The sequence below is a fragment of the Castanea sativa genome, chromosome 6 (assembly GCF_040712315.1).
Source record: "Castanea sativa cultivar Marrone di Chiusa Pesio chromosome 6, ASM4071231v1".
Taxonomy (NCBI): Eukaryota; Viridiplantae; Streptophyta; class Magnoliopsida; order Fagales; family Fagaceae; genus Castanea; species Castanea sativa.
This window is the reverse complement of record NC_134018.1, coordinates 57,918,789-57,990,877: the sequence shown is the minus strand read 5'-3', so window position 1 is coordinate 57,990,877 and position 72,089 is coordinate 57,918,789. Positions and strand designations below refer to the sequence as shown.

Sequence of the window (72,089 nt, the reverse complement as noted above, 5' to 3'; positions counted from 1 at the left end):
CTTCCATTGACCTGTCAAACATGCTTGCTCACAGCATAAAGATTATGTAAGAACCAAATATCCAAGTTTAGATGATGGACGATCGACTAATGGCCAAAGAGACATAAACGAGGGTAACTTATAATGAGATCCTTAAATGAAAAGACAAAATCTCCTTAATTTGAAGGGCAATATTCTTACCCTATCAACTCACAATTTTAAATCATTAGTATCCCGAGTATTGTGCCTCGGATGAATACCATAGCCCACATTTTGCCATGACTTTTGATGATGGGAAATAATTATGGAACGAGTTGCCAAGAGAGACCTCTACATAAGCATCAAACTACACCATCTCAAGGTTTGAGAGAAAGGCCTTAGAACTTTTGTTTTCCCTACAAATTTCAATTTTTAGTGAGTTTTGACTTAAGCATCGGAGGAGTTTAGGTTAGCACCGCATCTATGCTCTCCAATTGAATTTCATGTTTTACGAGTCTTTCACGACTTTTGTTTGGATGAGTGGCTCACTAAGATCCTCCGCATCATCATTAGTATGTTACATATTGCGTGCATTAGGATGCTTAAAACTTGCTACGTTTGCTTTCTTCTTCTTCTTTTTTTTTAATTTTTTTTTTAAATGAACCAGCGCCTCTTGCACTGTTCATGTCCCATGAACAGTGCAAACAGGCCAATAAACAGTAAATTCATTAATGAATGGTAACCGAAAAATTATTTTTTATTGTTTTCAGCAAAATAAGCGGATCACAAACATACCCATTATATAAGAGTAATTTGATACTTAAAAAAAAAAAATCAATTGTTGAGACATAATTTTGTTAATGTTTGGGTAATTCTCAAAGTTCATGGACATACAATTTCAATTTATAAGGACTGGAAATATGTTTGATTTTGACCAAAATTTTAAAGGATCCTATTTTTTTTTCATAGCAAAAATAATCCTCAACACATTATAAATACATTAGGGTTATTTAAGTAATTCTATTTCTACTCTAGGTAAAACTTTATTACTTTTGTTTGAAGAAGTTTAGATTATTGTTTTTAATTATGGTGTTCTATTAATAAAATTTAAAATAATTTTTTTCCATTTTTTAAAAATATTTTAAAATTTAACATTAATTTTAGTTTTGACCCAAAAAAAATCAGTTTTATAAGGTAGGTTTAGGGCATATAAAATAGTATTTTATTTATTTTATCTTCTATTAACAAATTTTTGTTCGAATTTGATAATTTTGTGAAATATTTTCTTTACTTGGCATATTAATTCTAATTAAACTGCACATTATATGGCAATACTATCATATTAAGTCTCCATTTATATTTATTCTTCTTCTTTTAATTATCAAATTCTCTTTTTTGTATCTTCTCAAAAAAAAAAATCTCTTTTTTGTATGAATTTCAAGCCCTTAATTCAAGTATAACTAATTAGCTGCATATCTTGATATCATTTTCTTTTATGGAATTTCCACTTGATTTTTTTAATTAAGATTATCAAATCCTTAAATAATATTGGCATCTTTGAATCATAATAGTAAATTGAAATTTTTATCATTATTTATGCTTATAGATTTTGACAAATTAAGATTAGTATTTATTATACCATTGACAATTTGACACATGGCTATTCTAACTTATAGATTAAAAAATGAAAATAAAAAATGCACGTAAATAGTAATTCTAAATCATATATGAAGGATCCTATGAAAGTTTTTAGACTCGGACCGTTCATTGAACCATAAAAGTGAGAGGTTCAAGCTTTTTGAGATCAAACCGAAGTTGAACCAGGGTCGAACCGTGATGATGTCATAATTAATTTAATAATTAATTAAAGCCTAAATATAGATATTAAATTTATAAAACGAGAAAAATTGACTAATATATCTATATATGTGAGGGAAATTTAATGATTTTCAAGCATATATTTATTAATTAAATAATAAAGTTAATAAAATAAAATAATAACCATGAAAATATTAAAATTTATGATTAATTTTTGAAGTAAAGTTGAATATCTTTGAAGGGTTTTAATTATAATTTTGTTTTATTCCTTGTAAGAGATGAGTAATTTAATTAAGTAGAATAAAATTGTGTTAAGTTGTTTTTATTAAATAAATAAAAAAATTGCTAAGGGGCACGGTCCAACCCCGGTTTGGGGGTTCAATCACGGTTTTAGGGGTTCACGGAATTGTCACATATGCCCGATTCTCTATGCTTCAAAAATCGATTTTTCATTCGGTTCTCGATTTTCACGGTCCGACCTCCCGGTTTGGTCTGGGTCTGAAAACCTTCCTATCAACTTCATTTATTGTGTTAAATTCCTTATTCTAACCCAAATATGGGTTACAAAGGTTGTTGATGAAAAAAAATATATTTTTATTATTTCCGTATTGAATTTTGAAAATTGTATCAATAATAATGATAAACATATTTTTTGCTAAATAAAGTTAAACCTAGCCAAGTAGTCCCACATAGGAAGAAAGCATTTTATGCATTAGATACATACATACTTATTCTAATAGTGCATGTGACTCATAAATGGTGAGAAAGAAAATTATCCTCTCTATTTCAAGTCCTTTTAATTCGTCTATTTTACAATTCATATTAAATTTTACAAATCTAAAAGTGTAAGAATATTCACATCTAACTATCTATAGTTTCTCTATTTTAATCCTCCAAAAATTCAACTTTAAAAAAAATATATAAAATAATCATTTTTGTAGTACACTATACATATCATTCTCAATTTCACAATATATCATATTAAAACAATCTAAAATAGCTCTTTTTAAATATTTGTTTTATTCCAACAAAGCAACCACTCAAATACGAGACACTTACCTAACCGCTACAAATCTAAAGACACCCACACAAAACATACAAATCAAACCCAAACAAATCTAAGACACCCACCCAAAACATACAAATCAAACCCAAACCATTTATCTTCACTTTCGACAATGCCAAACACAAATCCACCAAAATATCCAAAAACCCAAGCCTAGCTCCTTTTACCACCCAAGATATCGTTACTCATGTGAGAGAGATGCAAGAGGAAGAAAATATTATTGTAGCTTTTGTATTATTTCGTTTTGCAAAAAGAGTGATCGAATGTAGCATGTTTTCTTCTCTTTTTATTTGCAATTCCCTTTATAATAGTAACAACTCCAATTTAGAAACTCCAATGTGAATGTTATCTTATACAAAAATTTAATCTTCCCAACGGTAAAGATGATTCATATATTCAAATTATGAAATAATAACCTTCACTTTAGCAAGATGATAACTCCAACACAAGAAACTTATGTCTAATTAGCATGTAGGCTCTACAAATATGAGGGTCACGTATCAATGAAATATAAGTCTAATTTGGGCACATGCTAAACTTTCGCCACTTTTAACTAGGTGCAATGCCGTTCGCAAGGTAAATAACAAGATTTTTTTTTTCTTTTCTTCAACCCATGTGCAGGTGCAAATTAAATGGTAGGTTACAGTAAATAAGTGAAACATTATGGACAAAAGATAGGAGATCGAATTGGGAAAATGTAGGAAACGGGAATGACCTATCATCAGACTAGTGATGAGCAATGACACAATCCATAGAAGGACTTTCCAAAGCCTTTCTTTCTTTCTTCTCTTTTTTTTATTATTTATTTTTTTTCCTTCTTTCTTTGCCGTACTCTCTCTTCCAGCTCTCTGAAGAGAGAGAAAGAGAGTCCCCACAACTGTCTGTCCCCGCTGCCGGACAAAACTGCCTCCGCCAATAATGCTTAGGACCTTGTAAACCAGACAACCCTACCTTTCGTCTCTCTGTCTCTCTCTTCTGCTAAGTCTCACCAACTCCTAGAGTTTCAAGTATATCTGTTATATCTTCAAACTCACTTGAGTAATTTCCACCCTTCATTTCTTACCACATCCCTTTCTGTTTCCATTTTCTTCACCTTTTTTATTAACCCTTCTTCACCTCTCCCCAAGCCCTATTTTTAGTTCTTGTTACTATCTCTCTCTCTCTCTCTCTCTCACTGTCCGTCTGTGTGAGTTCTTCAAAGCAAAGCATTTAATGTATTCTATTTAAGGGTATCACTAGCATGTAGTTTCTGGAACAAAGGAATAAATTGTGGGCTGGATATGATATGGGGTCTCGTTCTGCTTCTTGGAGGTTACATTTATTACAATTGTTTTGTTAGTATCACTATATGGAATGTTGGTCACTGAGGGAGAGAGAGAGACATAGAATTTAAGGCGTACTGTAACAACTTCTGCTTAGCTGTGATGGAGAGGCTCCAAGGACCCATGAATCCCTGTGTATGTTACTACCAAGCTCACTTCGTACTCTATATTTCTATATAGCTTTACCTTTTCTTGAATCCCTTCTCTAGAATCAAGAAATAGACTACATTTACTTCTCAAAATGCTTGTATTTAATGCCTAGTGTTATTTTCCTGGAAAAGCTAACATATTCCATGCTGTTTTCCTTTTTAACAAATTCTATTCTCGTCCACTCTTGTTCTCTCTTTTCACTGGGGAGACTGGAACCCCCCAACCCAATACATGAAAGTATTTATCTTGCTCCCATTGGAGGTTGGGTTTAAACTTTGTAGCGCAGAGAAGAATAAAATTTTCTTCTTATTTTTTTTTCCCTCTTCTTTTATTGTCTAATTTTCTGGTTTTTTTTTCTTTCTTTGCAGTTCTTTGGGGACCATTCAGACCTGGGTTGTTTAGAGCAAGAATTTGTGACCACGGAAAGCTTGAAAGTTGAGGAAGAAGCACACTTTTCAAACTCAATGTTAGAGGACAAAATGCCATTTCTTCAGATGCTACAGAGTGTGGGATCCCCCCACTTTTTGCCTTTCAAAGAGCCTAGTTTTCAAACACTGTTGAGATTGCAACACCTAAAGAAGCCATGCGAGGTGTACACCTATTTTCCTGAAATGGAAACCCAAATTCAGGCCCTAGAGCTTGAGAGCTGTGTCACCAATGACATAGTAGAGCTACATTCACCAATGAAATCCGAGACCATGGACCTTCAACACCCACATTCAGCTTCATGTCTCGAAGCTACTGTGAGCTCAGAGTGCAACCAAGAAAAACCCAACTCAGCTGAAAAACATTGCATAGAAAGTAACTCGGGCTCTCCACCTCCTTGGGCTAACCCACAATCCTGGCCTAAACAAACCCAGTTCTCCAAATCTCTACCAACAGTTACACGGGAGAGAAAAAAGCGAAAGCGAACAAGACCAACCAAGAACAAAGAAGAGGTAGAGAACCAGCGCATGACCCACATTGCTGTAGAACGCAACCGGAGACGCCAAATGAATGACCATCTCAATGTCCTCAGGTCTCTCATGCCCGCCTCCTATATTCAAAGGGTAATTATATATCATTAAATTCTATAAAGTTCCAATCTTTAGTTTTTCAATTTTGAAAGATTGAAGCTTTCTTCGTTTTGGTTAAAATTAAGGGTGACCAAGCTTCTATTATTGGAGGTGCAATAGACTTTGTGAAGGAACTAGAGCAGCTACTTCATTCCCTTGAAGCACAAAAGAGAATGAGAAAAAACAAAGAAGGAAACGAAAGCTCCACTGTGGTCCCATCCAATGGCTTCTTTATGTTGCCACAACGTAGAATTGGTTCTGACGAAGGAAACTGTGGAGAAGAGGTGAAGGCAGAGAACAAATCTGAGGTGGCGGAGATAGAAGTGACGGTGATTCAAACTCATGTTAACTTGAAAATTCATAGCCAAAGGAGGCCTGGTCAGTTGCTCAAAGCCATTGTTGCATTGGAGGATCTTAGGCTCACAGTTTTGCACCTTAACATTACCTCCTCGGAGAGCTCAGTACTTTACTCTTTCAATCTCAAGGTATTATTCTGTCTTTTCCTGTTTCTTTTTAGTCAACCATTCTGACTTGAAGCTCAAGCAACCCTAATACTAGTTACTTTTTTTTTTCTGCATAATTTTAAGAGTATCTGTTATATTAATATATTGTAGTATTATTTTGGACTGGTGTGATTTTGGTGTGGGTTTTGGGTGTGGTTGGTGATGCAGATGGAGGATGAGTGTAAATTAGGATCTGCTGATGAGATTGCATCAGAAGTTCATCAAATATTTCAGCTTTATCAACGGTAGCTGATTGTTCAAAGACTCGAAGCAAATAGAGAGGCAGCCGACTTCATTGTTTGGAGAGGGTAGGACTTTTAGGATAAGGCAAAAAACAAAAAAACAAAAAGGGGTAGAATATGAAAAATGTATGGTGCTTTATGGGATGGGGGTATCGGGGAACAGAGGGCACCTCCAAATCCATTGCCCCCATTTCTTCTAGGCTGTGTGAGTTGTACCACATATGCAATGGGTGCAGTGCAGGACAAAACAGATGATGTTTACAGCCTAAACTTGAAAAGTTCCCATGTTCTTAGCTTCTCTTTTTCTGTTCTTTTTTTCTTATGTTTAAGTTTAAGAGACCCCATGTTATTAGCTTAATTAATAATAAATGTTTAATTTATTTTTTTATTTTAGGGGGTTTTTTTTTTGGGGGGGTTTAAATGTAAATGTAGCATAGATATTTAGAATGGGGTCCGCATGCTTGGTTAACGAGGCTTGGTTTGAATATTTTCAGATTCTCATCATTACATATATTGCGAATGATGCTTCTGTTTTTTACATTGACTTTTGGGGCTTACCGTACAAAATATAGATATTTCATCATTATATATATGTCCTTCAGGCCTTTTTGGGTTTTCTTTAGGTGATGAATGATGATCATCTCTATCCCGAATATGGGATTTTTCATTTTTGTCTTTTGGGATCTAACTTTCTAAAAAATTAAAATGAAAAAGTTTATTTTCAAATCTATTTGGAGAAAAAATTCTTTAATCCACTGTTAATAAAATTAGCTAAAGTGTATTATGTCACGTGACTTGTTTAATTAATATATATTAATAATTTTATAAGTTGTCAAGGAATGAAATAAAGAAGAATTTTCTATACTAATTTAGGAGAAAATTTTATCTAAAAAATAAAAAATAGTTTAGACCCCAATTATGGTTAATTACTAATTTTAGCAAATTAGTCAATTAAGCCTAGATAATTAATTAGCCAATCACATAGTTGCGTGGATATAATCAAAAACCCACACACCCAACCCAAGATGTGTTTGAGAGAAAAACCTAAAACGAGCTTAAACTCTATGTCCCACCCATCGGATCAATTCACTAACAAAGATGGTTGCAATACATAGAACTTTCAAGTTTTAAGTAAGTGTAGATGTACGTGAGCTTCCACCTTTTGCTAGCACTCGATTGCACCAACTCTTTCTTTTCACTAGCTTCCGATTCTACTAGTTGGGTTGTCAATCACAAAGTCCAAGGACTTGGGCATTCAAGGCCTCTTGAAGATTTCTTAGGATTACTTGTATGATTTCCAGCTCCAAGCTTCAATCTATGATCACTTAAGGTATCAAGGTGTATGGCTTGGGTCTCCTCTTCATGATTGAGGCAATTTGGAGAGGGTAAAGGTATCGAGATTACAGTGGGTTTTGCTCTAATGGTGCCGTTAGCTCTCTCACTCTTCAATAAGAGAATTTGGTGTAAAAATAGTGGGTATTATGAGATTTATAAAATGATTAATTGGATAGGAACAATAGAGGATTAAACCAATTAAATTTTCTCAAGTTCTTAAACTTGCTAGACCAAAAGTCGTGAGTTTCAGATAAAAATTTGTGTATTGTATTTTTAAATTGCTCACTTCGCTTAAAATTCACCTGGCATCCTCAGTTTTCTCAAGTGAAATTGTTGGTATTGCAACTTCAACTTCAGATTTTAATCCTCTCATCTTGAAATGCAATACAACTCAATAAAACACAAATACATGAAATCAATTTTGCAAAATACAATGAAATTTGGCATGGAACATGCTAACACAACAAATATCCTTACCAAAAAAAAAATCAAGTCTTGTAACTTAATTAACACTTTTTGGTGTTTCCAACAAAGATGTTTAGGATTCAAATCCCTTCTTTCTCAAGTATTGAAAGAAAAATTTTACAAAATTAATTGGAAAAAAACCTTCTAATTGTGCTCATTTTTATCTAGGTTCTATAAAGAATGAAGTAATTTCTTTAAGATGAATTTATTTTAAAATTGAAAATATTTAATTTGAGCCTATTTCTTGTGCATTATAAATATTTGGTTTTATTGCCTAGAAAGTTGCATTTGGTTTTATCTTTCTTATATTTTGACTCTTTTTGTCTATATTTTATTTTGTATAAATTTGATATCATTTTCTCCATTCAATCCATATTTTCACACACAAAAACTATAAGTACCCTCTCCCTCTCTCTCTCTTGGTGGATTTTTGTTTTTTAATTTCTTATAAATCTAATTAAGGTTGATGATTCTTTTTTGTTTGTTTTATTTTTAATATGTGTTTGGTATTGTGTTTTATTTTTTAATTTTCAATCAAAAAGTTTTCTCTTTCCCTTTTATTTCTTTGATTGAATTTTGGTTTGGGTTAGGGTTAATACTTAGTTTTTTGTGGAAATAAGAATTTGAGTTTATATCAAAACGCAATCTATGAATTTGAATGTCTACCAATTGTTTAAATAATAAGTTATTATAAAGTCTATTTTTTATTCATTTGGTTTCATTTTAATTTTGGTTATGATAACATTGTAATTTTGTGATGAGTTTTGATTATTAGATGAAATATTTGAATAATAAATTTAAAACTTATAAAATTTAGTTATATATTAGGCAAATATAACATACTACAATAAAAATTAGAAAAATACGATTCACCTTAAAAAAATAGTAACCAAACACAAAAATGTGTGTGTATAAAATGATGTATTTCAGTATTTGTAGAGATAAAAAAGATTAAAAAAATACTTGTAGGAATTAAAAATAAATAAATAAGATTTGAAGTAATTATTATTTTTTATATAATTTTTACTCTTTTTTTTTTGTTGTTGTAAGTTTGTATATTATCGGGATCTTCTCGACGCCTTATTCATGCTAGTTGGACTGTCATGGAGACCAGTTCTATCACTTCTACTAAAAATCGTGCCCTTACTAGTCAGATTCAGATTGAAGTAATACATGGCAGAAAAACCATATTGGGTGAGACACGCATGGCATTCTCTGCTAATTGCTATACGAATGCATGGTTGAAAATGGACTTTTCTTTTTTTATAATGAAAATGGACTTTTATTTGGTCACAACTTCGTCAAGAAATAAATATGTAAAAGACAGATATGAGTGACGTGGTGGAAGCTTTGTTGACGAGAATAAATGGCCAAAGTCAAATAGACAAGAGCATTTAGCAAATCCTATTCCCAATTTCCCATCCCACACACCAAAGTGAGAGAGAGAGAGAGAGGCTCTCAGTCTTTTAGAAAGGAGAGAGATGCACAGTGCAGGAGCATGCTCATATCCCCATGTGAAAAAGTATAAAGAGACAATTTACCCTCCTAGTTTTTCTTTTTGGTCTTCGTGTTTTCCTTTTCACAGGCTTTTTTTATTATTATTACTATTTTGTGTTTTCTTCTTTTTTTTTTTTTTTTCTTCGGTTTCTCCAAGGGTTAGTCTCAATCTCCTAGCATACAATTGAGGACCCTTTTCCCACTCCTGCAGCTCCATGATAACAACCTTTTTCTTGGTTTTATTCCTAAAGAGAACCTTTTTCATTCCAATTCAAAATTGAGTCAATGCCAATCGGCTGTCTAAAACTGTTCTTTCAACAGGAATTATTAATTAATTAATAATTACCTCCATTCAATACATTTTTTCATCAATATTCATGTTTTGTAGCACGATATTTTGCTTTCCCATGAACCAAATTAAGCTAGAAAAACCAGAATCTAGTTTAATATTAAGGATAATTTAATCTCTCTTTAGAAGTTGAGCCTCAAAAGTCCACATTGATACTCCATTAACCTTATAAATTAAGTGTTGCCACAACCTCGGGCAACTCATTGAAACATTATTAGCAATGGACCCAAAAGGAACTTTGGTCTCAGATTTTTTGTAACTAGTGTTTGTTTTATTTGGAATGGCGGGCCATCATTGAAGAACGCTGGCATATAATCAGTGTTTTCATACTATTATCATTAGCATTGGCTTCTTCATAATATCGCATTTCCACACTATCATTAGTATTAGTTTATTTCCTTGAAGAACATAAAGCTCAATTTTATAATACTATAGACGAGTGGAAACTTGGGGAGTCTCAAAGTATGAGTGTTTAGCGTTTACCAAAGAAAACGCCGTCAGCTGTCTAGGCTTTAGAGACCAGGTAGTGATCACATTACCAGAGGCGAACAGTTCCTTTGTTTTCTCGCTAGTTTCTTTTTCAACATCAGCCTCTACTTTCATTGGCAGTTGATGTGTCTATAATATGACTACGTCCCTCATGGGTCAGGGGCAGTGGCGGAGCCAGGATTTTAACTCAAGGGGGCAAGATTAAATGATACTTTGATACTCATTATTATGATCATGTTTCTTCATAAGCTCAATTAACTACATGTGTGTGTATGTATTTCATATCATTAAAATAAAGAAAACAAAAATAATCAAATTATAGTAAATAAAAAACAATCTAAATACATAATGTTGAAATTAAAATAAATTGAGAAAATAAATTAATGTAGGAGTGTTAGGAATATAATAATATACCTATAAAGTTGTATTAATGTTTCAGTGCCTTGCATTCTTTTAAAAAAATTTGTAGAATTAAGCATATGTTTCTTATTTGTTTAAGTAGTTAAAATTAAGATTTATAGAAAGAGTATGAAACTGTGAAAAAATTAGAAGAAAATATAAGTCATGTCAAGGATACAATAAAAATTCACAGCAATTTTACAACATTCCTCAACTTAGCACATCATCTCATACATGTGGGTCATTAAACAAAAAATTAAATCATATATTGTGATTTACATCTTGAATGGAAAGAACACAAAGTAGATTTTTTTAATGCTCTATACACAAAAAGAAGGTGATTTTAATTTTTTCATCATTGACCTTTTTTATGTCTAAAAAATACCAGTTTGTAATTTGTAGTTTGTATTATATACTATGACCCTGTGAGAAGCAAAGAAATTTTATAATAGTGAATTTAACTATTTAAATGGCCCACTAGGAAAAGACGAAAACTAGTATGGTGATTGTTTTTTTCTCTTACACTAACATGCTTTCTGATATGTGTAGGGGCAATTTAGGCTTTCTAACATCAAACTCTATTATTATACTATTATATAAGCTTCTCAAAAAAAAAAAAAAACTATTATATACAAATTATGGGGCAGGTCAGGGGGGGCAGCTGCCCCCTCTCGCCCCCCCTTGGCTCCGCCCCTGGTCAGGGGGACCTTGCATATAGATATTAATGAATGCTCTATGAGAAGACAAGGTTAAGGAGTAATGTTGTGTTTGGATGAAAGGGAAAGAGAGAAGAAAAAAACGAGAGGATCATTTAATACATTTTGTTTGGATCTTATTTTAATTTGGGTGGAGAAAAATGTTTGAGGGTATTTGGAGAGATATATATCTTACCCCTTCAAACATTTTTAAAGATTATGATATTAATTTTAACTTAAATTAAAAATTGGTATAAAATTATTAATTTTTACGATGTCTTACTGGACGATTATTGGCCCACTACTAGTAGGCTCAAATGTTATGGGGTCGATAATGGTTTCCTGGTAGGCCCAATCTATGTTGCTCAGCAGCTTAAGCCAGGGGTCGTTAGGACCTCGGGGGTTCAATCCTGCTCGCGATGTACCTCGGTAATGGCTTGGGGGATACGGCCACTAAGAAGCGTTCGGCATCTAGAGCAAGTCCTAAAGATAGAGTCTCTATTTCTAAAGTGGGGCCTCATTACGTCTGAAATAATTCTAGTGAACCTCACTTGCACGAGAAATGCTAAAAGTAATTATAGCTAGCCCACTAAAGGAGGCTATAAATAAGAGAAAAGCAGAGAGGAAAGGTTGGACACGAGAGAAAATGAACTAGAGAGTGTAAAAGGAAAGGAGAAGAAAGTTAAGAGCAAGACTGTTTGGGAAACTTACTTGGTGGTATTACAAGCTTTAGTTCCCATCCTAAGGAGTTTCCCATTGTAGGATATCCATAAACTCACTATAATAAATAAATTGTGAGCCCAATGAAGCAGCAAGCCCACTAGTTGAGGATAGGGTATGCGCACTTACTATTTTTAATTTATAAAATATCTAAATAAAAGCGAGAAATATTAATTTTTCTATCTTCACTTAATTTTTAAAACATCCAAATAAAGAGAATGATTAACCAATTCTCCTTCCACTCCTCCCCTTCCTCCTTATAGTATTTTCTCTTTCCAAATTTCTAAACATGCTATTAAGGGGGGAGTGGCCATGCTTTGGAGTTTTTTTTTTTTTTAATAACTAAAGTACACTTTTGGCCATAAAGTTTGTAATTGTGACCATTTACATATCAAAATTTCTATTTTGACCCTTTATGGTATAATTTAATTTTTATATTATGTCAACAATTTATGTTAGTAATTTGATTGTTAACTACCACATAACTACTAGATAACAATCATTAAGGGTATTTGGAGAGATATATATCTTACCCCTTCAAACTTTTTAAAGATTATGATATTAATTTTAACTTAAATTAAAAATTGGGATGAAATTATTAATTTCTATGATGTCTTACTATTTTTAATTTATAAAACATCCAAATAAAAGTGAGAGATATTAATTTTTCTACCTTTACTTAATTTTTAAAACATTCAAAAAAAGGGAATGATTAACCATTTCTTCTTCCTCTCCTCTCCTCTCCTTCCACCGTATAAAATTTTCTCTTTCCAAACTTCTAAACATGCTAATAACGGGGGGTGGGCATGCTTTGGGTTTTTTTTTTTATTAACTAAAGTACACTTTTGGGAATAAAGTTTGTAATTGTGATCATTTACATATCAAAATTTCTATTTTGACCCTTTATGGTATAATTTAATTTTTATATTATGTTAAAAATTTCTATTAGTAATTTGATCGTTAACTACCAGATAAGTTGCCTCCATTAAACCACATCACCCATATAATGTCACATGTCTCTAGATTACTAACAGAAATGGACGGTAAGACTAATATCAAAATAGAATCAAATACGAAGGACTAAAATGTTGAAATGTAAATATCAAAATGAAAATAATCTAAACTGTAAGGGCCAAGAAGGTACTTTAGTTTTTTATGGTCCAAATTATTTTAGAATTACTTCTCTTCTTTCATTAATTATATATCTACAACATATTTTACAACTACAAAGGGGTCAAATTATTGATGATAGTAAATAAAGTGGTGTTAATGATAGATTTATATAAGAATCAATAACTTGTCAACTCAATTGTATTGGTGGCCTAACATGCAGAGAGAAGCACATGATTATGCAAGAAAGTGTGATCAGTGTCAGAGGTGTGATCAGTGTCAGAGGTATGCTCCCAACATTCATCAACCAAGAGGTGTCCTTAACCCTCTGTCTAGTCCATGGCCTTTTGCTCAGTGGGGCTTGGACATTGTGGGGCCTTTCCCAAAGGCAGCAGGGAATAGAAGGTGGTTGCTTGTTGGAACGGATTATTTCACGAAATGGTTGAAGCGGAGCCATTGTCAAACATTAGGGATGTGGATGCGAAGAGGTTTGTCTGGAAAAATATTGTCACCAGGCTCGGAATCCCTCATACTCTTATTTTAGATAATGACCTGCAATTTGATAGTAAGGCCTTCAGAAGGTATTGTGGTGATCTGGGCATCACGAATAGGTACTCTACTCCAGCTTATCCGCAAGGGAATGGGCCGGCCGTGGCAGTGAACAAGGTTATAGTCAGTGGGCTCAAGAAAAGGTTAGATGATGCCAAGGGTAGATGGGTGGAAGAATTGCCACATGTTTTGTGGACGTATCGAACTACACCTCGCAGATCCACTGGAGAGACGCATTTCTCTATGACTTATGGAGTCGAGGCTATAATCCCTCTGGAAACTGGGTTCTCGACACTGAGAACAAGTTCTTTCATCCCAAGTAATAATGATAATTTATTGGAGAGAAGCTTAAACCTAGTTGAGGAACAACAAGAGAATGCTATGGTTCATTTAGCTTATTATCAGCAAAAACTTAAACAGGGATATGATTCCCGTGTGAAGTTAAGGTCGCTAACCCCTGGTGACTTGGTGCTAAGAAAGGTCTTGGGAACTGCCAAGAATCCAACATGGGGAAAATTAGGACCTAACTGGGAAGGACCATATCATATCATATCACTTTAGTAGCTGGCATAGGGGCGTATTATCTTGCAGATTTAGATGAAAATGTTGTACAACGTCCTTGGAATGTAAATAACCTAAGAAGGTATTTATTATTAATGAAAGGCACTTCTACCATCTTAGTTTTGTTATCATTGTGTTGTGTTGATTATTAGTTCTATTAAATATTAAACAGAACCTTAGTTACATCTGGTCCTCAGACCATCTACTTTAGGAAAATTAACACTTCAGTTCATTTTTCTAAATATCAAATAGAAACTTAGTTATACCTGGCTCATCAGACCACATACCTTGTGGAAATTGATATTTTATTAAGTGTTAAATAGAACCTTAGTTACGTCTGGTCCTCGAACCATCTGATTTGGGGAAATTAACACTTCAGTTCATTTTTCTAAATATCAAACAGAAACTTGGTTATGTCTGGCTCCTCGGACCATCTACTTTGGAAAAATTAACACTTCATTTCATTTTTCTGAGAATCAAATAGAACTGTTGCCATGTCTCAGTTCTTGGACTGTATTCCTTGATGAGATTGATAGTTTAATTTTGTGTCTTAATTTCACATAAGATTTAGTTACAGATCATATTCCTCTTTTTAGGTTCATATATATTTCTACGTACTTAACTATTAGCTGCTGCATGATAAAAATTCCAACATACCAGTTATCTACTAAGGGCATAAGTCCATGAAATGAAGTTATTCCCAAAATAGATTGTTGCTGTTATCCAATGTATTATTAAGACCTACATTGTTCAGTTGCGCAATAAGTCATTCATACTATGTACACGAATTGTGCTAGGATAAAGAGTTAAACATTCACAGTGAGTAAAATTTGCAATGAATTAGTAATCAAAGTCTGGAATTCATCATTATAAATGAACGTGATTACATGAGAGGTAACAAAAAAAAAAAAACTTATGACAGAATAACAAAAAGTAGGTTTAGAATAAAGAATAGCTATCATTTCTTGGCTTTCAGTGGAGGGTCCTCTTTTGACTTTGTCTTAGCTTCTTTGGTTTTATCCTCTGCCCCCTTTGTTCTAGTCTCTATAGATTTGGGAGCCACTTCCCTGATAACAAGGGGAACATTGGAAGGCTTCATCTCAAATGAGATCATAATTTGTTTTCCTTTGTCTTTCGCCTTGAGTGGCGGATCAATCTGGTTAGCCTTCTTATTCAAACCTTTGTTAGTCTCCTCACCCTAGGCTACAGCCAAATCAAAGCCTGTAGACGCTTTAATGGGTGGAAGTGAGCCCTGAACAACTGAGGATTGGGTAGGAGGCGCTAACTCAGAGGCAGTTGGAGGAGGAGGCAGGGTTTCAATCACACGGATGTCTGGGGGAATCCATATGTTTTCGGCTTTTCTCCATTCTGAGGTAGCAGGGACCCCAGCAACATTAAGGGCTTCTGCCCATACCTGTTGACAATATTCGCTGCACACCTAAGCGAGTTCTTCGGCCAGCCAAGTCTTAGTCTCTTCAACTCCCTTATTGAAGGAAGCTAGTGAGGCAGCATCCACAGTCTCCTTGATAGTGCGGGTTGCTTCTTGGGCCTGAGCTAGCTCACCCTTCAAGCGCAGAATGTCTTTTTGGGTAGTGGCAAGCTCTTGTCCTTTGTCAAGAAGCTGTTTGCGGTGCTCCTACGCCAGCCCCTCGACTGTTTTAAGCCCAGCCTCAGCACTCCTCCTTAACTGTCCCTCTATTATCAGTTTGTCAGTGTCTTCTTTCTTCTCCTACTCGGCTCGGCTCTGAGCTCGTTCAGTCTCAATCCTGACCTTGATTTCGACATCAGTTTTGTTTCGAGCATCTTCTACCCATTTCTCGGCCACAAACACCTCATGAATAGCCTGTGAGGAGGTGGTGAACAAATACATTATGATGGGAATAATAGGAAAGTACGTATGAAAAAGTTTATATGAAGTGAACAATGAAAATAACAAAGTGGAGATAATTGAGTAACATATACCAGAGCCAAATCCTTTTTTAGGGAAAGGAAGAGTTGTGGTTGCGTTATGTTCTCTAGGGCTTCCATGTCCTTTGATAGGAGGGGCTGTTCCAGGACTTCAGCCAGGTAGTGAGCATGCCCTTTTTGGAATTCTCTTATAGAAAAGCAATGGGAAATGGGAACCACGTCCAATTCCAATGAAGGTGACCAGTGGGATTGAGCTTGGCGCACCTCAGCCAATTCATGGCTATCCCTACTCTCCACAGAAGAAGCTCGAACTTGGCCCTTTCTTGCTCTTTGTTGTTTTTGCTTCTTCTTCTGCACCATTTCCTCTTCTTCGACTTCATTTGCTCTTTTCTTCTTGAGGTTGGGTGCAGGAAGAAGAGGGCCTAGAGGAGGGGGAAGGGGTGGGAGATTGGTAGGAGGTTGAGACCCCGAGGCGCCCTTCGTAACGGCCTACTTATTCCTCCTGCCGAGAAGATCCTTCAAACTTGTTCCTATTTTTTGAGACATTGCTTCTTCTTCCTCCTTGTCACTGTTATCAAACTGTGCAACTATGAAACCCTGAATACCCGAGCCCTCGGCGGATTTGTTTTCTTCGTCCGAGAGGTTGACAACTAGGTCCTTTGAAGGTTTCTCCACTTCTTCAAGGGACAAGCGAGGAGATGTGGGCTCTTCTTGAATGGCTGTTGTCTCACGTTGCACCCGAGGAGGGACTACTTTTAGTGGGCGAACGTATCAAATGACGGAAAGGTCGTCCGGTAAATCGTGTGGAGCAAGGAAATCTGGTTTCCAGACATCTATCCTTTTACGTCTTCGGTCTCCTGCGATGATTGTGTTGCCGATATCTTGGAAATTCGTCGATAACGGTTCGTACCCCAAGATGAGATGGGCTGCCCTCACTTGTAGGTCTTCACTCACGAACACCTCGGATCTTAAAACTCTATTAAGGTCCGCGATGCTGGATAAGCTTAAATGGGGAGATACGTGTTTTTTGTCTGCAAGAATGTCCGAGGAACCAAATATGGTCAAGTCAACAGTAAATGTCAAATAAATAGGAAAATAAAATACAAAATCGATCTAAATGATAAAGTTAGAAAGAATGAACCCCAGGCTAGGGGACCCAAATCCTACGGAATCACACCTGGATTTCCCTTTTCAACTGGACAATGGGGACCGTTGTACCACTCCCCAGAGGCAATTAAATAGTCGTTCTTCATGCCTTTTTTAGATTTGGGAAGGCACGATATAAGTCTAACTATGTTAGATCTAGACTTGAGATAGTACCCTACACCCTTAAGTTTATGACACTCATACATGTGGACGATATCATGCCATGTGAGGCTTAAACCCATTTGCTCATTGAGGGCATCAACACAACCTAAAATTCTAAACATGTTAGGTGTACACTGGTCTGGGCATAATCTATGGTTACGTAAGTATTCACTAATTACATTCTTCATGGGAAGTGGCATCCCACCCTCTAAAAAGGCGATTATGGGAATGACGACTTCCCCTTCTTTCCTATCGCTAGCTATGGCTTCTGGAGGGCAATATCTTAAACCCATTTCTAGAGGGATGTGGTATTTGGCCCGAAAACCCTCCATACCGACATCAGTATCTACTAGACACTTGAATCTACCCATTTGGTTGGAATGAAAATGGAAATTTAGAAAGGGAAGGGATACAGTTAATGGCCGAGGACTATAGTCGAGGAGAAAAGGAACTTAAAAGAGTAAAAACTTACGGGAAAATGAGTAGACAATTCTTCGCGAGCTTCTTGGAGAAGGAGAGAAAGAGGAAGTTTAGAGATTTGATTGATTACTAGCGTAATGAGTTCAGTCACGATTTCCTAGGCGTTTTGATGTTTGGGTGGCGGCATTGAATGTGGGTTATCCCACCCAAATTTTGAGAAAAAACCCGAACCGTTGGATATGCATCACACCGTTCAATGTGGAGGACAGGGCGTCACTTGGAGCAATTAATGGGGGCGTTATGAATTTCGAGGCGTTAGGAGCAGTTTCAAAAGAAGTGAGATGACATTCTCTCGTGTAACAGTTTTATAAGCGTGCAAAGGTTGTGGTGTTGAGTCAAAACTTCACTTTTCTCTTCGGATAGGAGAAAGAATGAATTTTTTAGGGGCTATTGTGGGGGCAGAATGGTTAGAATATGTTTTTGGGCCTTGGGCTAGATCCGAAGGTATTAATCTGTCTGAGAAGGGTTTAATGGTAATAACTATGTCGAACTTAAAAGCCCACAAGCCTACTATTGCTAATGAGGTTAATGGGAATGGTTCGAGGAGGGGAATCTCCTCGGCTAAGTCAAGTGAAGGTCATATGATATGCCATGATGTATGGAAGGAAATTCTGGAAGATCTGGTGGATGAAGATGTGTTCCACAAGGGCACAGAGAGGAAGAACGAATGAGAAATATCTTAGAAAAAGCTGTTACCATCGCATTAAAGATTCCGCACCTACCTCTCTGGCCGCATTAATGGGGAAATGACATCTGAACAGTGGTGATCAACCTTACAGCTATTGTTTGAAGACTTTCAGAGGGCGGTGGATGGGACAAGTATCTGGGTCATTGAACTGATCTATACGTTGAAGATGGTGGGAAAAAGGAGAATGATATAAAATGAAAAGAAAGACATTCTAAGAAGGGGGATCGGAAAAGAAAGAGAAACATACTGTACACATCACCTACAATTGTACTTTGTCTTTAGAACAAGGAAATGCAATACAAGTAGTCCTCGGCTTATGTCCGAGGAGAGTTTTCTTTGACATAAACAATTTTTGTTGCATGTGAATCGTGGGTATAACCCATCATCTTTGTTATCCAATATCCATAAAACCTAGGTTTCAAGCCCACGCTCTACAAATTTCATTGTATTGGGCTTTTTGGGCATGTTCCTTTCACACTGTTGGGTTCGGGTACGAATTGTGGCCTTACATATATAATTTAACTACTATTGAGTCGTTTTTATATTTTGTTAACTCTTTAAAAAAATTTGTAAGGATATTATTAGGTATAAAATGTAAATTGTCCATGTTATTTATTTATTTATTATTGTTAAGCACTTTTTTTTAACGATTTATTTACTCTAAACTCTTTAATTTTTGTACTTAATAATTCACTTGAATGAATATTTATGATATGATCCCACATTTGATTCTAAAATTAAAAATAAAACTTTTTAAGAATAAATAATTTGGGACACATGATGTAAAGTTGAAACATTAATTTAAAATTTTAATTTAAGTTTCTTTCAATTTCACCTATTATTATATAATTATATATATAGATTAGTATAATACTACCTCTCAACACAAACAGAAATGCCATTGTTTCTTAATTTTAACCAATCGGTGACTTGTGAGGTACGAATTAAAGTGACAGTGACATTCCAAATGAGATCTGGCTGTGTTTTCAATTTTTAGTAATTTTTTGGGGTAAGATATCATGCTCATTTTAACCAATAATATTTTTTTTGGCCTTAACTAAATTCTGAGGTTTGTTGCTTGGTCCAATGGTCTGAATAGTATGTTCATGGGTAAATCTTTTTTTATCATTTTCAAAGACAAAAAACTACCAAAACCTTCCAAGTTCCAAAGTGGGAATAGGGGTGTGATTCAGATACTAGTACTTTAAGGACCAGCGAGTTTTTAAGCTTCAAATTCCAAAGAGAACCTCTCTGTCTCTCATCAAATCTGACTCTCATCCCCATTGCGCGTATCCAAGTTTCCTCTAAAAATGTTATTAAATTGGGGGCCATAATCCTAAATTAAAACAACCAAACAACCCTTCTAACCTTAGGCGTGAGTGTTAAGGTTTGTTTGGCAGAGTAGTTTGAGATGAGATTTTTGTAGTTTGAGATATAATTTTTGTTGTTTTTTAAAATATGTGTAGGTAAAAAAAGTGTGTAGAAATGTATGTAATGTTATTTAAAATGTAAAAATGTGAGTTTGAACTTAGAAACTAAATAAACCCTTATTTTTTCGCTATATGCACGTAGGGTCTACTCTTTGGGTACATATTAATCCTCTATTTTAAGAAAATTTTTATAAAAAATTAAAAAAATTAACAAAAAGATTGTCAAATTTTTTTAATTCTTATTAAAATTTTTCTAAAATATTTTATTAATGTATACCCTAAAAATACATGTTAATAAATCTCATAGATGTGTATATATATGAAAAAGTTTAGATTCATAAAATTTTTACAACTTCTTGTTACAATCCTAACGTGTCAAAGTACAATTGATAAAGAAAAAATAATAAATTCATATATAAGGAATGGTTAGTTACTCATAATTTATTACTATGATTTTTTTATTGTAACAACTCTCTCTATATATATATTTGGTTTGATTTTTTTTTGTTTTGTTGGAGAAACATATTTGGTTTGATGTTGAGTTGAGAAGTTTTGGCCAAAGTAAAAAGCTGACATGGTATCCAGATTCCGATCATAGGGCATCCAGATCTTAACAGAGTGCGTCAGAGATCTCCTTGGAGACTCTGTGTTTTTGGAAATCTGTAATAACCCTATTTAATGGGGCCCCCTTCTATACCTACATAGTTCGGACCACCTGGTCCTTCTAACTTCTAAAGCCTTCCGTTTCTCCAAAAAGAAAAAAAGAACTTCTTAAGCCTTCATCACCGTACAATCAATAAAAGATCAAATGGAACAGAGTCCCATCATACCTAACTCAATTCAGAGCTACATCACACAATATATTATATTCTTCCATGCTTTGACCAACGGTCAACCTCACCTCCAATCAAATACACTTTTAGAGTTCTTAGTTCATTAAATTTTCATTAAAGTTCGTTTAGTTGAAAGAGTGAAAAAATAAGATAACGAAAAATTATGGAATGATAAAAAAATAGGATGATAGAAAATATTTGATTTTTTTTTTTGTATGTTTGGTTAAAGGGGTGAAAAAGTGGAAGAATGAAAAACTCTTTTGTTTGGTTGGAGAGAAAAAAAAGAAGATAAAAAATGTAATTTATATAAATTAACTATTATACCCTTGTAACATAATAAGTAAAAAATAAAGTAAGGGTAGGTGAGATAGTATTTGTGTAAAATGCATTTCTTAGCAATTTTTCTTTCTTATTTTTCTCTCAATTTGGGAGGATAAAAAAAGTGAGCCCAAGAGGGAAAACTTTCTCCCCTATTTTCTGGCTCTCTTATTTTTCTTCTTCAACCAACTAGTGAAAAACAACACTTTTCACCTTATTTTTCTCTCCCTATCTTCCATCATTCCTGTTTTTATCCCAACTAACCACACCCTAAAGGGGATATATGAGGAAAAGAAAAGGATTCGGATTAGGTAGTTCAGTGCAATGTACCTAATCAGATGGTGATATATGTTTAAAAATAAATACGTGTAACAAATTTAACGGGATTAATGCTACTGAACATACCATCGCGCACCCTTGGTGCAGTGGTCACTTTACTAGTATAAATGCTTGTGGGGGGCAAGGGCCGGAGTTCAAATCTTTAGGAAGAAACTTCACACACATATACATTTAAATTAAATTAAAGTAAAAATTTTATCCTGTATAAAAAAAAAAATATAACTGACCATTGAACCTAAACCTTTCCTGAAAGATACAACTATGAGACATAAATTTCATTAAATTTAGTTCTTTTCATTATTATTATTTTTATGTTAACCAAATAACAGAAATGATTTAATTTCTCTCTATTTTTCTCCTTTTCCTCTCAGACTAAACAGCATTCTTTTTTTATTTTTTTACTTTTTTTTTTCATATACAATAATGCCACACACAAATACATATAAGTAATGGGTCCATGAAATTATTACATTCAACTAATAAAGTATAAAACAGTCCCATCAAAAAAAAAAAAAGTAAAACATTTATGACAAAATATATGTATATATTAATATTATTGTTTTATTTTTAACTTTTCTTTTAAGTTATAATTGGAAAAAAAAAATGGTCAAAGTATATGGATAGACGAGTTTGTACAGTCAATCACGCCTTGATGGCCTGCGCTTATGTCACAGCTCAGTGAACTGAGGCCACGTATAATACAAGTAATTTTAAGAATATAACAAGAATTTTGTTAATGTGTGCCCTTAGGTCATATAATAATTAATTATTTTTAAAAATATATTTTTGAAAATTAAAAAAATATTGACAATTTTTTTAATTTTTGAAAAAATATTTTCGAAAATAGATAGTTTAAGGGTACACATTAACCAGACCCATATAACAATTACACAGCAACTTTTTTTTCTCAATTATTTTGGGCATATTATAATTAATTATTTATTTGACGTACATTCATTATTTTTCTCTGTCACTCAGTTTATTACATCAAAATTGTGATAATATTGTATCATATTAAAGTTGTGGCAAAGTTCTATAACATAATATTTGTGACCTAACTAATAAAGTTTTTGATAACTGAATAAGAGGTTTGGAGTTCAATCCCCGCTTACACCAAAAATTGATTGATATTTTAATTTAATAATAAAAAGTTATAATCAGTAGTGGATGCATGATTTTTAATAGTTGAAACAAAAATTGATTGAGGTCTTGTTTTAATGTTAAAATGATATAATGAGGTATACTTTGAAACTCTCCCCAAAAGAAAGAAAAAAAGTTGTATAACTGTGTTAGTGGAGTTTTTGCTGATAAAAAACAAGGGCTATTTGGTAACGTTGATTTAGTAATATTGTAATGTTTTTTAAAAATATGTGTGTGTGTGTGAAAATGTGTATAAAAAGAAATGTAATGTTATTTAAAAATTTAAAAAAAACAAAAAAAAAACAAAAAAAAAAACTGAAAATTGTTGCTTTAAGTGCATGTACCCAAATCTTCGGTTGCTGCACGGTTGCAGAAAGATGCTGGAAGATGCGGAAAAGCCGTATGAAAACTTTTGGCGTATGATGCTTTCCTTTAACGTGGCTGATTATTATTATTTTTTTGTTCACAGTGATCAGGTGAGGTTGAATTGGGATTGGGATCCGGTATATCAAGTAATTACAGTTTTTTTTTTTTTAAGAAATAAAAGGGAAAGAGAAAACTTTTTGATTGGAAATTAAAAAAAAAAAGTAATTACAGTTTTTTAACCCCAAAAAAAAGTAATTACAGTTGTATATATATATATATATATATATATATATTTTTTTTTTTTTAAAGGAAAAATGCAATTACAGCTTGTTGCAAGATCTAAAGAGTAAAGATGTAATTTTTCTAAAACTTTTTCATTTTATTATTATTTTCACATTTTTTTACTATCTTAACTTTTACATCTCACGTGGTAATTACATTGTGCGTTTCAAAATAAGGCTACTGGGCCTAAGGGGAGTTTGGGCTCACAATCTATTTGTATGGTGGGCTTTTGGATTTCCTATCACGGGTGGAGCTATGCTAGGCTGCCTCGTTTCCTGAGTCTCCTTTCTTTTCTCACTAACACTCTCCTTTTTTCCTTGGGGATGATTAGTATTACTTTCTCTAGTCTTTCCACTTTGGAATTGCTAACCCCTTTAACTGAGTTCCCCTTGCCTATTTATAGCGAAGGTTAGTGGAGTGATCATCATCATTCCCCTGGTGGGTGGAATGAGAGGTCCAATACCTTCTCCCCTAAGTGAAGGTTTAATGGTGAGTGGGGAAGGTAGGAGTGGCATTGGAACTGACTCCACCGCTGGATTTGATGCTCGGCAGGGGCGTTCCTTAGGCAATGGAAGGGAGGTCCAATACCGTTTCGCCTAAGTGGATGTTTGGTGACGGGAGAGAGAAAATGATATTGGCGTTGGGACTAGCCCCGCCTGTAAGTTCTATGCTCGGTAGGGGCATGCCACAGGCTGCTTTGAGCACTCCGAGCTCAAACCCTTCGGACGGCACGTGCGTTACCATGTGTGATCAGTGCGGGGCTCTTATACGAGTTAGTCTTCATGGGCCTTAGGGCGATTGGGCTTGATGGGGGGTGAGGCCCGTACAATAGCCCCCCCTTGATTCATGCTCTGCTTCAGGCGATGAATCAAGGATCCCGGGCAAGTAGTAGTGATGGCTTCCCGCAGACGTATACTCTCTGCACACAGCCAGGGCGATCGTCATAGCAGATTTCTCGAAAATGGCGCTGTATCAGGTCGTCATGTCAGTAATTACTATTTGGTAGTTGGCGAACCGCCCGACGGTTCGTGAACCGTGCCCACACGTGTGGGGGGTTATCCAAGAAAGGGATTTGGGAGGGTTTTCCCGCTTCTGGCCTCATTAAATGCTTCAAAGTCCTATAAATAGCCCATTCTGGACTCCTTTTTCACTCTTCGCGTTCCTCTCACTCCCAATCCCTCCTTTGCCAAGCATTCTTCTCCTGCGCAAAAACTTTCTCAGTTTTCCACTCCCTAGAGCCCAAAGTAAGTTCTTTCTGCCTCTTTTTCCTTTTCGATTCTTTTCCATTTCATACTCTAGGAATGAGGTTTTCTCACCTACTTACCCCTGGGGCTGCCTTGGCTAGTTTTAGAGAGACCTTTGGCGTCCCAGGGGATGTCGACATTGCGTATTGCAATGTGGGCGACCTCGAACTTCAGAGGGCTGCTGACTCGAACACAGCGTTCTTTCCGCTGATGTCCATTCTTGAGGGTGGGGTTAGGTTCCCTGTAGACCATCTCGTAATAGGTACCCTACGGTTTTACGGTCTGTGCCCCGACCAGCTTCCCCCCAACTTTTATAGGGTTGTTAGTTGTGTCATCCGGTTAAATCACATGTTCGGGCTGCAGTTGAACCAACACGACATAAATTTCATGTATAAACTGTGCGACAACTTCACATGTGATTATTACTTGAAAACTAGAGGTACACGAGTCCGGCTTATATCCTGCCTGCCCGACTCTAATAGGAACTCAGCCGGAGAGTTCATTTAGGTGCATGGTAACTGGCATGCCAGTGAGCTTCTTTGCCCGCTCTCACCACGTGAAGTTGGTCAGTACCGACAATCCCCATTTGATTTGTTCTTGCATCTTATATATTTTTTCTTTTATAGCTGATCGGTTTGTTCCCGGACTTGTTGTAGAATCCAAAAGGTTCTTTCCAGACCCTCGAGTTATACACGCGCGAGACCTCAACTTCGTTCTTTGGTCGGAGATCTTCGTGCACGACGACGGTCAACTTAGGGCATCTCATTTAATCCTCGGCGTCAACCCCGTGTACACCACTTGGCAAAACTTCAGCCAGGCGCTTTTGGTAGACAGCCCGCTCCTGTCGTACATCGACGTGCGATACAAGACATTCCTTCCCCCCGGGCTCACCACAGGTGAGGCTCGAGAACGTGGCCCGCGCTATACTACCACATACGACATCGTGCCTGTGAGGGACGGTTCTGTCGAGCGCGTGTCCCAGAATCGACGGTGGCTCAAAGCGATAGGACAGCCCGAGGATGCCGCCCCCGTAGCCGTGGAACGAGCTGCCAAGCCAGTAGGTATTTCGGGCGTTACATCTGACCACACGGAGAGAATGGTGAAGCATAGGGAGATGACCCTTTCTCGGTTCATTCTTGGCGCCGGACCTGCGGCTCAAACTCAGTCCCCAAAAGGAACAGGTCAAACTCCTCCTAGGGGCGAAAACAGGAAGAGAAAAAGGGTTACCGAGAATAACCCTCCTATCCCGGGTGACACTTTGCCGAAGACCCCTCCCCGTGCAGTGGGTGGTTCCAGGCTTCCGGAGGGGCCGGTGGTCACACCCCCTGCGGTTCAGGTTGGAACAAACATGGCATCTTCTTCTCGATCGGGAGTCGGCTGGCAGCACACCTTCCGGTTAGGTGATGAGTGCTTGCCAGAAACTGCCAGCGTCCGGCTATGGGACAGGGGTGCAGGGGGCGAGTGGCCCAAAGTTTGGTGCAAGGCCTCATGCTGCCCGAGGATGTCCATTATTATGCATAGGGCGATGACGAGACACTTGTCACGCGACTACAATGGCATTCCATTGCGGTAACACTCTATTCCCCTTGGCTGTGTACATTGTAATGAGTGGTCTCCCTTTTTTTTTTTTTCCTAATTTCACCATTTGGCTACTATCCTATCTCCAGGCTGCGCAAATGACCAGCATTATGAACGGGCGGTTGAAGGATTCGGCCGAGGCCCTGGAGGGGGAAAAGGCGCTAAAGGTTGTTGCTAAGGCCACGGTCAGGGAAAAGGGGGAGGCTGCTGCGGCATCGGAGAGGAAAGCGATAGATGCCAAGAATGCCCGGTAGGCTGCCGAGAGAAAGCTGACCGTCCTGGAGGCGAAGCTAGGGGAGACAGAGCTCAAGTTAGCGACGATGGATAGCTTGAGTCTAGCCCAAGCTAATGAAATCGCTGGCCTGAAAGAGTCCCTCGAAGCCTGCGAGGAAAAGTGGTACAATGTTGGCTTCTCGGAGGCTAAAAACTCTGCGGAGCAGATCATTCACCAAGCTCGGCGACATGGATTCGGGGAGGGATGGTTAGATGCCCTTCAGGCGATAGGAGTAGCCGTGGACTCTTCGCTGTGGTACCCCGAGCAGATCCCTTACCTGGCCCCCCCTCCCCCCGTCGTTCAGAGTCGGACCGAGGCTTCAGATGAGGAGGAGACTCCGGGTATGATTGACCTTGTGCGGGATATTGATGCTTACGGGGAGGCAGTTGACTTGGAGGTTACAAGCAACATCTGCGTTGGGGCCGAAGCTGCACCAGACCAGGTCCTACCGATATTCTAGACAACTGCGAGCGGAACTGAGCAACCTGTTCCTTCGCCCACACCAATCGACCCTGCTGTTTGAAGATTTAGCCTTTCTTTTGTTTTTGTTTTTTTAATTTATTTACTGTTATCATCATTTTTTTTTTTACGTTTGATGAGCTTAAATCGCCAGGCTGTGGCGATGGAACAATTTCCCTGTCTTCCGGACAGTTATAATTAATGTCGTTTAAATATCGTTGCTTTAATTAATGTCGTTTAAATGTCGTTTGTGCTTCCCTGTCGCTTGCTTGGTAATTGCCGATCCTGTACATGATTAAGGTTAGGTTGCCCATCATACCTTACTTTCTCGCTTTTGGGGGTCGGGAGTAGCCCCTTTGAATTCAAGCCGTAGTGGCTTACGTTACTGGACGCTCGGCATCGCTGGCCATGCCGAGAACGGGTCCTTGTACCTAGGTGAGAATAGTGTAAGGTTTTCACCTGCTCGATGATAGGAATCGGACCGAGGGCAGGTTTCTGTCCTTAGATAAAATAACCTAAGATTTTCACCTTCTCGGTGATAGGAATCGAACCGAGGGCAGGTTTCTGTCCTTAGATAAAAATAGCCTAAGGTTTTCACCTTCTCGGTGATAGGAATTGAACCGAGGGCAGGTTTCTGTCCTTAGATAAAAATAGCCTAAGGTTTTCACCTGCTCAGTAATAGGAATCGAACCGAGGGCAGGTTTCTGTCCTTAGATAAAAATAGCCTAAGGTTTTCACCTTCTCGGTGATAGGAATCGAACCGAGGGCAAGTTTCTGTCTTTACCGTGAATGAGTTGCCTTTACCCTCGCGATTCTCTTTATAATTCTTGCCTGGCGATAATAACTTGAAATAAGAAAAGGGGGAATCTAGCTGAATAAATGCCTTCGTATTAAACATGCAGTAATGCAGGATTGCATCAAGTTTATATCTTTGGAGGGTGTCTAGTCACTGATAAAATTTTTTCAAATTGCGAACATTCCATGGCCGGTGGAGCGGTTTTTTCTCCAAATCCTCCAGATAGTATGCCCCTGCTTTGGCAATAGCAGTCACACGGTAGGGCCCTTCCCAGGACGGAGCTAGCTTTCCTGCGCTCGTCTCTCGCATATTCCCCACGACCTTACGGAGTACCAGGTCTCCCGCGGCGAACTCCCACCTTCTGACGGCTCTATTGTACCTCCGGGCAAGCTTCTGTTGATACTCTGCCAGCCGAATGGTGGCTACATCTCGGTGTTCCTCTAGCAAGTTCAGCTCCTTGGCCATCAACTTCTCGTTCTCGTCAGAAGCGAATCCCGCAACTCGGGCGCTACACAGGTTTACTTCTGCAGGGATGACTGCCTCCGCCCCGCAAGTTAGAGAGAATGGCGTTTCTCCCGTGGATCTTCTTGGAATGGTTCGGTATGCCCATAGGATGCTTGGCAACTCCTCGGCCCATCTACCCTTGGCTCCCTCCAATCTTTTCTTCAAACCGCTCACGATGGCCTTATTGGTTGCTTCTGCCTGGCCATTACTCTGCGGGTAGGTTGGTGTGGAGTATCGGTTCTGGATACTGAGGTTCTCGAAGAATTCCCGGAAAGCCCTGCTGTCGAACTGCAGGCCATTGTCCAATATTAAAGATTCTGGCACGCTGAACCTTGTTATAATGTTCCTCCACACGAATCTCTTAACGTCAACGTCTCGGATGTTGGCCAGTGCCTCAACTTCTGCCCACTTTGTGAAGTAGTCTACTGCCACCAGCATGAACGTTGCTCGGGGAAATGGTCCGACTATATCCAGCCCCCAGCGGGCGAATGGCCACGGGCTGCAAACTGGGTTCAAGTTCCCGGCCGGTTGGTAGATCATCTGCGCGTGCACCTGACACTGTTCACACCTCTGAGCGTACTTAATAGCTTCCTTCCTCATCTGCGGCCACTAGAATTCCTGGGTCATTGCTCGGTGCGCCAGCGAGCGTCCCCCCACGTGGCTACCGCACTCCCTCGTGCAGTTCAGCTAATTGTTCTTTAGCTTGGCTGGGATGAAGGCACTGCAGGTATGGCCCTTCGAATGATATGCGATATAGCTTCCGGTCAGTAGATAACCAGTATCGAGCGGAAGTTCGTTGTACTCTGGCTGCCTCTTTCTCATCTTTCGGGGCTCAATCTTCTGCAAGAAAGTTGATGATTGGATCCATCTAACACTTCTCGGCTTCAATGATCTGTAGAATCAGCGCCCTAGTGGTAATACTTGGTTCGGGCACCAACTCCACCCTGATCAGCTGAGGTACCTTGTCAGCTATTGATGATGCTAGAGTTGCCAAAGAATCAGCGTGCCGGTTCTGTCCCCGGGCTATTCGCTCGATCTTGACTGTCACAAAGTTACTCATCAACTGCTTTACTAGCCGCAAATATTCTATCATTCGGGGATCTTTGGCCTCGAAGTTCCCTTGGACCTGACTTACTACTAGGAAGGAGTTCGAGTACACTTCCACCTCCTTTGCCCCCAGATCCATGACAACCCTTAGTTCGGCCAGCAGAGCCTCCTATTCGGCCTTATTATTAGAAGCCCTAAAGTCTAATCTGAATGAGTGTTCTAGCTTCAGATCTTCTGGGGTGATGACCACGATCCCAGCTCCCACTCTAGCCGCATTGGACGCTCTGTCCAAAAATGCCTTCCATGGCTTGACTTCTACTAGGCAGGCTATATCCGTACCTCTCGGCGAGAACTCGGCAATAAAGTCCGCAAGTACCTGTCCCTTCACTGAGTTCCTCGGCTTGTATCTGATGTCGAAAAAGCCCAGCCGAGTCCCCCACTTAGCTATCCTCCCCGTAAAGTCAGATCTCCTCAACAATGACTGGAGTGGGTACTCGGTCAAGACGTGGATTGTGTGGGCTTGAAAATAATGGGGTAATTTTCGAGTGGAATGCACGAGTGCCAGCACCAGTTTTTCCAGTGGTAAATACCTGGTCTCTGCGTTGACTAACGTCTTGCTGATGTAATAAACTGGGAGCTGTACACCGCTATCCCTCAGTAGTACAGCGCTCGCTGCATGCTCAGATACCAAGAGGTACATATACAAGTCTTCTCTTGGTTCTGGGGCTGACAACGTTGGTGCTCGCCCAAGGTAATCCTTTAGATCTGGGAAGGCTCAATTACACTCCTCATCCCATTTGGACCCCTTCCACTTCTTCAGAAGTTGGTAAAAGGGTTGGCATCGATCAGCGAACTTGGAAATAAATCGGTTGAGAGCAGCTAGCATACCAGTCAACTTTTGAACCTCTTTCGAATTGCTTGGTGGTTTGAGAAGTTTCATGGCTTCAATTTGATCGGGGTTAACTTTGATCCCCCGATTAGTAATCAAATAACCCAGGAACTTGCCGGATCCAACCCTGAAGGCACACTTATCGGCGTTGAGGCGCAACCGGTGTCGTCAGATTATCTTGAACACTTCTTTCAGGTCGTCAATGTGCTGCCCTTCTTGCTTGCTTTTTATCACCATGTCGTCAATGTACACTTCAATTGTCCATCCAATCTTATCCCTAAACATCCTCGTCATCATTCGTTGATAAGTGGCTCCGGCGTTCTTCAATCCAAATGGCACCACGGTATAGTGGTAGTTAGCATCGGGCGTTAAGAATGCCGTTTTCTCCTGATCCTTGGAGGCTAGGGCAATCTGGTGATAGCCCTGGAAAGCATTGAGGAAACTCATTCTTCGGTGCCCGCACGTAGCGTCCACCAATTGATCGATTTTTGGCACTGGAAACGGATCCTTCGGACATGCTTGGTTCAGATCGGTAAAATCAACACAAACTCTCCACTTACAGCTCTTCTTTTTCACGACCACCGTGTTTGCGAGCCATTCTGGAAAGAACGTTTCCCTTATGGCCCCCGCCTCTCTCAGCTTCCCAACTTCCTGTCTGACGGCTTCCACATGCTTATTAGCAGACCTTCTCGGTCTTTGTTTCTTGGAAGGGAATAGAGGATCCACATTCAGCTTGTGAACTATGAACTCGGGGTCGACACCGGGCACCTCATATGGATTTTCCATGCAAACATATCCACGTTTTGTATGAGGAACAGCAGTAGCTGCACCCTTTCCCCATCATCCAAGCCTGCCCCTATCTGAAAACTCCTTTCACCTCCCGGTAAGATCTTTACGCTTACCAAATCCTCGGCAGCGTTGGTCCCCTCCACTTGGGGATGCTGTAATTGCTATAGGGGCGCCTTCTCGGCTGATTCCCTCTGCTCCGTTTGTTTGTTTGCCGCGGCTACCAAACACTGTCTGGCCGCTTGCTGATCACCCCTTATTACTGTAATCCCTTCGTCAGTTTGGAACTTGACTTTCACGTGCAAGGTAGACGGTACAACTCCCATGTCATGTATCCATGGCCTTCCGAATATTGCCGTGTACGGCGAGAAAGAGGTGACCACTATGAATGTCACCAATACCTCCTTGCCTCCCATGATAACTGGGAGTGAAATCTGCCCTTCTAGAGTCACCATATTCCCATCGAATCCCATTAAAGGTGTATCATACTTGGACAAGTCCCCCTTTTTCAGGCCGAGCCCCCTGTATAGGTCTGGGTACATTACATCTGCGCCACTCCCTTGATCTATCATTATTCTCATCACTATAAAACCCCTTATTCGGGTCGTGACTATTAAAGCATCGTGGTGGGGCTGAGTAGTACCTTCCAGGTCGTCGTCGTCGAACGCTATGGGTTGGCTACTGTACCTCGGCTTCTTCCCTGGGGATTGTTCGCTCGTGCTTCCCTTCACTGATACCATGGTCAACACCCCTTTTGTTGTGGGTGCTCTAATCGCCCTCGGTGCTATGTGGATGACCTCTATCACTCCTAAAGGGGGTGGGAGAGGGTTTCGGTGCAGTCGATCTGCCTACCCGGTCTCCTTATTCCCCGTCTCCACTAGAAACTCCTTCAAATGCCCCGCCTTCACCAACTGTTCCAGGTGATCTTTCAACACCCTATACTGCTCGGTGGCGTGCCTTTTATCTTTATGATAGGTGCAGTACAAATTTTGGTTTCTCCTCGACGGGTCGCCCGCCATCTTGTTCGGCCGCTTAAAATACGACTCATTTTTTATCCTATCAATGATGCGGTGCACGGGCTCCTTGAATGTCGCATTGACTCCCCCAGTCCCCGGGCCGGGCTCTTGAATTCTCAAGTCCTTCCTATGTCTGGGGTTGAAGCCATTGTTCCGAGGATAACTGAATATCGGTTCCTTCTTCTTGGTCTGTAGCTGATCATCCTCTAAGCGCTTGTACTCCTCGATACGCCTCATCAACTACCTCATATCCTCGGGAGGTTTTAGGGTCAACGATTCTCTTAGCCCAGATTCTTCAGGTAAGCCTATCCGAAAGGTGCTCGCCGCGATCTTTTCATTACCCCCGCCGATCTCGTTATACAACTCTCAGTACTGACTGGCATAGTTGCGAAGGGTCTCTCCAGCCCCCCATCTTCATTGATAGCAACGCGTCCATGGGCTGCGACACCCGGCTGCAAGTCATGAACCGCACTCCAAACCCCTGGATCAATTCCGAAAAACTGCGGATCGAACCCTTCTTCAACCCGTTAAACCACCTCAAAGCAGTGGGGCCGAGGCTTGGGGGGAAAACCTTACACATCATTGCATCGTTATGGGAGTGTAGGGAAATCATCTGAATATAATGACTTACATGCTCCACTAGGTCTGTCTTTCCAGTGTAGAAATTTAACGGTGGGCATGTGAACCGGCTCGGCATAGGCGCGCTCTCGATGTCTCTAGAAAACGGAGACCAGGCAGCTTGACGCAATGCTCGGCTCATGGTATCTATGGCCGCATTACGCGGTCACCTCGCGTCGGGGGAAGTCGATTCACGGTCTGCATACTCTCGTGAGCGGTCGCGGCGTCTGCGAGACCCGGATTGTTGAGATCCTGCCTCACAGCGACTCCCCACACTTACTGAACTTTCCATTCGTTCTCCCGGGTCCCGCCTCCTGCGTCGACCCCGTGCTTGCAACTCCAGATCCCTGACCGCCCTGCGCAGGCGTTTGAGCTCTCGATCCCTCTGCTCAAGTTTCGGGTCTCGTTTGTTAGGGCGACTGTGGCCCGAGGCGTCGGACATTGTCTGGAGGGTTTGGTACGATCCTTCTCCGGGCCCAGATTCTTTTACCTCCTCACGCCTTCTGTCCTCCAGCCTCTTTTGCCTCCTTTCTCGCCATGTAGACCCCCGCGACGACCCTCCAGTGCCGCTCTCTGCATGGCTTGTCTGTCCACTTCCAGACATCCTTACGAGCGTGCCAAGATAGCACCATAGCCACGTAGGAGATTCACACAGACGGCGCCAATTGTGCGTTCCAAAATAAGGCTACTGGGCCTAAGGGGAGTTTGGGCTCACAATCTATTTGTATGGTGGGCTTTTGGATTTCCTACCACAGGTGGAGCTATGCTCGGCTGCCCCGTTTCCTGAGTCTCCTCTCTTTTCTCACTAACACTCCCCTTTCTTCCTTGGGGATGATTAGTATTACTTTCTCTAGTCTTTCCACTCTGGAATTGCTAACCCCTCCAACTGAGTTCCCCTTGCCTATTTATAGTGAAGGTTAGTGGAGTGATCATCATCATTCCCCTGGTGGGTGGAATGAGAGGTCCAATACCTTCTCCCCTAGGTGGAGGTTTAATGGTGAGTGGGGAAGGTAGCAGTGGCATTGGAACTGACTCCACCGCTGGATTTGATGCTCGGCAGGGGCGTTCCCTAAGCAATGGAAGGGAGGTCCAATACCGTTTCGCCTAAGTGGATGTTTGGTGACGGGAGGGAGAAAATGATAGTGGCGTTGGGACCAGCCTCGCCTGTAAGTTCTGTGTTCGGCAGGGGCACGCCACAGACTGCTTCGAGCATTCCGAGCTCAAACCTCTCGGACGGCACGTGTGTTACCATGTGTGATCAGTGCGGGGCTCTTATACAAGTTAGTCTTCATGGGCCTTAAGGCGATTGGGCTTGATGGGGGGTGAGGCCCGTACATACATAATATAATAACTCAAAATCCAATAAATTGTACTTTCTTATTTCAATTTTAGAATTAGAAGATTTACATTAAAATAGACATAAATAGTGGGTTCTAAGGATTTTCTTCCAAATTTAAAAAGAAAATGTGAAAGTTTAATTGTACCATTAATTAACGGAATTGTGGTCCGTGTTGCTTCAAATGAGTTATCTCAAAATAACTTGCTCAATGATGTGGACTTTTTCACGAGAACCTCATGTAGTCATGTGCAAATTTTGTAAAAAAAATTTGTAACTTTATTTTTCCTTTAAGAAGGGTTGGATTTTAGCTCAGCACAGCTAGTTGAACTTGAAAGCTGAAGCACATAGAGTGAGGGTGGGTCAGGGACTTGTGGGTCTGGGTTTGGCAGAGGTATATACAAAAGTAAGATGCCACTTCGGGTTCGGGAGAATTTACCAAACAAGAGAGATGCAAATATATATATGCACAAATATGAAGTTAAAGGAGAGGACAAGATCCTGGTGATGTGGGGACATAGGTTTGAGTTTTGTATTTGGATCCAAAACATCCTTTCTCTTCACTGTCCACCCTTTTTAACCAAGAAATTATTCACCTCTAAATGGTGTGTCCCCTCTCTTTTCTTCTTTCCCTTTCTCGAATCACTTTTTGATTCTTTTATGCTCTGTCTTTGTGAAATCGGTCCTTGTCTTCACATGTTCTTTAATCTTTACTTGGAAATGGGCCCTTAGAGTTAGGAAATGCCCTTCTTTCTTAAGCCAGCACCATGAAATATCCTCACTACTAGCATTATTCATTCTAACTAAGCACATACCAAAACTTAATTCATGTGTCACGATTTCGAGTTTACAAACCAGTCTTTCTATGAATAAAATTACTTACTAACCACATTTAAAATAAAAAAAATTTATTTCACTCACTAACCACATTTCAAATCCTACAAAAATAAGGGAACTTGTACAACCTTTACCTTTGTTGGGAAAAGTGTACATTAAGTTAGGAAAATACTAAAAGTATTATAAGTTGTATTACAAAATGTTTACAAATTGATAGGACATTAGTTGTGATTGGTTCTATTTCAATTAGATAATAAATTAGTGTTTAAATTACTTGTGATCAGTGACATATCATTTTATAAGACCTATGTAGTAAAATTATAGTATCATTATCCCACCTAGCTAAATTACGTAGATATCACTTTTTCAAATTTCGCATTTGTAATTTTGTATACAATTCGGCCAGCCTATTGAGTATGGTGGCAAGCCAAGAATAAAAAATGACACTCATTCAAAGTTTTTTGGGATTTTTTTTTCCCGACAAACCTTGAATTTTAATCTTGCCACTTTTGATTAAGATCTTATAGAATTTTTAAGAAAATTTTACTGTAAAGTTCACGAAATCATATCCATTGCATTGGATTTGTATTGGGTTTGGGCCTTTGGGGGTATGAGCTCATGGGTTTTGATCAGTAAAGACGCCAATGGTTTTTGAATTGATGGGTTTGAGGTTTGGCCCGTTTGGGCTTCTATTCCAGTGTGTTTGATCCGCTTTCCATCAAGGCCTTGAAGCAACTCCAGATTCAGTCTATTCTTTTTATTTTATTATTAATATATAGTTAACGTTTAGGGAACAGTGTTACACCAATTTTGACACCAGAGTTTAATTTGTTACATTTCAGAAGTTTGGGGTTTATTTTGATATTTTCAAATTATAGGGTTTAATTTAGACTACAAACTTAATAGGGTTTGAAATGAATTCCCCTAGAATTTATAATGTCATATATTGTATAAGTTTACTTGAACCTAATCCAGTTAAAAGACCAACTTAACCCAACCCGAGATAGCGAGCTAGCCAGAGCCCAAAACATTAAAAACAAGCTAGGCTTTGGCTGATTTGTTTGGTTTAAGGTTGGGTTAGGGCCTGAGGTTGAAAAGCTTAGGTTGAGTCTGGTTTCGGCCCCCAACCCACGTTGTGTTGAAGCCTTATAACATTCCTTAATTCATTCTTCTATGAAGTCCATAATTGAGAAGCTGCAACTAAGTTGTCTTGCACTATGTCAAACCAAGCTTGTAAACTATGGAAATAGAATATGTAATAATTTTTCTTCGCTCTTATAATCACAGCTTTCTTAAGACAGTAGAATATGAATATAAAAAACAGAAGGGAAATGGAGAAAGAAATGAGAGAGGAAAGAGCTTTCACAGCTTAAACAAGCTATAAGTTTTAGGCTAATAAGAGCAAAGATGTTTGATATACATGTCTTTGTTCTGTTGCTTACATATATAACCATCATAATAATCTCAAGAGAAATTATTTTTGACTAGTTAAAGCTGGCTACCCGAATTCCACAGTGCCTTTCATACAGTTCACTTCTTTCATATTATTTTCAGAAGATTTGCCTTTCAAAACCAAGTCTCATATATGTTGAAGTCTTACTTTATGTATTCATTTTACTTTATGTATTCATTATTAGACGCTCTTTATCATAAAGCATAGACTACCAGCACCAAACTCTTGTTGATTATTTTTTGGCCCCCTCTTTTCATTGCCTAATTTTTCTGGTACAGAACATCAGAAACCAGAGTAGACAATTATCTCGGAGTTATCGCATTTATTGAGATGTTTAATATAGCCGTGGACTCGTGTGGTTGTGATAATCTTATCTGCTTCAGCAGCGTGTGGGTGTTTTTTTCCTTCAACTAAAAGAGATTTTTTTGGGCAGGCAGATACAAGGAAGTAATTTTAGCAGGAAAAAAAATGGTACTAGTGGTAAGTGCACAGGAGGCAACTGAAGAGATATTTTGATGTTTGGATATGCAAATTAGGTCAATTGAAGAGATATTTTGATGTTTGGATATTTAGATGTTTGGTCAAGTGGTCATAATCAGGTCATGATTTTGCTTGGTGAGACATTCTACGTCGGCCGCAAGAGTCGGAACTTGTCTCTCGAGGGAGGTGGTACGTGGTTCATCCCCTTGGTTGTTGGTGGTGGTTGCTATTGAATGAGTAAGTACTATGCAACTTTTTGGTCCAGGAAGCAGTAGTATGGCGTATTTCCTTTGTTTCCCATAGACGGTGCCAACTGATGATGCCGAAAATCGTCAGTAAGCTACACGGTCTTCACGTGCTCCAAACAAGACTTGCACAACACACAAAGGGAAAAAGAACCTTCGAAGAGTACCGATGTAGTACCGGTCAAATACCTTCCGACGGTCAAGTTAGAGAATATCTCACAACTCTAGAGTGCTAGAACTGGAGTAAATTGTGCGTACCTTGATTTGTGAGGACTTTGAGGTTTTTATAGTAGTGTAGAGTTGACATCTATTCCTTGGCGGAGAAGATCTTTCCTTGTAGAGACGATTCTTGTTAGCGAGCGCATCTTTATGAGACTCTTTCGTTGTAGAGATCTTCTCAATTAGGGTTATTCGTAGGGCACAAGATGTTTCCATTTATACCATTTTGTGGAGTCCAAGCAAAGCCATGTTGGGCCTGTCAGGAGCTTCTTTGTCCCCGTCAGCTTAGGTGGCGTTTAAATCCGGATGAAACTATGTTTGCGGTTTTTGTGTTTTTTTTTTCAGCGCCTTATGAACAGTAACCCGCACTGTTCGTGCACGCGGATTACACTGTGTAGGAGACATTGTGTATTGTTCACGGGACTCACAACCACTTTATTAAAAAAAAAAAAATTAAAAATGGGTCTCACGGAATTATTTACACATTTAAAAATTATTTTGTTATAGTGTTTTTAGTTTTCAGTTTTTAGCAAAATAAGCTGTATCCAAATGGACCCTTAATCCCGTCAGCTTTTCATCTCATCTGGACACTCAAGCTGTCAGGTCCAAGAAGCCACCTACGAAGAAGAAGAGTCGACGGGTCAACATCAAAGTCGTCGGCTTTGGGTGTGTACACGCCATTTTTATTAAATGTATGGCATGACTGACGACTCTATTGAAGACGACGGGCATATTCTTTTCTTTCCAGAACTTACCCTTACCAGTTGGTATCGTTGTTTTTAACTTAGTTGAGCTCATCTCTCTGAAATTAGACGCTCTTTATCATAAAGCATAGACTACCAGCCCCAAACACTTGTTGATTATTTTTTGGCCCCCTCTTTTCATTGCCTAATTTTTCTGGTACAGAACATCAGAAACCAGAGTAGACAATTATCTTGGAGTTATCACATTTATTGAGGTGTTTAATATAGCTGTGGACTCGTGTGGTTGTGATAATCTTATCTGCTTCAGCAGCGTGTGGGTTTTTTTCCCTTCAACTAAAAGAGATTTTTTTTGGGCAGGCAGATACAAGGAAGTAATTTTAGCAGGAAAAAAAAATGGTACTAGTGGTAAATGTACAAGAGGCAATTGAAGAGATATTTTGATATGCAAATTATGTACATAGTATACACAAACATACAGACAGATACATCTATGCAATTTCCAACCTAAGCACTCCCTTTAGTTGCAGGAGATATAATTTATTAGCTACAAACCCCATGAGATTATATGTAGAGATATTTTGGTCCTCCAGAGAGCAAGATAACATAATGTAGGATTTTCAAGAACAAAGATCCAACCTGGAGCTTCCTATCCAATAAAACACCATAAAATACCTTATCCTACGGCCATGTCAGCACACTATCCTGATAAAAAGTAACGAGTGGTTGTCCATCTTCAACTTGGAAGAACAGGGATCTCCACTTTTCATTGCAAATTATCACCTCCCCCAAAACCAAAGTAATAAACCCAGACAAACAAAGAAAGCTTACCTATTAATCCTTTCTCCAAACTCTTCTCTCTCTAGTGGCCTCACAAAATATAATCTGTAGGGGTTTAGTAATAATGGCCTCAACCTCCTCCACACTCACAATCTCCTCCTCATCCACCCTTGTTGATGTCAAGGCTCCTCGCCAATCAGCTGCTTCATCACCACAGTGTGTGACACTCCCCACACTGCCCCCTCCTCCTGTGCAGCAATCTCAGAACCGACCATGGAAGACCACTGCTTATTGTGAGTCCATCACATACACATACACATACACATACAAGAGCAACCTTCAACTTAAACCTGCTTTATCCATGTTGCTACTAGTGTTTATAGGTATGGATGGCCATGATAATAGTTATTTATCTTCATGGTTTCAGGCCGTAAGCTAGCTCGCAATGTCATGGCCATGGCCACTGGAGAGGCACCAGCAGAAGTTGCAGTAGCTGAGCTGCCAGAGATTGTGAAGACAGTTCAAGAAGCCGTAAGGATTTGACATTATTATGAATGATCTAATCAATATTCTCTAGTGTTGTAAGAGAATTCCGTAAGTTTTGTAGACATGAATTCATGAAAATTGATTCCCTTGGATGCACAGTGGGACAAAGTTGAAGATAAGTATGCAGTGAGTTCACTTGCAGTAGCTGGTGTGGTTGCACTGTGGGGCTCCACTGGGATGATCTCGGTAAGGTTCTCCTATAATTGCATTTGTTAATAAATTATAGTTTCATTTTTTAATCTTTCTTCAAAATATACTTTTATATGATTGGTAAGAAGGTTTTGAGAGATGGGTATTACTTTTCCAGGCAATTGATAGGCTTCCTTTAATTCCTGGTGTTCTTGAGCTTGTGGGCATTGGCTATTCTGGGGTAAGTTGAATTTGCTTTATTGCTTTATTCTTTTACAACTTTTATACCAATATAAAACTGGTAAGAACCTAGGGGGCCGTTTCATTGTCTTCCCTGCTGAACAATTTGAATTGTTCCAATTATATGGTTGTCAACATTCATTGACTGTTTGCATCTTAGGAATGAATTCCTGAATGGAAATTAAAATTTTCCTCCAGATCAATCCTAGGAATTTCCTACCAACTATTAGGTGGGTGATCCAAGACAATCCTTGTGTTTTAATCACACAATTACTATCTTAGCCAAATAATCTAGGTTCGTCTTGATAATCAATTTCTATGACTCAGATGAAGTCTAAAGCAAATAACAGCATGCTAAATTTTACACCCTTGATTCCCCAATCTCATGGACTAAAATTTATTTGATCAAAAACATATTGATAATATCATACTTGTCACAAAAGTTTAAACTATTAGGAAATTATGAATTTGATCATTTTAATCATTATTCTAAGTTGTTTTGATTCCATGATAAATTATTATAAGTCTTAAAAAAACTTAAGCTATTAAAAAGTGATAAAATAAATTATATTACCGTTATTCTAAGGGACATTCTTAGAAGAAAATCATTTTCTGGAGTGCTTAATTTGGAATTTTTGTGCTTTTGTCTATTTCTTATGCATCAACCTTCATTGTCTTTCTTTGCAGTGGTTTGCATACAAGAACCTGGTTTTCAAACCAGACAGGTTAGTGTCAAATTGGACTCTGCCATCGAAAACTAAGTTCCAATTTTCATGATAACTACCATCATTTTGAAGAATTTTTTTGTACAATTTTTTCACCATGTGTCATCAAATAAATTTCAGGGAAGCTTTGTTAGAGAAGATAAAAGTTACATACAAGGATATAATTGGGAGCAACTAGAGGAACTCAATAGGGAATGCTGCTGAGATTAGGCGGACCTCTGGTTTTTGAAGCAAATACCTTGCAGCATTTTTACGAATCAAAGATCTTACAGCATTGTCATGAAAATGTAACCATAGTTCGTTTTCTTGGCATAAGCTTCTAACCCATTTAATATGTACTCCATCTTGACAATATATGGAACCATTATATTTTATTTCCCTTTTAGCACCAATTGAATCCCATGAGCCATGATCAGTGACGGAGGCATTCATTGACCAAGGGGGGCAGTGGCCCCCCCTAATTTTAAAAAAAAATATTTATATATATATATGCATTAATTTTAGCAATTTTGTTCTATAAAATTACATTTTACCCCTTTAACAATATTATTGAATTTTTTTAGAGTAACTTTAAAGATACAAACTTATTTACAATATTTTTATAAACTGTTGGAGTACAAATTCTTATTGGTTCGCATTTGGGTTTATTACTTGCATCACTTTTTTACTTATCAATAATCACTCGCTATATCATCAATATACTTCTAGCACTTTTCTCATTTTAAAGGCCATTAAAAAAATTTATAGATCTAAAATCTAAAACAACATATACTAGCCCAAAAACATTTGTGCAACAACAAAAATCACCAATAATAAAGCTAAAAAAAATTAAGTCTAATTAACCAATTTTACTCAAATATACAACTGCCCTTTAAAAAGTTTTAAATAGAATAATTGTCTTTACCTAGCAAATGCACACATTAAAAACTAAAAAAAAAAACCTCTACAACTAAGAAGTTGTCAAACTAGAGGTCAAAGTCGCCCCCCTTAACTTAAAATCCTGGCTTCGTCCCTGGCCATGATCACCATTTTCTGTTACTTTGGAAGAGCTAGAAGAACTTCACTGACTACAAATATAGTATACATCTAGCATATAATTTACTCGCTTGGAAATTTAAGCTTTAAAAAAAATTCACTTGATTTTGAGGAAGCAAGGGAGGCATTTGATTAATAACGAATTTGAGTAAGATATTCGGCACAATTACTTGCAATAGCTACTAGGAAGTGAAAAAAATCTGAAGGGTATGGAGAGACATCCACAAACAAAGAATTTACATTTCGAGCCACATAAAATTAGTGGGTTTGAAAAACTTTTCCAATGGAAAGAGTGTAGACTAGGATTAAAGTCACCATGAGGAGCAGCAACACCACATGAATGTTGAGATCATTTTTAGCATCTAGGGAATTCTTATACTGCAGTCTGAAACTGGAAAACAGGGTTGTGAATTCTAAGCAAATAAAATTAACCACTCAGGGTTTCATGGCAGAAAGCACAAGGATTATAGGTATAATAGAGAGTTCACCAATCGCAGTAGAGCTAGCTATAAACAGCTCTTCATGATAGCAAGCTCATTAATCTTGATTTTCATGAATTTTCAAACTGACTTACCAAAACAAAGGGATTTAAACCCAAAAAGAGCTAAAAGAGCTTGAAACAAAGTTTATAAACATTCAAACCTTTCCACATATTTCTCAAGAAGAATGATTCCCTTTGGTCCCAAAATTTGACTCTGACCATATATCAAACACTTCCAAACAGGTGCACTTCAACAGTGATGATAATAGACTCGCTTATCAGATATACAGTAAATTAGCAATTACCAAATCCAGAGCAAAATCCTAGAGTAACGACAAATAGGAAGCTAATTAAATTCTCATAGAATGAGTCACAAACATCCCATATTGAGATAATAATATCATCAGAAACAGGTCCTTAAGTCTCAGTGATTAGGCAAAACATTTAGAGACTGTCAGCTCCTACAAAAGATGTGTTCAACCTACACCACAATTGACACGGATTTCAAACCCTTCTTGTAGAACTCCATCACATGCGAATTACAGAAATAGCACGGAAGAGCAAAACTCATAAAACCAGATCCAAATGCCAATGAATCAAATTCATGTTGCTTCCGCTCCTTTCCTCCCGGTTTTTGAGTCATCAAAAGCATATCAAGTAGGGATTTGCTCCTTGCAAAAGTGGAAATCTCTGGATAAATTGGAAGAATTTGCTCCACAACAATCGCCTTTCCATCATTTGGAAGAGAATTGTAGCAGTTCTCCAACAATTTCAAGCAGCAATCGTCACTCCAATCATGAAGTATCCCCTACATAACATCAACAATCTCATAATTTTTCATTCAGGAAAAAAAATGCATAATTTTTTACTGAATTTTAAAAATGGATTATTTACTGACACAGCATAAAATGTTTACGTCATCAGTACAAATACTTAATTTCAAAAAAAGAAAAGAAAAAAAAAGCATAAGACCAATGAAAATGAGGAAAGAATGCCCAACATACTCAGAAGTCAAAACTCACCATCAAAAGTATGGCATCTCCTTTTGGAATGCTTTCAAACATATCTCCAGCTACATGTTTCACACCTGCAAAAGATAAATTAACTCACCCTTTAATCGAGGCACTCAATAAACTAATCACTGAAGACCATCTAGGACACTCAGCCATACATTAACGACCACAAATGATAGATGAAGACCATCTAGGCTCTTAAACACCCAGTTATACATTAACAACCACAAATAACAGATTAATTGGAATTACTCTCTCTCTCTCTCTCTCTCTCATGCAGTTTTGGAAAGATGTGGCACAAAGAAATTGATAATATGAAGGTTGCAGAGACCTGGTGAACCTGCATCTAAATTCACTCAAGTGATGAAATATATGATGCAATGCATCACCAACCATTTTGTTGATCATTTCATTCTTATAAGCCAATGAGCTCATCAAATTGAAAATTACCTTCCATGAACAATTAACTCCACAATAGTATTTAAAGAAGTTACATAATGGGGAGACATCATACCAGGATAGGGTGGGGCATGTTGTATAACATGAGGCAAGTCAAAATTGATGCCCTCTATATTGGGGTATTTGGAAGTGATTAAGCTAAGAGCCACTCCAATGCCACCACCAACAACAACCAGCTGCTTGAGGTTCTGAAAACCTTTGTAGGACTCGAGCTTCTTCTTAACAAGTATATATGGTAGTGTGGTTGACCATTCCTGTGTTGGAAACTTGACTGAACCTGCCGTCCCTGCCAGCGTACTCATAGGCATGAGTTCCGTGGACCCTGTTAAAGGGAAGTCCACCTTCAAGAACGGCATTCTTCAGTTGAGACCTAACATCCATTCAATTTAGTAATAAAGTTAGCCACCATTACAAACTTCTTATAAAATCTGGGAATGACTTCTCATATAGGGTTAGAATGAGGCATCCAGGTATCCCTTTGAGCTGGGCATTAGACAACCAGATTATATGACCACTTGACCAATTGCATAACTTTCCCAACATGCTAAACAATCGGCTACAACTACATCTGCTAACAGGTAACAGTGATGATAATAACAACAATGAAAATAAATCAAAGTACCCAAGTGACTTGTAGTCAGATGGTACCTAGGCCTCCCGTCTACCATGTTGCGGGTCGACCCGCCTCCCCAAAAATCAAAGTAGTAATGATAATAATAATAATAATAATAATAAATCGAAGTATTGATTTAACAACATTTTAGCTTATAGCTCGACTAGCATCTCATGTGTTTTTATGATAGACATTTGGATTAAAATCCCTCAGGTATTTTGTTTATATATATTTATATAAACAAAATAGATATTAAAAAACAACACTTTGTCCGTATGCATGTTCATTGTCGTTATCATTCTACAGTTTCTACAATACTGTTGGTGCAAAAATGCTCCAACAAATACAACTGTTTATTGATAGTTCAAATACTTAACAAACATGACTAGCAGTGGGGTCGATTAAAGAAAGATTTGGGTGGCAAAAGTAACATAAATAATTGATAAATCAACAAGCTATATCAAAAAGAAATCCGCCCTAGTCAAAGCAGCAGTAAGCTTTGATGATTTGGTTCATATATAGGTTTTCCTCTATTATTGTGGATTCAAGAAAAATCTCAAAGAAACTTTCTCATACTATGGACATGAAGATTGCAAAGCAAAACTAACTAAAACGAATATACAAATGAAAGGGATACTTATGATTAAAGAAAATATGGGATTTTTATATGATTAAAGAAAAGGAAAGAAAGAAAGAAATGAGTAGTGGAGTAAAGACTGACCAACTATCCAGGTAAACCTTGTCATGAAGCAAGGTCATCAACGGTGCCAAGGAAACCCCATCTTGGTTACAACGTGATGATGCCGAATATCGTCAGTAAGCCACACGGTCCTCACGTGCTCCCGATGAAGAACCTGCACAACACGAAAGCTAAAGATCTTAAGAGGAGTACCGGTGTGGTACCGGCCAAATACCCTCTGACGGCCAAGTTAGAGAAAATCTCTTATTCGCAACTCTAAAGTACTGAGGTGAATTATACGTACCTTGGCTTATGAGAGCTTTGGGGTATTTATAGTAGTGTAAGGCCGAAATCTGCGTCTTCGCCAAGAAGTACTTTCCTTCTAGGAGAGTAACTCGTGGATTTTGTATATCTCTTAGAACTCTTTTCCTAATAAGAGTCTTTTTGATTAAGGATAAACGTGTGGCGCAAAAATTCTCCCTATACACGTATGCGTGGAGACCAAGCAAGGTTATGGACGGGTTTGCTTGTCTTCTTCAGCCTTTATTCCCGTCAGCCTGCTGAGTCATCCTTTTCATAAGGTCGTCAGCGTATGTCATTGTTCCTAGTAAGGTCGTCGGCTTACAACCTTCAACTTCATGTTGTCAGCTCTCTCCCTTCAGCCTAATGTCATCAGTTATTTCCCTTCAGCCTAACGTCGTCAGCGTATGAGATGGGGCTGCAAACGTTTACAAGGAAGGGTTTAAGACCCATAAAACTGACGGGAGAGTTGTATCCGTTCCCTTTCATTCCGTCGCGAGCTAATTATAAAATTATCCTCATCACAACGCACAAAGTACTTGGACACGCTATTCAGGCAATAGTTTCTGCGAAAAAGAAGCTTTCTAACATTATCATCCACAGAGACACCAAGTAGGCAGTGTTGAACTAGTAGGCTACAGATGCGGTCAATCATGGTCGGTGCGTCTGGGTTTGTAGTGGGCATTTGGGTCACGATTTGCTCAGTGGAGAGAGTAGCATTTGGACCTGCATTTCCCAAGATGTCAAAAACACTAAGCTCCATGGCTGCGTGTATGGTCATGGGTAGGACTGACCCGTACACCAGTTCCATGGCCTGAGAGAATGCTTCTTCTTCTTGTTCTTTCTTTTTGTAGTCTTGGTTGGCCATGGTTGTTGTTGGGGTTTGTCTTGAAGGTGAAGAAGCCATTTGTGCTTGCTTTTGGTTTGGCTTCTGCTGTTTGTGCTTCTTGTCCATTTTATTTTTTGGTGAGAAAAAAGACCTAATATTTTGTGTCAGAGAAAGTCTAAAAGGCTGTCAAAGATCTCATTATCATTTGAGTAGCCTTGCACAACAAGGTATATGCCTTTTTTCAAATGGACGGGAGGAGAAAGTAAGGGGGAAAAAAGTTAAAGAATTTTAATTTTAATTTTTAGCATTGATCAAGATAAGTAAATAGAGCTTATTTTTAAGTATTTAAGACTTTGGCTGAGTTTGGATACAACGTTTTGTGGCCACGTCCAGCGATTCTTGGTTTTTTTTTTTTTTTTTTTTTTTTCAACGTGCATGAACAGTAACCGGTACTGTTCATGCATGGTATTTTACTGTGCGGGAGACCAATTTCACTGTTCACGCATTGTTTATGCACTGTTCATGGGACCCACAAACATTTTATTCAGAAAAAAATATTAAAAATGGGTCCCACAACACTATTCACACATTTAAAAATTATTTTGCTACAGTATTTTCAGTTTTCAGTTTTCAGCAATAAGCTCTATCCAAACGGACCCTTTGTATGAGAGTTTATAAAAAAAAAAAGAATAAAATAAAATAAAATTGTCATAAAAGAATAGAAAGTTTATTCCATTCTTTTACATTTTTTACATTAGAATTTCAAAAAATAAAAAGAAGAAAAAATATTATAGAATTATTCTTTTTATTTATTTCTATTCTATATTCCATTGCTTTCCTTCCTCTCAAATTAGGAAATAACTAGCCGAAATCCCGCGCGATGCGCGGTGCACTTTGAAATATTTTGTAAAAAAAATTCTTTTAACCCCTTGTGCTCATTAATACAATTATTGTTAGTCATGTTTAATTTACAACATTTTAATAGTAGAACTAAATTCAAACCAAACCCTAGTTCCTAACCATAATCAAATCCTATTAAAGCTCAATATTAAAATTAAAAATTCTATTGAGTGCAGTTAGTGTCAAATCTGCGAAATTTAGATTTGGAAACATTCTTTATATTCGGTTGCCCCTTTAAAGCTTTCAAATATGAAATTCCTCAGTTTCTTATAGCTGGAAAACATGAATGGAATTTACGTTCTTTAATGTGTTATTGTGTCATTGTCTGAATGGTCCACTTTCTACAGAAGGTTGCATAAAGTTCATCTCCTGTACATGTAAACTCAGACCTTTTAATTCACCTTCTTGCACAAAGTACATTAAGAAACACATAAACTAACATGAGGTCTACTACACTGATGCTTAACTACATCCAAATAACACTCAAAATTGATTAAGAATGAAAACATTAATATCCAAATGTTTTATGGAATCAAAAGCATATCATTAATTAACAACAAAGAATGAACATTGACAAAGAGCAAGTTAAATTCAAAAGAGAAAGAAGACTAAATTCAAATGCACACGAAAGATGAAATTTGTGCTGTGTTGATATCTAGCAATAATATATAGTTAAACCAAAAATTCCCTATAGGGCCTTTGAGCACTGTAGCACCAATAGGTGGCTAATGCCTAGCTGTAGTTGAAATGAGATTTTAATCGTGGATAGTCATTATTCAGCCCCATATTGTTTCAGTTACGTGAATGAAAGTTGGAAAGTAAGAAAAGGACGTATACTAATAGTTATGATAAGATGCTCTAGATTTTAACCTTTGCATATGATGATTGTTGTCCCCAAAAAATAAAAATAAACCCAGTTGATTACTGAAATTAAAAATAAAATCCCAAAGAAAATAACGGGAAAAATAAAATTGACCTCAAAGGGACATTCCAATTATGATGATATGTTTGTGGTATATGCAAAGGTGTGGAGAGAGAGCAATTGGATACGATTGGATTCCTTGCCATTGCCCTTGTCATAGGATTTCATAAACCACTTCTTTTTATTTGCATGTAATAATTCCAACAAAACACCCAACACGTCAAAATTGCAAACTCTAATATAAGATTGATAACAACAAAAATTAATTTAGTTTATATTAGTTAAAGCACAGTATTTGTTTTTCCTCTTACTTAGCCAAGAACACAATCACTTTTCTAGAATAAAATTTCAAAAGGAGAAAAAGAATAAAATTTCAAACCCTTACGTACCATGCTTGAACTTAACAAATTCTAGAATGCAAAATCACGATTTTGCCATAGGATTTACTCATTTCAAGCACAATCTGTCCAACAATACATCAAGAATTTGAGTTATAAAAATGTGATTGCAAAAAAACGTGTAGCTAAAGATTTTAGAAAGAAGAAGGAAAAAAAAGAAGAAGAGAGAAACATTAAAAGAAAAGAAGAGAAGTGATTGTAAAAGGAGACTCATGGCTAGAAGGAAGTGTACTAATTAATATATAACTTAGATAATTGCAAGAGCCGGGCAACTGAAGGGTTAGATGTAAAAGAGCTGAATTAATGGTATTTTTTTTTCTTTCTTTATTAAACAATTAATGGTATACTTGAAAGTTTAAAAGTTATTTTAGTCAATTGAGAATTGAGAGAGAGGAGTGATGAGGAGTAATAAGTAACAAATGAGGTGTAACTTGAACAAAAAAAAAAAAATTTGGATGGTTATCAAAGAAGGCGCCACATGGCAGAACCTCATGCTTTCCCACATGAGGTCTCTGCTTTTATATATATATTGATGATTTATCCTGCAATACACTTTCGTTTTCCTATGCATCATTTGTTGCCGGACCCTGCTTGCTCTTGTTTACTTTCCAATGTAAACAATTTATTTTATATAAAAATAATATGAAAAAAGAAAAAAGAAGAAGGTAGTTTAAGTTAGATAAAATCTAAAAGAGATGTAAAATATCTACTCATCATTTGAGTTGCCTTGCGCAACAAGGTTGTAGGGTCAATGGGCCCAGGAATATGTGTGGGGTTGCCCAAAAGTATTTTTTAGGACTAAAGGCCCAATCTAAGGACACAAAATGGTCCGAGGATGTAAGAATGTCAACTCACAAAGCAGTATAAATAGGAAAAAAGGTGATACCTGAGCAAATATATCCAAGAGGATAGTCCGAGGATGATTATGTCCTCGGCCATGTAAAGTCGAGGTAGGAGAAGGACTAGATAACGTCTACAGACAATATTCTAGAATGCTCTATAGGTAAGGGTAATCATGGTAGATGTGAAAGATAAGAAGAAGGACAGTGAAAATATCTAAGATAAAGCTATTACCACTGCCCCTGCATTGAATGTTCTGGCATTCTGCAACTGCTTCTCTGTCCGCATTAATGGAGAAGTGATATCTGAGCATCATAGTTTAGTCTAATACCTGCTTCCAAAGACTTCAGGGGAGGTGGATGCGACAAGTATCCAAAAAAGCGATTGAACCCTTACTTGGAAGGAAAAGAAGAAGAGGGATGATATAAAAGGAAGAAGGGACCTTCAGGATGGGGGAGAGGAGGAAGGAGAGAGAGAGAGAGAAAACACTGTATACATCATCATCCTTAGTGGTAGTCTATCTTTGAAAAGTAATAAGCTAAATCATCACCGGCTTGTGTCCGAGGACAAATTTATTTCGTATAAATAGTTCCTTGTGTGCAATGTTGTGATTGAGTCCATCATTCTAGTCACCCAACATCACTAAAATCTAGATTTCAAGTTTACTCTCTACAAATTTCATTGTATTAGGCTTTTGGGTCTATTCCCTTCTCACTATTAGGTTTGGGCTTAAATTGTGTCCTTGCAAATGTGTCCTTCTATTTATTTATATTTTTTAGATAACATTTTTTTTTTGAAAACTTTTCAAAATAATATTTTAGAAAGTTTTATTGATAAAGATTAAAGAATACTAAAAGATAATCAAGATGCTATTGCAGCCATAAAATGTGGAGGTAAATCCTCCATTAAGTAAACTTGAAGTTATCCTTTTATCCTGTATCAATGGGGGATTGAGTGAGTGGAGAGAATGGGAGAAGAAACTACAGGAAAAATTGTAGATAATGTCATGTTTAAATTTTAAGCATGTTCAGATATTCGACAAAGTTTAGATACCTCCCTTTTTCAAAAGTTAAAACAATAATAATAAATAAAATTTTTAATTAGAGTTGTCACTCTTCCGACTTTATTATATACTTAAATTCCAATATCTTTGCAATGAACCCTAGAAAATAATTTTGCCTCAAAGTGGCTGTATCAGTTCCTATATGAAAAAAAAAAAATGTGGCTGTATCATTCTTCCAGAGAGTGTGAAGTACGTCGGGCACATGAATTTATCAATGGGTCAAATAATATGTCTGCTTTTTTTTTTTTTTTGGTTGAGGGAAAAATAATATGTCTACTTAGATGCTCAATGGTAAGGCTAATGAAGTAACTGCTCTTTTGTTTGGCTTAGAGAATCCAGAAGAAGAGCCAACTTCAATGAGCCAGATTAAAATGTAATGGAGTCCTATGAAGATAGTGATATATGTTTCTAAATTCTAAGCATCTTCATCAGCCAAGAAATGAGGACTTTTCCCAAAAAATGGGACTTATGTTTATGTTAAAGGCTTAAAGCTCATCATAATATGTGGAATAAGCTCTTCCATGAGAAGTACAACATTGATTTTTCAAGCCTTTGGCAGGTGCAAATTTAAGCATTTCTAAATGATGGGCTTTCATTTTACGATATAATTTGAATTTAGAAATTTAGGGGCAATTTTATTTTGCAAGCATCTTTATTTTGAGGTTTTCAGAGAACTGAATGATGCCCACGCATTTTTTAATACTGCAAGCCAGCCTTACTTAAAAAACTCCTTAACACAAACATTACGGATAAAACATTCATATCTAATGCCACTAAATCCAACTTTGGTTGCCAAGGCCATGAATTCTTGTTGGGTCCTTTCCTTCCCTGCTGGGGTTTGAGTCATCATAATCAAATCCATTTGAGAGGCGCTCTTTGTAGAACTGCTAAATCTTTGGCGTAATTGGAAGAATTGCCTCAACGACTATTTCCTTTCCATCATGTGGAGTAGCATTGTGGCAGTTTTTCAACAGCTTTAAGCAATGTTCATCATCCCAATCATGAAGTATATACCACAAAATTAACCAATTACGATATTATTTGTCTTGAATTCTTTTTCTCTTTTTTGCGCGAAACATTTAATTTTAAAGGACATTACTGTCACACAAAAACAAATTCAAAGAAATAGTCCATAATTATATATATATATATATATATATATATATATATATATATATAAAATTGTTTATAATGCTAATAAAGCAAGATTATATGTCATAATTTAATCCCTATCCCAACTGATGTGGCTATTGAATTCTTGTAATTTGGTCCCATTTCTCATAAGAATGCCATTGCCACATCAATTGGATGTGATATAATTTATTAATTTATTTATTATTGTTGAGGGTGACAGATTTTTGAATAATTGTCTATTTCACTAGTGTATGAACTATGTACTTTCCACCCCACACATACCACATAATTATAAAGAGAAGTTCCTTGAGAGTGATCATAAGACGCTGATTAGAGGTTTTAAATCTAGGATCTCATGAAATATTAAGAATCACTAAACCAATCAGTTGGAATTTTTTGATGAGGTCTAATTGAGAGCTTAAGACAATATGATGGAAATGAAAGCATTTCCTGTATCATATTTGGATTTAAAACCATGGCTTTAGGTTAATCAAAACAAAATACCTACAAATTAAATCTAAAACTTACCTTCATAAAAATGTTGTCCCCTTTAGGAACGCTTTCGAACATATCTCCTCCCACATGTTCCACACTTGCAACATAAGTTTTATTTTTTTATTTTTTACACCTCTTTTTATCTACACAAATTGTGTATTTATAAACCCTAGGTAATCCAAGTCCTTAAAATTATGTTATTAGCATTATTTTCCACGAAAATTGTATATTCATCAAATTTCAAACTATTGAAATAAGAAAATGCCTTGACACAACAACATTATGAAGAAAAAAAAAAGGAGACTTATGAATCTATATATTACTAAAAGCTAAAACATAGTATTTAATGTTGTTACGCTCGCTACGCTCCTGTTGAGTCACCTCATCCTCCACGTCATGCTTTTTTTTTTTTCTATATCATTTTTTCCTTTATGATTTCTCTCTCTATTTTTTTTTTAATTATAAAATAACTAAATATAGATCATGGGCAAACATATTGATGCACTCTATTACCATTCAGCCGTTACCATTTATTTGTCTTAAATGTTATAATGTTTTTTGTTCTATGGTCAATTCTTGCCGGTCTTAAGTTCCCCAACCAGCCCCAATCCATTTTTAAGAAGTTTGTCCTTTCCTTTCTTTCTTATGTGTATCTCCTTCCTCATATTTGCATTTAGCTTTTACCTTGAAGGTGACACAAATTCCAAAAAACTATTACTTCCACTAAAATCATCTATCCATAAGTCATACAACATATACCAGCAAGGGTTGGTTCTGTGTAATGTAGTTCGAACACACATCATGGAAACCATCATGCTTGTCAGGGCCAGCGGCCATAGCTCCAACACGTATATTTGGGTTTGACTTTGAAGTGTCCCTCCATTTCCATTCTCCTAACTCCTTTACAGTTATACTTGATCTTATTCAGCCATCCAAATTGATTTCAACTTTTTGTTTTCTTCTTTCAAATTTCAAGTAGTTGTTAAAATTGAATAGTTCATTATCTTTTTAGTGGATACAATTAAAATTTCAAGTATAATCACCAACCCAAAGATGAGTTTTGTGTCTCTTCGTTTGTCTACCGTCACAATGTTTCCTATTCCAAATTTTCAATTTTTCACAACCTTATATCTCTCTCACTCACACTTCAATTATTTATTTAAGCTTTGCGATGTTATATCTACCAATGTACATTCTAGATATGATCACCCCATCATCTACAACGAAAAGAAATTAGTTCAACACAATCACCCCCATTAAGCTTTAGTTTTCACAATTTTGAGAAGACATCGATTGTTTTTGTCGGAGATTTTCAAAGTTAAGTCGGCAATCGAATAACCATTGAGGTAAACAAAACACACAATTAGAAATGATCTTCGTCTTTTTTTTTTTTCCTTTTCTTTTTGGTATTCTTGCATTTAGTCTTTATGAAGTGATTTTGTTGTTTTCTTTCCCCAATTTTTAATAATATTTACTTTTGTTATTCTTAATTGATTTAGAATTGTCAACACAATTTTATTTGGCCTGTCATTGTCGTGGAAATTCTTAATGTTGATATGAAACATATTGATAATGATTTATTATTTTTGTTTATATGTAGAGTATTGGGAAAGTAAAAAAATATTAGTGTAGTAATTTTGCTATTGTTGCATCACATGTGTTTGGTAAAATTCTTTTAGAAATCTTATGTGTTATTCTCAAATCCGTTTGTTATTTTTATTTGGTCATTCTATTACAAATAATTAGCATCTATGTCATTGGATTTTTAGCTAATTTGAGCTTCCTTGTAAGATACTTTGCTATTAATATTTTTATGTATAGATACTTGAGGAATTTGATTAATTCTTTATTGGAATTCGAATTATTCTTTTCTCTAAGCTCTTAGATTAATTTTTGAGGGTTAAAATGATAGTGTAGCTGTAAAGACATTCTTTGTGGTGTCCCATGTTTGTGGTTCAAACCCCACCACCCCCTCAACCACTATCACCTATGAAAAAAGAAAAGAAAAGAAGGTTAGTGTTAGTTTGAACACTAACATTTTGTGGTGTTCTTTGTGGTGTCCAATGTTTGTGGTTTTTTTTTTTCCTTTCTTTTTGGTGTTCTTCATTTAGTCTTTATGAAGTGATTTTGTTGTTTTCTTTCCCCAATTTTTTAATGATATTTACTTTTGTTATTCTTAATTGACTTAGAATTGTCAACGCAATTTTATTTGGCCCATCATTGTTGTAGAAATTTTTAATGTTGATATGAAACATATTGAAAATGAATTTATTGTTTTTGTTTATATGTAGAGTATCGAGAAAGTAAACAAAAAAAAATTAGTGTTGTAATTTTGTTATTGTTGCATTACATGTGTTTGGTAAAATTATTTTTAGAAATCTTATGTGTTATTCTCAAATCCATTTATTATTTTTATTTGGTCATTCTATTACAAATAACTAGGAAGTTGCCCGCGCGATGCACGGATAATGCTATATAAGCTTTTACGTAAGATGATTTTGAAAAATGTAGTAGATATATTATAACACAAACGGTGAATATTTTCATTGCTAAAATCACCTACAATTGCTTCTCAAAAAAAAAAAAGAAAAAAAAAAAAAAAAAAAAACAATCACCTACAATTATATCTGAAACTTTAGACCAAGTAGGCATATTTTGTTCCCTACCATTAGTTGATCATGAACCCAATTAGCTGCAAGGACATGTTGTACATATCAGACTCGTTGAACCTATCACTTTTCATTTGAAATTTCTAACCAAGGCATTGATCTCATCAAGCATCCTCAATAATATTTTAACTATATATAGCAATGTCAAGGTCATATAGTGAGTCATGTCTAGGCAAAGCAGTTAGCCCATTATCAATCTCTTTGGGTGTGCAAAATGGGGTTTTTCTCCAACTATCAAAAGTAACGACCCAATTTTGTGTTGGTTTTGGACATTCGATTGAAAGATGTAAGGACTTCGTCCTTCATTAGGGCATTGACATTGACACTCTCTCATAGAATTCATTGAAACATGGAGTTGAGCCTCCTTATATTAGCCTTATAATGTTAATTTAGGATGTTTTAGGTATCAGCAATTCTGATATGCATAAATAGAATTCCATCTATTTTAAATAAATATAATTATATATAATTATCCTAAAACCTAGTCCAAAAACTTGTTCTTAACCCACAATCCATCTTCAATACACATATGACAATAAACTAATTACCGAGTATAGTCACTCAACCAATTAATTAAATTTGAAAACAATTTATAGGAAAGCAAAAGTACAAATATAGTATTTAGAAAGTTCATGTTTGATTTAGGCGTAAATGCACTTTTAGTTCTTACATTTTGGCCCGATTTCTATTTTGGTCCCTACATTTTATTTTTATCACTTTTAGTCCCTAAATCAATTAACGCGTGATATTTAAGTCTTTGCCATCACTCAACTAACAGAAAATGCTGACGTGGCTGACGGCACAGTAAAATAATAATTAAAAAATATATTTTAGTATTAAAAAATTATTACATCAGCATTTAAATTAATTTTAATTAAATAAACAAAATTAAAAGCAAAAAATTACATGAATTGTGATCTAAAATGCTTCAATGTTCTTTAAACCCAGAAAACCCAGAATCAAACAAAATTAAAAGCAAAAAATCACCAAATCAAAGCAAACACAGGAAAACCCACATGAAACCAATTGGAGAACATCCTCTTATTTCTTCAATTAGGAATCTCCGGAATATCCACAAAGAATCCACTCATTTCTTCGATCATCTGAAGCTCTGAGTTCAAGGATCACAAGCGATTTGTGAGTTCCGCATGCTGAGCTTTGAGAATGTTGTTGGTAGATTCAATCGCCCCGTAGTTCCACTCCTTGGCGTTGATTTTCAGCACCAGATCGCGATTCGAGAGCTGCAAACGAGTCACCTCGTCCGTTAGATCCTCCAACTGCTTCTGCTTCCTCATCCGAGATCGCCTCGCCGATTCACGATTCGACAACATCCTCTTCCTCTTCCTCTCGTCCGATTGAAAAACGGCACCTACAGTCTGTTATCGAAAAGCTCAATCTACCTCCAAAGGAGCAAGAGGAACCAACTGGAGCTGAACTCGAACCCGAATCCGAGTCTGATTCATCTGGCCCGGGTCTGCTCCACGACGGCAGGCCAATCGAGTAGTCCCTCGCCAATTCCGAGTCGATCCTCAGTCCACTTGTCTCCGTTTGCAAATCCGTCTTGGGTTTTTCTTTCCGATCTGGGTAGTCTCAAATCCGAGCGATTACTTCGACCGGGTGTTCTTATGGGTGTGGGGTTTCTTTGGCCGGTGTGTTTGGATTCGAAGATGGATTTGGTTTGTTTGCATTGTTGTAATGCAAACGAAGCTTGGATTGTGGTTTTTGATCTATGTTAGGTGGGCTTGATCTAGTTTTTGATTTGGTTTTTGATTTGCATTTTTGACGATGTTGAATGGTTGTTTCTTGTTGACATTGTTGTTGCTTCTTTTTTTTTTCTTTTTTTTTTTTTTAAAATTTCTGGTTGTTTTTTTTTCCTGTGTTTGCTATTGTTCATGGCTTCATGCTATTTGATTTGGTGATGTTCATTTTTTTTCCCGTGTAGGCTTGATGTTCATGTTCTTTGATTCTGGGTTTTCTGGGTTTAAAGAACATTGAAGAACAAGTTCTTAATCTTTTTAGATCACAATTCATGTAATTTTTTGCTTTTAATTTTGTTTTTAATTTTTTTTATTTAATTGAAATTAATTTAAATGCTGACGTGGCAATTTTTTAATACTAAAATATATATTATTATTATTATTTTACCATGCCTCTAGCCACGTTAACATTTTCTATTAGTTGGGTGACGGCAATGACTTAAATGTCATGCGTTAATTGATTTAGGGACTAAAAGTGGTAAAAATAAAATGTAGAGACCAAAATAGAAATTGGACCAAAATGTAAAGACTAAAAGTGCATTTATGCCTTTGATTTATGATAAAAAGAAGTGGCAAAGTGCCGGTCAAAGACCAAAAGAGTTTGTTTTTCAAACAATTGGTAGATTTTGTTATATACATTTCTATAAAATTCATGCTTATAGTACTGTTGGAATAAATAACAGTCACACTAATAAAAATAAAAATAAAATGGAAAGAATTGACTTGTAATATATATATATATATATATATTCTTAAATGTTTTGAATTATTCTAATATCACTCACACATACACAATCAAAATGTTGCAAAATGGGCATCACTTAAGATAAATTTCATAGCTACAGAATTCTTCTATCTTGTTTATTTTATTTTATTCTGGTTTAGTGACAAAATTGTCAAGCTAAGCGAACCATAAAAACTATAGAAAAGAAAGAAAAACCAAAATAGTGTTTATTTGAAGCAATTTACAACGTTGCTTCTAGCACAGACCATATTTATTGTATATTGCTACAATTTACAATATGAGCACATAAAAAATAGTTTGCTGCTCCTGCATTAACTATTGCCTATAGCAAAACACTTAGCTATTTTATCAAACAATTTGCGTGAATATAAATAAAAGGCAACTGCGTCCAAACCAAAATTACAAAGTAAAATTAAAGATATCAAAGTAATAATGTAAAAATTTAAGAAACTGATAGAGAAATGGTTGTTTTTAGAGATTATATATCCACCTTTTAGAGGAAAAATTACCTTACGGTTCAACTTGGGATCTAAAGCATAGCTCCGAGAAGAAGATAAAATGGTTGAAGCAAATTGGCATCAATGGACTTGGGGGTAGAGGTATCTAATGGGATTTGGGTTATTGTCCAAAGAACTATTACATTGATTTATTTTCCTTAGTGTCTAGCAAGCTCTAAGGGCTACAGATAATATATATATGTGTGTGTGTGTGTATATATATATATATTGATTTAAAAAGAAATATATTAGTGCGCATCAAATTTAAAGGGGAACTGAAGAGTTAAGAAAGAGAAAGAGGTGAATTTGATTTTGCTAAACAGTAAGTAATGTGCATCTTTTCAATTTCTAAAAGGATGTTGGAATTTATTTTTCAAGTGAAGGTGATTTAGGAAAGTTAAATGCAATAATTAATCTAATAGAGCTCAAATAGAGTGCCACATGGCAGGACCTCATGTCTCCCGCATAAGGTCTCAGCTTATATATATACACACACACACTAGTAAATTGCCCATGCGATACACGGATAATGTTGTAATGTTTTATGTAAGACGTTTATGAAGAATTTTTTACATAAATTATAGCATAATTTTTAAATAAGTTATTTAGTATTGAGTTCATAATAAAAAAGCAATAATTATAAATTGCATACACATTAATCATAATTATTTAGTTTAAGTAATGAACAATAAAAGCACAACTTTGGAGGAATATTGTAAAGTAAAAGTTGATATATAATATGTCTTTTTCTTTCTCCTTAATTCTAAAACAAAATACACTTAAGGATTTCCCATATCAACATCCCAAATACCCATAGTCAATCACAGCTTTTAGAAAACCCTCTAGTTCACAACGTTTAACCTTAACATCAAAACCGTAATTGTAATTGTCACTCAATATAAAATGCAAACCCCCTTCCTTAGTTGTAGCCAACTTATACGGGTTAATATTAGATAGGACAATAATGTTGGAGCTAGGTAAATGTCATTGAAAGATTGAAAGTAAATAACATCTGGTCTGTGTGTATTTGACATGGGATGACATGAAGGGCTATGTATAGATGTATATAAAGGAGTTTGATAGGAATATTTTCAAGAAAATTTTCCAAGGTGCTACTTTCTATGTAAATATTTGGGTAAATGAATGCTTGAAATTCATATCTTCTTATATAAATTTCATAGGTTTCTCGTTATTCTAAATGAGAAATATAGGGGAATTTGAAAGCAAATATAGATTTAAAACCTAATAATTTTCAATTGTTACAATTATATGTCCAATTTGATTGATCAATTCCCTAAAGAACAAACAATAGACAAAGGTTAAAAGCTTCAATTTTTATTCCTCAAACCTCCTCATCAGCCAGGGAAAGGATTTTCTTTTTCTATAGTGAAACCATAATTTCCATCACAATTGAAGGATAAAAGAAAACATACTTTAACCTTACAATCAAATGATAAAATTACAAACAAATATATATCTAAAAAATCAAAGAATTTAAATATATCATGAGTAACAAAACTTAGCTAGCAATGAAACAACAAAACTTCAAACAAAAAAAAGATAACCTAGCGTGAATGATTTTGACACTGGTTTTCATCTCCTATTCCACTAAGCCATAGACACCCTTTTTCTATTTTTTCTCAAGTTACTAATAAAGTAGTTAAGAATGGTAGGAATGATCCACAACATTGTACGTGTACTTGTGAAGAGCCACTATTAAAGCTAAACATGAACAAGGGATTTCAGATTAATTGATGTACTTAGTAGGAGCATTTGGATGAGGATGGTACCAAACATGACAAAGCAAATCCAAACATAAGAAACAAAGGTCAAAATCATGCATGGAACGTATGTAAAGAAACATGAGGAGATAAGAGTAGATTCGAGAACATTGGAAAAGGTGGCAAAAATGGAAAAAGAAAGAGTAACCTGACCTTTTGGAAATTGGAATCACAAACACACAAAGAGATCAAGCAAGGCTTAGCTTGAGTGTGAAAGATATATAAATATTTGAAAGCGTGGAGAGCATGACTGTGGTGGATTTGAGGGCTATTCAGCTTCTGCACTCATTCCTTAAAGCTTGAGACAAAACCTCTTGCATGACCAAACGGAAGGAAAAGAGGAGACATAAATACCAGAATAGCAAGAGGTGAAAGTGTAATGTTGGGATTAGTGATAAACTTTGAGAATACAATGATTTATTGAGTAATAGTAAAAAGAATTTACTATGAATTATTGGGTAGGAGTTAAAAAACTTTAATGAAAAGAAGGTAAAAATGCTAAACACAAAGTGAGAGTGCCACATGGCAGGAGCTCATGCACCCTCGCATGAGATTTCTGCTTTTATATATATATATTGATTAGCATCTTCGTTATCAGATTTTTAGCTAAGCTGAGCTTTTTTTGTAAGCTTTTACTTTGCTATTAATGTTTTTATGTATAGATACTTGAGGAACTTGATTAATTTTTTCTTAGAATTTGAATGATTCTTTTTTCTAACATCTTAGATTAATTTTTGAGGATGAAAGTGATAGTGTAGTGGTAAAGACATTCTTTGTGGTATCCCATGTTTGTGGTTCAAACCCCACAACTCTCATCAACTACTATCTACCTATGAAAAAGAAAAAAGAAAAAAAAAAAGGTTAGTGTTAGTTTGAATAAAATTTGATGTTCCATTATTTACTTAAATATTACATATATGCAATGCTTAATTCATTTAACATTCTTGAATTAATTTTTTGTTTTTTCCCCTTTTAGTCTCTTTGTGATTTTGAAATTGCACAAATTCTATTACATAGCACTAGATTAAGCCTATGTTGTAGGAACAACAAATGCAATGCCTAAGGTACCCCTAATTTTGCCCAATTAAGCATCACACCACATAAATTTCTCAATAAAGTTGGTTTCTATAACGAAGTCATTGGTATTTTTAATGCAAACCTTAATGGAGAATGAACTTTTATATTCCATAAGTATGTACAACATATGGAACATGAAAAATAACTTACTTGTACAAAGTTTTGAACAATAGTTTTTGAATAGTTTTGTATAATTATGCTATAATTGTCGTAGTTTAAATATGTTAATGCCATCTTCATTCTGAAAAGTGAGAAACCATGAAAAGCAAAGAGCAAACTAACATAGTTGATCATGATTAAAAATTCTTTGATTAATTCCTCTTGGTTGAACGTGTACACTCCCTATAAAACAATATCTTAATTTCACTAAGTTGAAGGTAGTATTCTATTCAACCATTTTGGTAAATTTTTGAATTAAAGTTATAGATTCTATCTTCGATGTTTGTGTTGGATGATTTATGTATATAATTGGCTGTTCAAACTAAGAATTCCCCATCATATGTTATTCTCTGAAGATCTTATTAGTTGTATAGATGATACTTTAGGTTAATGGGACAAGATCAATAAAACATGATTTTTATATAATAATATCTAGATGATACTGCAATGTCATGATGGGTAGCTAGGTTGGTCTTATTTTACTATATAATCTAGGTAATCATATGGTTAATGAATTTGAAGAGTTATATATTGCGGGATTTATTCATATGTTCATATGATGAAAAAATAGTTTGCTATTTGCATTTTATTTTACTTTATGATGGAGTATATGATTTATTGATTATAAAGAAAGAAATGTTGATCTATGTTTTGGAGAAAAATATAACTATAAAAGGTGGTTCATGTACATTTGTATAGTAATTAACAAAATATACATGGTTACAACTTGATTTAATGGTTCTCATACTATAAAATAAGTCTAATAGTTCTCACACTATAAAATAAGAGATAATTTTTTTTATTACATTGTGTTTCAAATTTTTCTGCGTGCGACTAGTTTAAATAATACCGGGATAAGGTGGGGCATGTTGTAATACATGATGCAAGTCGAAACTAATGCCTTTGATGTGAGGGTATTTGGAAGTGATCGAGGTTTAGAGTAACTCCTAGGCTACCGCCAACATCAACAAGTTGCCTGAGTTGCTCAAAGCCTTTGTAAACTCAACAATATGCTTAATAACAATATTAGTGTAGTTGAGCATCGCGGTTTTAAAATTCTGATTGAACCTGGGGTTCAAAGAGAGATACTCAAAGACATGCATGCCATAGACCTGTTGAATGGAATCCATCCCTCAAGAATTGAGTCTTTACATGCCACTCATGCATGTTAGAAGTTACTAAAACGTGATGGACCACTAGAGTAGTACTCGACTAGCATTTCATAACAAATTCACTTGCAGGCAGTGCCAAAGTTGTCATGTAATGAGCAAGGTAAATAAAAAGGGTTGTGTTAATGCGCACCGCAAGGTGCCCTTTAACAACAATATTTTTGTATTTTTTCTGACAAAAGTTCTTGTCTTTATTCATGTTTATATCAAATTTTAACTTTTTAAGTAGTATGTGGTGTTCTTTTTGACTTTTTCTGACAGTTTTTTTTGTCCTTTTTCACCTTAGCAAGCACCGGTGCTTGTTAACAAATCCTAAATAAAAAAGGAAGGAAAGGCAACACAAAGAAAACCTTGTCATGAAGCGAGGCAATCATGGGGGCCAATGATACCATCTTCATTGCGCACAAAGTGTTTAGACATGGGAGAGAGAAAGAGTGTAGAGTCTCTGGAAAGAACCAAACTCATCAGCAACCATAGAGCAACCAAGCATAGAGTGGCTGGTCAGCATTCTGAGTATGCGGTCCAGCATAATGGCGGCATCGGGAGCATTTGTGCTACAATCTGTGAAGGGGAGAGGCCATTACATATTCTTTAAATTAAATTGACTCTCTTTTTGTTCACAAATTGGAAATTTTGTTAGTGGATTTATAAACATTGAGAATGTTCTGACCAATATATCTTTTTTGTCTCCATATTTAGGGTTATTGTTAATTTTGTGATAGTTGCAATAATTTTTTAAATTAATATATTTTCAAATAAACAAATTTTCTATATATACGTAATAATTATAAAAATAAAAAATCATAAAACTTAGGTACAATACCCTAGATGCTATTCCTTAAGTTCTTCACTTAAGATTGAGCCATGTGGCTACTGAACTAAAAATTATACTTCAATCTCATTAAGAAAAATCCACATGACAGATCTTAAGAGGAGAATCTAAAAAATACCAACTAAGTACTATACCTAAGTTTTAAGTTTTATTCTAATGTTACAACTCACAACAAACTTATAAATAAGTTTAGTTATTTCATCACAACACATTTTATTATCAGTAATAAAGATTACAATTTTTGTTGTAATCCTTATTCAATATACCAAACGTGCCCTAAATTAATAATAGAGACCAGACCAAATTAACTGTCAGTTGAAAATAACAGAAATCAAATTAACTGTTACCAAAATATAATAACTAAATTGAAAAAACACCTAAATATATGAACCAAAATGATATTTTGGCCATGATTGTATCAGTAGCAAAGGACAACTTTAATTACTATGGACCGAGGGTGACAATTATGTGGGGATGGTTAATTATTGCTCATAAGCAAACAATCGTGATGAAACTCCTTGTTATGAAGGTAAGTCAATCATTGGCCATATTTGGTGGAGTACTAAGTCTACTACCACAACAATTATCGTAACTTTTGTCACAACTCATCTATGTAACAAGTTGTAAGTGGTGAAAAAACCAAGGGAGTCAATCTCGTACCAGAGGCTATACTGGTTTGACTAGTGGAACGATATATTTCGATACCGGTCAATACCGGTATACCGTTTCGAGTTTACCGTTATTATATATATATATGTGTGTGTGTGTGTGTGTGTGTGTGTGTGTGTGAATTATAATAAATATAAAAATTTACCATAAAACATTACCTCAATTCAAAACAAATTATTCATGATTTTAGACTATAGCATCAATTAAAAAAAAAAACACAATATAAAAAAAAAAAAAGTTGAATTGTTTATTGCTTACTAAAAAAACAAATAATACTAATAAGTTAATGCAAGTAAGTTATTATTCTATCTTACAAAAATTCAAAAATTACAAAACTAAAAAAAAAAAAAAAAATTTCTTGTATTGGCCAATACACCTGGTTCAGGCCAGTATTGCCCGAAATTGGCCGGTATGGCTAGTACATGGCCAGTATTTAAATCGGTATAAAACGTTGGTGTTTCGATATCAGTATATATACCGGTACGTTACATACCGGCCGGTACAACCGGTACTGATATGGTATCGACTACCTTGAAAAAAACAAATAATAGGTCAACAATTCTCCTACTTACAAATTGCCACAAGCGTAAATTATGGCAAAGTTTATGAAAATGGTTGTAGTAACAGACAGAATATTTGTGACTGTTTCTAAAAAAAATGTGATTGTAATTGTAAATTATGCAAGGAAAAAAGGGATCCACGTGGCTATCCTCTAGAGTTGGAAGGAAAAATCCAAGAAGAAAAGTCTCAGCAACAAGCCAACAACTGAAAGAAACATACGAAGCTAGTGACCATACAGCTAATGTGAAGGCCCGCCTCCTGGATTATCTTAGGTTTTTCATTCACATGGTACTCTTTGTTAAAGGACACAATAATGGGTCTTGTCAGTAATTCAGAGGGTTCAGTCTCATCTATCTCTCGACGAGCATGAGATGGATAGATATCTCATGTAAGCAAATGTATATTATGTTTAACATGAGGGGGAGGACTCCGGAAATATGGTGTATTTTTTTCTCATGTAGGCCAGGTGTATAGACATTCCATCACTTGACCATCCTGATTGTTTTAATTGACTGTTGACCATCTGATTGTTTTAATTGACTGTAAATATTTTACTTTTGACCAAATATTTTATCAAAAAAAATTGTAAAATATGAAAATATTTTATGTCGAACAAATGGAGCATTAGTTGCATAATACTTTTTTTTTTTTTTGCTGAACATTAGTTGCATAAAACATTATTCGTAGGGAAAGACATCTTGTGCATCTCCAATACGACTAGGAAAGTGTGCATTCTCCCCTCGTTTTCCATGAGTTTAAGGCAAGCTACCTAACCTTAAAAGATCAACTTGTTCTTAGGCATCACACGGAGAGCTTAATTTGAACTTTTTGCGCTTTTCTTTATTTCTTTTATGCAACCATCTATGCTGTATTCCTTTCCAGTGGTTTGCATGCAAGAACCTGGATTTCAAACCAGACAGGTTAGTGTCAATTTGCTATTTGGACTCTTTATCACCAAAAACTTAGTTCCAATTACATAATTTTTTTCAGCTTGGGTCATCAACAAAATTTCAGGCAAGCTCTAGAAATAATTAACTTCATTTAGAGGGAGCAAAGGAGAAGGACCCTGATTAATAACAAGGTTTGAGTAAGATATGCAACACAATTACTTGCAATAGGTAATAGGAAATGAAAAGAGCTGAAGGGGATGGAGAGACATCCGCAAACAAATATTTACGTTTCGAGTCACATAATATTAGTGAGTTTGAACCTCTTTTCTGAAGGTAAGAGAGCAAACTAGGATCTAAGTAACCATACACTCCATCATGATCGGTTAAGAGTAAATGTGGTATGTTATGATGATTTTGAGCATCTCAGGAGTTCTCATACTGCAGCCGGCCTGCAGCAGGAAAACTTATCAATAGTTGTGCATACTCAGCAAGGTAGTTTGTGATCAAATGAAATTTGCCACTCGGGGATTTCAGGGCAAAAACCACAAGGATTATATGCATCAACAGAAGCTTCATGATAGCAAGCTTTAAAGATACAGAAATGTTCAAATCGACAGCAAACACAAAAAGTGATTGAAACAAAGGTTATGGCCATTCAAAAAACCTTTCTACATATTTCTCAACAAGAATGATTCCCTTGGTCACAAAATTTGACTCTGACCAGATCAAACACCTTCCAACAGGAGCACTTCAATAGTGATAATAGACTCACAGATATGTCGTAAAACCACACTTCAATGGCTGATTGATGATTGAAGAAACCAGCACAAAATCAGAGAGAGATGAAAAATAGGAAGCTAAAATCTCAATTCTCACAGAATGAGCCACAAACAGGCTCCCCTAACTAATCTGAGCCTTGGCTATCCCTTAACATGAAAAGGTAGCCAATCACAGCATCCACATCCGAGAATGCAGGTGCTGCACTATTTGATGAAAGATAAAAGGTGTGCCATCATTAGCTTCATTAATAAGAATAATTTCATTATCCAATATTTACACACAAAACATCCCATATTGATATCATAATATCACCAGAAACTGGTTGTTATCCAATCTCAGTAATTAGGCAAAACAGTTTAGAAGAGATTGTCAGCTCCAACAAAAGATACGTTCAACCTACTGCGCAAATGATACAGATTCCTTATCTTTCTTATTGAACTCCATAACAGCCGAATTGCAGACAAAACAAGCAAAAGAAATTGTCTTAAATCCAGCTCCAAATGCTAAGTCAACCAATTCGTGTTGCATCCGCACCTTTCCTCCCGGTTTTTGAGTCATCATAAGCATATCAAGTAGGGATTTGCCCCTTGCAAAAGTGGTCATCTCTGGGAAAATTGGAAGAATTTGCCCCACAACGATTACCTTTCCGTCTTTTGGAAGAGAATTGTAGCAGTTCTTCAACAACTTCAAGCAGCGATCGTCACTCCAATCACGAAGTATTCCCTGCATAATATCCATAATCTCATGATATTACTGAATTTATTTCTTAATTAAAAAGAAAGATGGTCCTTTAAGTCATCAGTACAAGTAAATCAGGAAATAATGCCAGAAAAACTCAAAACTCACATTCAAAAATATGGCATCTCCTTTTGGAACACTCTCGAACATATCTCCGGCAACATGTTTCACACCTGCAAGACAAATTAACACATCCTTTAATCTAAGCACTCAATGAACTAATCCCCAAAAGCCATCTAGGTTCTTGTAACATGCAGTCATGCATTAACAACCACAAGTCAGTAATATTGAGTTGGCTAGATTTAAATAATCAGTCTCAACAAACAATATGAGATTTTCCATTTTGGCCATCTCAAATGATAGATGATTTGGAGTTACTCTCTCTGTTTCTCTCAATTTAGAATGCAGTTCTGGAGTGATGTAGTACAAAGAAATTGATAATATGAAGGTTGTAAAGAGTACAATAAACAGTACAACAGAAGAGACCTGGTGGAACTGCACTTAAATCAACTCAAGTGATGAAATATAAAATGCAATATATCACCAACCAGTTTATTGATCATTTCAATTTCAAATCCCAATAAAAGAGCTCGTCAAATTGAAAGTTACCTTTGGAGAAATGATACAAAAAATCCACAATATTATTTCGAATATTACATATCGAAGAGACATCATACCAGGAAAGGGTGGGGCATGTTTTATGACATGAGGCAAGTCAAAGTTAATGCCCTTTATATTGGGGTATTTGGAAGTGATTAAGTTAAGTGCCACTCCAATGCCACCACAACATCAACCACCTGCTTGAGGTTCTCAAAACCTTTGGAGGACTCAAGGATCTTCTTAACAACTATGGCAGCGTGGCTGAACATTGCTGTGTTGAAAACTTGACTGAACCTGCCGTCCCTGCCAGCATGCTCATAGGCATGCATTCCATGGACCTTGTTAAATGGAAGTCCGCCTTCAACAATGGCATTCTTCAGTTGAGACCTAACATTCATTCAATTCAATAACAAAGTTAGCCACCATTAGAAAATTTTTGATGAAGTCTGGGAACAACTAGCATAAGGCACAAGGGTAATCCCTTTGAAATGGGTGTTAGACCACATTATTAAACTACTTGACTATGCCAAAAAATCAACCACAACTACAATTCCTAATAGGTAACAATGACTATAATAACAACAATGAACATAAATCCAAACACCCAAATGTCTTGTAGCCAGATGGCATCCACCACTCCCCTGTCTCCCAAGTTGGGGACTTGGGCTCGACCCACCACCCCAAAAATCAAAACAACAACAACAACAATAATAAATCTAAGTATTGAATTAACAATACTTTGTCCTAATGCAAGTTTGTCATTGTCGTTTATCATTCTACTCTACAACTATTACCATAAAAGTTAATTGGAAGTCCAAAAACTTAACAAAAATGATCAGCACCAAGTGGGGGCAAAAGTAATATAACAAATTGACTAATCAACGAGTTATGTATGTCAAATAGTGCTGTGGATTCAAGCAAATTATCCCAGGAACATTCTCTATGGCAGGGAACAAATCACAAAGCATAACATGAAAATTGCAAAACAGAACTAATTAAAACGAATGAAGAAATAAAGGGATTTCTTTATGATTTAAGAAATAAAATTAAAAAATATATATATCAAAAAGTGATGACTGAGTCACTGACCAACTATCCAAGTAAACTTTGTCATGAACCAAATCCATCAAGGGTGCCAAGGAAACCCCATCTAGTTGGTTACCACGCGCAAAGTACTTGGACACTGAAGTGAGACAGTATCGCCTGCGAGAAGTATCATCATCCAAAGGGACACCAAGCACGCCATGGTGCACCAGTAGGCTACAAATGCGGTTAATCATGGCTGGTGCGTCCGGGTTCGTAGTGGGCATTTGAGCCACAATCTCCTCAGCGGAGAGCTTGACACTGGGACCCACATTGGCCAAGATGTCAAAGACACCAAGGTCTATGGCTGTGTATATAGCCATGGGTAGCATTGACCCGTACACCAGTTCCATAGCCTCAGAGAAAGCTTCTTCTTCTTCTCTTTTTTGAATGCGTTGTGATTCTTGGTCGTCAATGATTGTTGTCGGGCCGATGACGATGTGGGTTTGTGCTGAAGATGATGAAGCCGCAGCAGCAGCCATTTGTCTTGCCTTCTGACGCCTGTTCCTGCCCATGGCTCCTCCTCTTGCTTTGTTGGTGAGAAATGACCAATGAAGAGTCAAATAAAGTCTAGAAGGATGTCAAAGATTTTATAATAACTGCCTCTTTTTAACATGTGGTACTTACTCAATGAGTACTATTTGTGCATTTATTTTGAGCCACGATTCTACTTATACACTTTTCCTCATGAAAATCATTATTTTAACAAATTTTGGCATGAAATTTTGAAAAATGATGCATATGATGGTCAATGGTTCAAGTATCACAAAACAGATCACCCCCGGTTTGGTCACAAAATCAATTCAGCGTGTCTAGTAGCTAAGCTGAACTCCAAAAATAATATTCAAGCAGAAGGAATTGTCCACCCTCCAAAAGTACATTGGGTAACAAATGCCGACGGAACTATTCACAGACACACAGACGTATCTTGGATATCCTGTCACTATTCACTCACAATGGCAGAATCCCTCAATCAAGGAATCCTTCCGGACATTGTGCCAGCAAATCCAGATGTTTGCCGACAGCAATGGCCCCATCAACACCATTGGGAAATGCCCAGCCCTTTCGACTTCGATGATCCTTATTACCATAACCATGATCCAGAAGCGGACATTGATGAAGAATGGTTCCAAGGAAGAGATGATTAAAGTAAGATATGTACAAAAGAAATATGCAAAAAAAAAAAAAAAAAAAAAAAAAATTCGTGGGACCCACTTTGGCCCCACTCTTGTCTTGGCTTCCCTTCCTACATTGCCGTCACACTTCTTTCAAGTTTCCATGCATAATAGCTCGTCCTTTCCTTCAGTTCCATGATTCCTATTGTCAGAAGATAATTTTGCAGAAGCCAGCTAGCACTGATTCCTCCACCAGCCTTCGACAGCTGTAAAGCAAGAAATATGAATTCACACTTTGTTACTGTAAATTATTTCGTCCTCTTGTAAAATGTTTGCCTATAAATAGGCCGTTTGTATCATTAGTTCAGCAGAATGAATGAGAGTAAGAAAGCAGAAAAGAGAATAAAAGTTAGAGAGTTTAGAGAGTCAGCCAGTTTGTGTAATATTTTACAGTTTATGTCTTCCAGTCCTGTAAAAAACTTGTTCAATATAATAATATCCATCAGTTTGTTGTACCTTGTTCTGTGTTCTATTCCATATTTTGTAGTTATTTTCTACAGTATTTTGGCAATATATGCCATTAATAAGCTTTCATGATCTTCTTACACCCTCCTATGTTCGTCTTGTAGTTGTAAGTCGTCCTTATTCACATTCCACCAATTCCACATTCCTCCAGTAGCTTCCTACTTCATGAATTAAGTTAGTTTTTGTAGTTTTGTCCTTCTTTGTATTTTAGTTATCCTTCGTCTTTTACATTGGTTTCGTCCCTTTCTCTTACTTCTTCGTCCATTCCTCCCTCTATTTGGTATCAGAGCAATGCAAAACTGCTATGCAACACAAAACTGCTAAAGCCTTGCAACCAGTTTCACTCTCCTTTGATTAGTATACTTGAATTATTGTCCTGATTAGTATGCTCTGTGATTTACAGTTGCCACTTATTGTGGATCCTTTGTGAAAATCACATCAGAACACTGGATTTGATAATCAAGTGGAACACTAAGGAGTTGTACTAAAAGTGTCAAAGAATTATTTTTCCTGAGTTATCTAGTGGACGTGAGCCTAGGAGTGGCGTTTTAGTCCTGTCAGACCTTAGGAAAATTTTTCTTCATTTTAGAAACTATCATGGCTAGTTCATCATCCTTAGCAGTCACAGATACCATTACCACTTCTTGTGATCTTTCCCTTTGTAAATCTACTGCAAATAGATTAGACTATTTATATGAAATATCCCATGTCACTGAAGATGGTAAAATACCTATTACAGATTTCCCTATTGTAAATCCCTATACTGTGTTTGATAAACTTCAAAAAACCTTCAAAAAATCCATAAAAATTTTTTTAGGTCCTTCTCATCCTTCTAGTGTAAAGAGTATGTCCAAGCCTCAAAATTTGACCAGTTTAATATTCCAGCCAGTGAAAAAGAAAATTTCATCACTCTTGCCCTGCCTAGAGAATTTGTCATTCCATGGCAAAGACAAGGTTATACTCACCTCCATTTTGGTGCAGTAAGACTCGCACTCACTTTTCATGGCAGAAAAGGACTCCCTATAGCTTCTAGAATTGCTCTTCTTGATTCTAGATTTTTGGAATACCACAATGCAGTTATAGGAACTGTCCAAACCACACGCAATGCGGGAACAGTCTTTGTCACCCTTTTCCCCAATTTCAACATGTCTCTTAAAGACCCTCATCTTTGTGATGCTCTTAAAGTCCAAGTCCAAATTACAGGAGCTTCTCAAGTGCATGATACTTTTGCAGCTACACTTCACTATCAGCTTGCCTACAGACTCCAAAATCATGCTTTTGACATAGCTATACCAGAGATAGCCCAGTCCAATGATGCTCTTTTGATTCAAGTTGATCCAGGCATGACGCCTATGTGCACATTTGTTCCAAGACAGTTGAACAAAGATCAGATGAAAAAACTCTTTCCAGAATCATGGATCACAAAATATGAGACTTTTCATCAGGCATCTCAGCCAATCCAGTCCAACACTCATTTCTTCATCAGAAACCAGAACGGTGATGTTGAAGTTAGGTTTATGACAGCCACACCAGAAAAAGAAGAAGTCACGGTCTTTTCTATAGCTATGATCCAACCAGTTTCATATGAAGGTCTTGATGGTCTTCAGATTAAAGCATTTAGAGAAGATGGAAAACCTGTCTATGAAGGAAAATCATCCACTGGACACATATGGTGGGATGTTTGTGATTGTGAAGAATGCAGAGAAGAAGAAATAGTTGAAGAAGATCAGGAAAGAAGAAAGAAAAAGTCTTCACAGCAGCTTCTTAAAGAAAGATATGAAGCAGGAGACCTAGAAGTTGACCTCCTTGGAGAACCTTCAGGAAAATTTGACTACTATGTCCTTTATCCCAGATCCAGAAAACAAAAACCTCCATCCCTTTCCCCATGCAAAGAAAGTCATTATCAAAACCAACAAAACCAGAAACCACCTTTGATCCCATATTACCAGAAAGTCCTTCCCCAAATACAAAAATGTCAACCCAAGCCTTCCAGTCAAACCCACACACAAAAGCCCTTACCTTGTTATATGTTTGACCAGGCATCACCCTCCTATTCACAAAATTTTCCTCCTTTAGAAAGTTTTGACCACCCATAAGCCAATTTTAAACATGTTTGGAAAATTAAAAACCCTGTTGGAACCAATCCAAATGGAAGCAAAAAACAGGTCTCATCAGCTGAAGCAGCCCTCAATTGGCAGGCAGAAAATGTTGTAGCACAGAACCAAGTCCTTTCGAAGATCCTTAACAATCAACAAAAGTTGACTGAAGCAGTAAGTCATACCTTCTCATCCTCAAATTCTCTCATTGAAGATTTGAAGAAGAAAATACAATCAGTTGAACAAGAATTGGAAACAATTGCCTCCACAGTAAAAGATTTGTCTGTCTCCTTTCCACTCATCGGGCAAAAAGAAAAAGAAAAAAAGCAGTTATTGATGCAACTCCAGTCTTTGGAAAACTCACAAAAGGCAGCTACCCAAGCTCTTTCAATGCAAGTCTACATGCCATACCAATCTCGTCAATCACTGTATAAAGATCTGTCCATACCTGTACCCTCACCATTTTCCCCAGTTTCCCCATACCAAAACCTCCAACCACTAAACATGACACATCTAGCCCAAAATCCTTTCAAACCATGTGGAATTTTTTCCAGCACAACAAACCCAACACCACCACCTCAACTAGAATCTCAACCCAGACCAGAACCTCAAGCCAAACCACAAAAGGAACCTCCTCCCATCAAAAAGACAAAGAACCCTTATACCAACCACTAGATCCAACTATTGGTGCTTCCTCCAGACCCCCAGATATGAACATGTTGGCCATAAATTCTGATCCTCCGAACCCGATATCATTATTTCTCAGAACTTTAACTCTTCAAGAACCAACATAACCCTTTGTTCTTCCGGTCATTGATGACACAGATTTAGACTTATCTGGCCTTGATCTAGATGAAGTCTTCATGACTGAGCCAAAAGTAGAAGAAGAAGATGATGTCCTTCGCCCT

The 72,089-nt window shown here is 36.7% G+C and overlaps 3 protein-coding genes and 3 pseudogenes across 3 annotated transcripts; 2 read left to right on the top strand and 4 right to left on the bottom strand.

Annotated features, from left to right (window-relative positions):
* The first annotated feature begins 3,777 nt into the window (after positions 1–3,777).
* LOC142638546 (transcription factor bHLH67-like) lies at positions 3,778–6,221 on the top strand. The gene is made up of 4 exons (XM_075812572.1): positions 3,778–4,299; positions 4,683–5,363; positions 5,456–5,854; positions 6,041–6,221. Exons 1-4 carry the CDS (start codon positions 4,267–4,269, stop codon positions 6,119–6,121), a joined length of 1,194 nt encoding a protein of 397 aa, XP_075668687.1. The 5' UTR covers positions 3,778–4,266; the 3' UTR covers positions 6,122–6,221.
* A 24,895-nt stretch (positions 6,222–31,116) lies between these two features.
* Positions 31,117–31,692, bottom strand: LOC142640266 (uncharacterized). Its single transcript, XM_075814337.1, has one exon. It carries the CDS (start codon positions 31,690–31,692, stop codon positions 31,117–31,119), a length of 576 nt encoding a protein of 191 aa, XP_075670452.1.
* Positions 31,693–38,425: 6,733 nt separating this feature from the next.
* Positions 38,426–40,669, top strand: LOC142640369 (protein CURVATURE THYLAKOID 1B, chloroplastic). The gene is made up of 6 exons (XM_075814428.1): positions 38,426–38,930; positions 39,065–39,168; positions 39,283–39,369; positions 39,491–39,553; positions 40,240–40,277; positions 40,398–40,669. Exons 1-6 carry the CDS (start codon positions 38,762–38,764, stop codon positions 40,453–40,455), a joined length of 519 nt encoding a protein of 172 aa, XP_075670543.1. The 5' UTR covers positions 38,426–38,761; the 3' UTR covers positions 40,456–40,669.
* Positions 40,670–42,045: 1,376 nt separating this feature from the next.
* Positions 42,046–45,812, bottom strand: LOC142640265 (anthranilate N-methyltransferase-like; annotated as a pseudogene).
* Positions 45,813–50,524: 4,712 nt separating this feature from the next.
* On the bottom strand, positions 50,525–61,985 carry LOC142640264 (cathecol O-methyltransferase 1-like; annotated as a pseudogene).
* Positions 61,986–65,232: 3,247 nt separating this feature from the next.
* LOC142641206 (anthranilate N-methyltransferase-like) lies at positions 65,233–68,002 on the bottom strand (annotated as a pseudogene).
* Between the last annotated feature and the right edge of the window lie 4,087 nt (positions 68,003–72,089).

Bases quoted from the DNA above. Each gene is read 5' to 3' on its own strand.
- LOC142640369 (XM_075814428.1), top strand. From the start codon at position 38,762: ATGGCCTCAACCTCCTCCACACTCACAATCTCCTCCTCATCCACCCTT. The intron at 38,931-39,064 runs GTGAGTCCATCA...TCATGGTTTCAG, and splicing joins ATGGAAGACCACTGCTTATT to GCCGTAAGCTAGCTCGCAAT. The intron at 40,278-40,397 runs GTTAGTGTCAAA...AATAAATTTCAG, and splicing joins CTGGTTTTCAAACCAGACAG to GGAAGCTTTGTTAGAGAAGA.
- LOC142638546 (XM_075812572.1), top strand. From the start codon at position 4,267: ATGGAGAGGCTCCAAGGACCCATGAATCCCTGT. The intron at 4,300-4,682 runs GTATGTTACTAC...CTTTCTTTGCAG, and splicing joins AAGGACCCATGAATCCCTGT to TTCTTTGGGGACCATTCAGA. The intron at 5,855-6,040 runs GTATTATTCTGT...TTGGTGATGCAG, and splicing joins TTTACTCTTTCAATCTCAAG to ATGGAGGATGAGTGTAAATT.
- LOC142640266 (XM_075814337.1), bottom strand. From the start codon at position 31,692: ATGGTATCAGTGAAGGGAAGCACGAGCGAACAATCCCCAGGGAAGAAG.